Source organism: Thamnophis sirtalis, unplaced genomic scaffold (assembly GCF_051295495.1).
Source record: "Thamnophis sirtalis isolate CommonGarterSnake01/CBP01778 unplaced genomic scaffold, rThaSir2_p1.2 scaffold_4, whole genome shotgun sequence".
NCBI classification, from domain to species: domain Eukaryota; kingdom Metazoa; phylum Chordata; class Lepidosauria; order Squamata; family Natricidae; genus Thamnophis; species Thamnophis sirtalis.
Genome location: NW_028261384.1, coordinates 123,222,637 through 123,294,725, shown reverse-complemented (window position 1 = coordinate 123,294,725; position 72,089 = coordinate 123,222,637). Strand labels below are relative to the sequence as shown.

Here is a 72,089-nt window from a genome sequence, read left to right as displayed (position 1 = left end):
AAAACTTTTTTCTACAATGAAGAGGAAGTGTTGCATATTAAATCTCCCAAAGAAAGGAGAAAAAATTATATTTTTTGTGGACTATAAGAAAATATTAAAATATTTCCCACCGACTACTCCCTTAGCAGGATCGTAACAGAAAAATGAGTAGTTCCATGCATGGTGTCCCTAACAGTTGACATGCTGGGTGGTTCATGAAACTTGTCATAATAAATGTGTTAATTTATAAGGTGCTACAAGTCTCTGCTATTTTTTTTTATCATATTCACAGATTCCAACAAAAATGGTCCGCTTATTTCAAGTGGAAATAAGATATAGTGATGAATTTATATTAAGACAAAGCCTTGCTTATGTTTGCTAAAGCGAAGGAGAAAGGATACATAGGACTTGATAAAACAGCTAGTTTGCAGATCCTGCAAAATGCATTCAAAGATTGAGTGGCTTAGCAGTAAATATTAAGCTTGGTAATGTTAATCCTTATTTTCTGTGTCAAAACATGTTGTGCAATCCCACCTCAATCTGTTCATCTATAGTTCTGTTTATTGTACACATCCAGAAAATTGACTAGATTTGGATTGTTTTTAGATATATATTTTTTTAAAAAATCAGTCTTTATTATATTTAAGTGCTAAGATACTGAGCTTATCAATCAGAAAGGTCGGCAATTCGGCGGTTTGAATCCCTAGTGCCACGTAACAGAATGAGCTCCTGTTACTTGTCCCAGCTTCTGCCAACCTAGCAGTTTCAAACCATGTAAAAATGCAAGTAGAAAAATAGTGACCACCTTTGATAACAGTGTTCTGTGCGCCTTCGGCATTTAGTCATGCCGGCCACATGACCACGCAGACGTCTTCAGACAGTGCTGGCTCTTCGACTTTGAAACAGACAATGAGCACTGACCCCTAGAGTCGGAAACGACTAGCACATATGTGCAAGGGGAACCTTTGCCTTTAGCAAATATAGCTCATATCTTTCTCTGTTTATTTTCTCCACAACGTTGACCCTGTGAGGTAGGTTGGGCTGAAAGAGTATGACTGGCCCAAAGTCACTCAGCCTAAAGCAGAGCTAGAATTCCCTATCTCCTGGTTTCCAATCTAATGCAGGAAGGCAACCAATGTGCAAATGTCCTGTTGTGAATACAATCATCAATCACTGGTGGCCCAGATTTCTGGACTTACAATGGACAATTCAAATCATTTTTGCAGGATATTTGCGTGCCTCTTTCCACTTGTTTTCTTCTAAATCCAACAATGGATTGTTGGCCATGGTCACAAGCTGCAAAATCTGGAGCAGAAAACTTCTCAAACAAGAGGAAGAAAAACACTGCACGTGGGCTGTTCAAATGACATTTGTTTTAAGTCGTCTGGCAGAAGAAGACATGCACTCATGCTGTAGATTTAACCTCATAGACGTATTTCAACAAATGAGTTTAATAGTCACCCCTCTCCCTGGGGAGCCCTGCTTTAAGGGGAGGTGCTAGGAATCTATAATAAGGATCCCCAACATCAAATTACAATTCCCAGTTTCTGTGTGTGAGCGCACACGTCTGTGTGTATCGGGGAAGAAATTGGAAGAGCTGAGACAATTAGATGCTAATTAATGAATTAGACTTAATAGTGTTTAGATAGCATGCTCTTTATTTAAATCCCTATCCCTATCAAGCAATCTATCCGAATCATATCAGCATCTGTAGATAAATGGGTAAGGCTCGAAATTAGGCTTATTTTCTTTTCAACTCTAACTTGATGTGGAAGTCACAATTCTAGCCGTCAGGCCAGATACACAAAGGACAGCAACAGCGGTGGATGACACACTGGGTGTGTCATTCCTTCTTTCGCTCCCTATTTCACATTTCTTGGGGTTCGTTCCCCACTCCTGCCCTCCAATTCTCACAATTAGAGCCGCCGTAGTCTAACGTAACTGGACTCAGATTGTATACCTTCTGTGTTTATTAGAATTTCAGAGAACAAACTGCAGCTCAGACACAGCAACATTGTTCTGCAGAAAAGTTGCTAGTTCAACCCCTGTGGCTATCGATTAGAAACTTGTCCTAGACAACAAAGGCCTACGACAACCTTGGGAGAGAGAGAGCTCAATAATCTGACTTGATATATAAAATATCTCTGTCTGTGGTTGCTCTCGGTTCCAGTTCATTAATTTTTAGGCTGCAGGAAACGTTTTCGGAAAACCAAGGGCAAGGGTTACTATAGCTTATTACATTAGGTCACCCCATTTCTCTGTTATCTCGAGAAGCAGATTAGAAACAGGTCCTTCTGCAAAAACCGAGATTCTTCAAAATATGCAAGGTAGGAAAGAGCGTTTTATATAATTCTGCCTCTCTAGCTAGCTCTATTGTCCAGAGTATACAGTGGGTATGCTATCATGGTTATATAAAACTCTATCTGCTTTTACAGCATAATAGCTACAGCTCAGACAGACAACTAAAATATCTCTTACACGCACACACACACACACACGACACACACACACGACGCAGACAGACAGACAGCCCCCGAGCATGGGTTCCCTTTCCAGATTTGACCATATATGGCACATTTGCACATCTGCTGATTTATCTCTTCCCTCAACAACCCACCACACAAAATTAAAAATTCTCTTTTGGGGCATCTTAATTCTAAATACATCTCGACATCCTCCAATCCGAGATGAGACAGGTGCCAAAGAGTAAGCTCAGCTCATACACCTTAGGCTGGTGACTAGGGTGACACGGGGAAGGTCTCCACCGCACGTCCTTGCTCGGTGGCCACCTCTTTCAAATAGCCTGGCAAAAGAGAACTTCCTGCTGAGGCAATTTCAAGGTTTTAATCAACGGAGCAAAGAGACTGCTGTGCAGGGTGGAGGGGGTGGGAGAAGATTCGCGCCAAAGGTCAAGCTTTCCCCTGGCAAAATAAAACAATTGCGTTTTAAGAACATTTGCTCTGCATATTATTTTTGAATCTAATTGGAGATGGAAAAATTTGTTCCAGGAAAAGCAGGGGAAGTAAAGGGATGTGGTGGGAGGACGTATATTGTAAACCAGAGATTCTTGTTGTTAGTTGCAAAGTCATGTCCGACCCATCACGACCCCATGGATAACATTCCTCCAGGCCTTCCTGTCCTCTACCATACTCTGGTGTCCATTTAAGCTCACACCTACTGCTTTGGTGACTCCATCCAGCCACCTCATTCTCTGTCATCTCCTCCTTCTTTTGCCCTCAATCTTTCCCAGCATTAAGCTCTTCTCCAGTGAGTCCTTCCTTCTCATTTGGTGGCCAAAGTATTTGAGTTTCATCTACAGGATCTGGCCTTCTAAAGAGCAGTCAGGGTTGATCTCCTCTAGGACTGACCGGTTTGATTGTTTTGCAGTCCAAGGGACTCACAGGAGTCTTCTCCAGCATCATAGTTCAAAAGCCTCAGTTCTTTGGCACTCAGCCTTTCTTATGGTCCAGCTTTCACAGCCATCCATTGCAACTGGGAAAACCATAGCCTTGACTATATACACTTTTGTTGGTTAGAACAAAATATACACTTTTGTTGGCTAAACCAGGCTGAGAAAGGATAAATGGGCAAGATTACAGAAGCAAGGACAGATTTGAAGGTTTGAAGGTTTATTTTATTTATATGCCGCCCTTGAGTATTGAAGAAAAACGGCAGATTTTTGAGCATAAGGGATGTACTTTATATTTTATATTTTAGACCAGGAGTGTGCAACCTTGGTATCTTTAAGACTCGTCGACTTCCACTCCCAGAATTCCCCAGCCAACCATGTTGTCTGGGGAATTCTGAGAGTGGTAGTCCACAAATCTTAAAGTTGACAAGGTTGTACACACCCTGTTTTCAACTATCACAAGGGTCAGCAACCCACAGCTCTGGGGCTGCATGTGGCTCTTTCATCCCTCTGCTGCGGCTTCCTGTCGCCAGTTGGCTCCACAATTGATAGGTCTTTCAGTTAGGACAGGTAGAGGAAAAAGGATGCCGCACTAGGAGACTCTATGGTGGGGGAACTGGACTTCTGGTCGGCTCCAGAATTGAACGGAGGGCTTCTGCTTAGGACTCTTGTGGCTCTTTGAATCTTTAAGGTTGCTGACTCCTGGACTATCACAACCCAGGCATAATTATGAGATGAGGTTCTCTGGCCAGATTGGTGGTGGTGGCTTCCCTCCCCCCCCTCTGTAACAACAAACTACTTTCTGCCTCACATTGTTATGCACAGAAACTAGGCAATATCTAGAGAATTCCATACAACAAGGCACACAGGAACCAACATGCTCGGCAGGCTGCTATTCCCATCTATGAAAGAATGCAGTCCAGTGGGACCCAGAAGCCTGCGCCTGCCTTCTGGAGCAACACTCTCATCCAGGGAGCCCCAATCCTGCTGTCTTTCAACACCTGACTCATTTCTCGGACTCCGGGCCAGGATTTTACCACTGCCCCTGATTGTGTATTGAGTAGAATATATTGACTTGACTGGGTTAATTTGTTGTTTTAATTTATCCCTCACCTCCCTCCCAACGGACCGTTTTTATTCTTGTTGGAATTGTTTGCAATAATGTTTTTAATCCTTGCGAGCCTCCCCAAGTCACAGTATTGGAATGGAAGTTGCCAAGACATAAACAAAACAGGTTCTTGATAGAAAGACTAAAGCACAGAGTAGAGGGGGGAGAGTAAAGACATTTATCTATTATTTCCCTCTTTCTTTCTTCTTTTGTTTCAAATATAATATTCATCTTGGGTGCCTCTGCGCCTCCTTCGTAAAGATGGGAAGGGGGTGGAGAGAAAAGGAGCAATTATATCTGAAATGCCACCATGGGTGCCTCGCTCTTCTAACTTCCTCCACTGAACAGCAGCCAAAGCTTCGTTTCTTTAAAAAAAGGTATTTTATTTTTAAGAGAGTGGGGAGTGAGAAGTAATCCTACACAGGCAGAGACTCACTCTTTGGAATTGAAGAAGCCAGCTTGGAAGGACTAGCCGTCAAAGCAGAGAAACCATAATGTGAAACAGACTTGATCTGATGTTATCCGCTAAAATGGGAAGGAGGGGAGCGATGGAAGGGGGCAGTGTATACCCCTCTCCTTTCGTAAAATGTTTTTGGACTTGTCTTGAAGGACTTGGGGCTGCCAACATTGCTGACGGGTGGAAAGATGCTACCTTAAAGGGATCTAAAAAGATAGTGGAGGGTGAGAGAAAGAAGGAAGCAAAAATAACCTCCTGCAGTATTGGCGAGGAGATATGCAAGCCAAGGTTTCTACGAAGGAGTGTGTTCAATTGCACCACCTGCATAAATTATGCAAATGTCCATTATTGCATAATTTATTCGGCTAGCCAAGAGTCCATGTCAGGTGTCCAAGACTGTTGTTTGAGCTTCTTTACTTCTATCGCCCATCTTTCTGACGGCGGCTCCTTGTTGGCCACCAAACAGTAGATGCATTGGTGATGCTAAATGACCTCGCTGAAAGGGCAAGGTTAATTTATCTAGCTTGCTATTTTAAAGTAATAAATAAATAAACATATGGAGAACGATTGCAGGAACTGGGTATGTCTAGTTTAATAGAAAGAAGGACTAGGGGAGACATGATAGCAGCGTTCCAATATCTCAGGGGTTGCCACAAAGAAGAGGGAGTCAAACTATTCTCCAAGCACCTGAGTGTAGAACAAGAAGCAATGGGTGGAAATTAATCAAGGAAAGAAGCAACTTGGAACTGAGGAGAAATTTCCTGACAGTTAGAACAATTAATCAGTGGAACAGAAATTGCCTCCAGAAGTTATGAAAGCCCCAACACTGGAAGTCTTTAAGAAGATGTTGGATAGCCATTTGTCTGAAACGGTATAGAGGTTCCTGCCTAGGCAGGGGGTTTGACTAGAAGACCTCCAAGGTCCCTTCCAACTTTGCTATTGTATTGTATTAAATAAATTAGCAAGCTGAAAAACTATGCTACTGAATCTGAATGGCATAAACGAACAGAGATTCACAGGGCCCTGGGACCAGAGGTGGTATTCAGCCAGTTCACCTGAATCAGTAGCAGAAATCGCCAGCCCACCCACCCACCAGCCCCGTTTCTATGCTGTCCTGTTTAGGCACATTTTTGAGGCCAGCAACATGCGTGGACGTTGCACGTGTGAGCAAAGTGATGCGCAGAAGGCCTGGTGCATGTGTGGAGGTGGTGCATGTGTGTGCGAAGCAGGTGGTGCCGAACTGGTGGTAACAAAATGTGAACACCCCCCCCCCCCTCACTGCCTGGGATCTATTAAAATGGGATTTGGGTCATCAATAGGCTGACTAGCCATGGAATAAAAGATGTTCAGCTTCCCAAAGGATGGAAAGATTAAAAAGAAACTCAGACAAAAACTACAGTGCAACCTTAATTTAGCATTACAATTCATCACCCTTTGCTCAGGACACATAATTTCTCTGACAGTTGGCAGGTCCATATTCATTCCTTAGTTTGGAGTCTCCCACTTTTCTGAGTACAACATGGCCCTACACAGAATTTACACTCAGCTGTGCTGGCACCATGATACATTACATTTGATTACAAAGCAGAGTGCCATTATCTGAGGGCCTGAATCAAGTTTGGAAGAATTGTTGACATGGAGTTAAAAAGACAGAGGGCTAGAGAGGCCGGAAGGATGTTTTCTGAATGGCTAGAAACTTCATTTACCAAATGGAAAATAAAATAAAATAAAATTCTAAGATTGGCCACCAGTGTGTTGCTGCAAAACCAGAAAGGGCTGAAGCATCTAAACAACTGAACACAACCCCTAGCATGGTTCATATTATTCATTTTTAGTATGCATTTGTCAGCCTTTCAGTAATCACTAAGCTTTTATTGCTTTCCCATGAGCAGCAATTCAGGGGACATTCAGACATTTACAAAAATAAGAAAATTATTATAAGGATCATAGTGAATCACACTTTCTTTATAAAAAAAAATATATGCTTCCAGATAATACTGGAAGCTCCGATTAAAATTATACCTTCCCCTGGAAAAGCCTGACTGCTTCATAGTTAAGCAAATCTCAATCCGAAGGGGTTGCTGAACCGAGATTTTGGAATGTATTTACAAGGACAGTGGGTTTATTAACAGAGGAGATAACTCCTTAGAGAGAGGGAGAGAGGGAGGGAGGGAGGGAGGGAGAGAGAGAGAGAAATATCAGTGTTCACAAGCAAAGACTGCCTTCTTCTGGGTATAACCAAACCCTGTTGCATGCATTTAGGTTGAGTGAAAGAAAGAAAATAGGGCTATAAATAGCCATAACCATGAGTCTGCTACTTCTCCCCCAAATAACTTTCTTCTTGCCCTTATTTGGATTGTATCCTTGCTTATCTTCTTCATTTCTGTTAGGTCATGTGACACTGGGCACAGCTTTCGGCATTTGCAAAAATATGCATGCGTTTGTGAAGCAAATACACTTTCTATCCTCCCCCCCCCCTTTTACGGCAAGTGTTAAATCTTAAGGCAGCTGTCTTAGATACCCTGAGACCAAGGCCAATGTGTGGCCAATGGCTATGTGAATGAAATATCATTAGATGGTGTTAGGAGGTTGTGGCATCCTGCTTTAAGGACAAAGGATTAGAAGCCAAGAGTTTTCCACAAAACAATGCCAGAGATGGAATTCGGCATTTTACCAAGGATGACAGCAAAGTCACGGCGACAATGTGACATTGGCCCACAGAAGCTGCCTTAGGATCAGTGATACAGAGACCAGGACTTCCAAGCAGATTCATGTGCAATAAATAAACATGCCTGGCTTACGGTCAAAGGATTCTTCCTGGATGGGTGGGGAGGGAGGATTTTCTTTGCTTGGCTTTACAATTCGACAAAGGCCTGGAGAAAAATGCTTCTCGTGAAGGACCTTGCCATTTCTCAAGCAGGGATGGCCAGATGGCAAGCTGCAGGCCACATCCCCCTGCTCTCCAATCACCCTGGTAACTCTTCCCAGATTTTTGAGCCAAGGATGATCAAACATTTGTGCACTATGGCACGAAAGGCACATGATGCAGCAATCTTGCTGAAGCCAGTGATTCAAAATCGGATCAAACACCTCGAACGATTAGTATTCTGAGGCGAAGGTCTGCAGATGCAGCCTAACTTCTCATCCTGGGCAACAGGTGAGCCATAAAGGCTGGGAATTCATGAGACACGTTCCAGAGAAGCTGCATTTAGCAGAGTCCGGGTTATACCACTGAACCTCTCCCCCCACCCCAGCTGTTTTTCTCCCCCCACCCCACCCAAACCGCAGTGGCTTTGCAGAATCTGAGGCAAATGACTCTTTCCCTTTTAACTAGCCAACGTCTGAAAGCGCAAGTCTTTTTTTTTTTACACAGCTAAGTGGGGACACAGTGGCTCAGTGGCTAAGATGCCGAACTTGTCGATGAGAAAGGTCAGCAGTTCAGTGGTTTGAATCCCTAGCGCTGTGTAACAGAGTGAGCTCCTATTACTTGCCCCTGCTTCTGCCAACCTAGCCGTTCAAAAGCATGTAAAAATGCAAGTAAAAAAATAGGAACCACCTTTGGTGGGAAAGTAACAGCGTTCCGTGCACTTTCGGCGTTTAGTCATGCCGGCCACATGATCACGAAGACATCTTCGGACAGCGCTGGCTCTTCAGCTTTGAAACGGAGATGAGCACTGCCCTCTAGAGTCAGGAATGACTAGCACATATCTGCAAGGGGAACCTTTACCTTTACCTAAGATAACTGGCACTTCAGAACAGTGCTGAAGAATTCCCGAAAACAAACTAGGTTTGTGTGTCCTTGGCCTGCCCCGCCTTGCACCAGTTCTGGCTTAAGTAAACATTTGATGGTAACAAAAGCCAGGGGAAAATCAGATGTCAATCCTGTCAGAAATGAGACCCAAAGTTTTTTTTTTTAAGTACAGGTAATCCTTGACTTACAACAGTTGGTTTTTAGTCCCAAGACCATGTGATCCCCTTTTGACAAGCAAAGTCAGTGGGAAAGCCAGATTTGCTTAACAACTGGGTTACTAACTTATCAACTGCAGGGATTCACTTAATGACTGAGGCAAGAAAGGTCGTAAAGTGGGGCAAAATTCACTTAACAAATGTCTCACTTAACAGAAGAAATGTTGGACTCAGTCTTGGTCATAAATTGAGACTGCCTCCATTGATTTTTTCCATGGAACAAACTCTTCCTGTGTTCTTTTATTTTTTGCTAATTACATTGCCTCTCTCCAGTTCTTATTTTACATTTCTCACACTCCCGTTCCATCATCTTGGTTTCTATCTAGTATTCTACCATCCGTTAGCCTGGCCCTGTTGACAAAAAACAAGCAAACCCACATAGACCAAAGTCAGATTTTTTTCTATTTTCCAAGACAGACCCACTAAGATTGGAAACTTCACTCCATTTTAACTAAAAACTGTTTTAAAAATCACATCTGATCCCTGAAGTGGCTTTTCAGAACAAGCTGAAATCCCAGAAAGTTTTTCTTGCAAACGATAGTTACGTTAACCACATTTCAGGTGGTGATGAATACAAATATTTCCAGTCTCCTACCCATAATTGTACCAGAAGAAAAAAGAAAAAGAAAGGGAGGTATGAGAGCACAAAGCTCACATACAGTAGGTTGATAGCAATAGCACTTAGACTTCGATACTGCTTCACCATGCTTTTTACAGTCCTCTCTAAGCAGTTTACAGAGAGTCAGCATATTGCCCCCAACAATCTGGTTCCTCATTTTACCCACCTCGGAAGGATGGAAGGCTTAGCCAACGTTGAGCCCGTGATATTTGAACTGCCGAACTGCAGCCAGTAGTCAGCTGAAGTAGCCTGCGGTACTGCACTCTAACCACTGCGCCACCGCAGCTCCTATTGATTCTCCTACCGTGTTTCCCCAATAATAAGACAGGGTCTTATTCTTTTGACCCCCCCCCCTAAAAAAATAAGCACTTGGCCTTATTTTCAGGGAGGTCTTATTATATTTGAAGTGCAGGAGGCAGAGAGTGTGGTCACCTCATGGTTGCTGTTGTGTTGTAATATTGTCAGGCAGGGCTTATTTTGGGGGAAGGGCTTATTTAGTGCATGTGCTCAAAAGTCTGATTGGGCTTATTATCCAGAGAGGTCTTATTTTTGGGAAAACTGAGTAATGTTGAATTATAATTTTAATAACACAACTAAACAGCCCAGGATTTGTTGGCTTCATCTCAGGAAAGCCACTGGGCTGACAGTCACCCATGGTGAATAAAAATTCCATTTACAGGTACTCCACAACTTACAATTCATTTAGTGACCAAAGTTACAACGGCACTGAAAAAAATGACTTATAACCACTTACAAGCTTTATAGCATTCCCCACGATCATACATGTGGCAACTGACTCATACTTACGACCATTGCTGTGTCCCAAGGTCCTGTGATCCCCTCTGATAAGCAAAATCAATGGGGAAACCAGATTCCTTGAACAACCCTGTTGCTAACTTACCAACTGCAGGGATTCACTTAACAACTGTGGCAAGAAGTGCCATAAATGGGGCAAAACTTACTTAACAAATGTCCCACTTAACCTCATAAATTTTGGAGCTCATCATGGTCGTAAGTCGAGGGCTACCCGTGTTCATTTTATAAACATGAGCACTTGGGATTTCAGGCTAAGAGGATTTCTCAAATTGCTGATAAATTGTGTTTTGATGGGGGATCTAGGAAGTGACATTCACTGAGGTGGTAATTCATTTTGTGAAATGCAGTGCACAGCTCTGATGGATAAAGAGAATTGGGGAGTGGGCTTCTGAGGCCTACAAACCGGGCAGATATGCTAAAGGAGGCAACACTTCTCTGCTTTTCTTCTTAGCATCTTTCAGCCTAAACCAGTGGTTCCCAACCTTTTTGGATCCATGCCCCACCTAAGCATTTCTAAAATCCTGATGCCCTCCAGCTCCCCCCATCCCGTGACATATAATTCTTACTTTACTCAAAAACTCCACTCACGCGGGGGAAGCCTAAAAGACAATTAACTTGGTTTAAACAAAGTTCAAATTGCCCCTATTAAAAATCAAATTGCCCCCCTGTTGGGCGTGGGCCCCGTGTTGGGAACCACTGGCCTAGACTCTTTGTCCCTAAAGAATTAGGAAAGTCTCCCACAATAAGGAAACAGAAAACTTGGTAACATTCTCACCTGTAGGTTTTCTTTCTTTCTTTCTTTTTAATACAATCTCCCTCTTTGTACCAATAACAAGATTCTTGATGCAGGAATCTTTGATCAGACATTTTGATTTGCTTTCCCTACCCAGCGAGAAAAATGTATAGCCTCAACAGGTAGCCCTTTATCTCCTGTCTTCATACAGACCATCCCGTGACCACAGTTAGAGAAATCATTCCACCAGACGTATCCCTAGGACATCCTGAATTACCTTTTAAAGCTGCTGGATCTTCGTTATTTTCCCCCTTCAAAGGAACTCGGAATTGGAGCAAGCATACCGTTGTTCCCTTAGAAAAATCTGTTTTACTAATTGGATTTCAATATATCTTAAAGATGTAGGGTTTTTTAATTTTTTTGCAGTACAATCTTAATGCATTTATTGAGGGTCAACAAGGCGAACTCTGAAAGGATGCAGTAATAGGAACTGGTGTCAGGTAAGTTTGTGTCCAGATATAACTCTATTGTCCTTCTCCCTCCCCCCCCCCCCGCCCCCGGTGTGTGTATTTTTAAAGTGCTCTAAACATGGCACACAGTATGAACTTGGTTACCTCCTAAAATATGCATTTCTGTATTCTTTTATGAAAAAGGAACTGGGCTACCAGAGAACTATGCCACTTGACTGATCCGAAACTACTTAGTTATCCAGCATCTGCAATTAAGCTTCTTGCTCCTAAAGATGCAGTCCGGATAAAATTCTCCAGCTCCTCTACTCTCGAGGAATGACTGATGATGGGCTTATTTTGAATTACTGCATTTCGGGAGCTAAGTTACAGACGTTTCATTAAAATGCCCGTCTCGTGCTTGGAGTGATGGATGCACCACAAGAATGAGGGAGACAAAGAGTGTGTCTTATTATTTCCCCATCTTAATGGTGTGTTACCATATTTTATACAGTAACGATCACTGCTTCCGATACACCCATGGTCCATCCACAATTTATCTCTTATATTTAAAAATTAAATGCTTATTGTACCCACAATTTATTTTCCAAAGCATCAGGAGGCAAGACAAGAAACAATGGATGGGAACTAACCAAGGAGAGAAGCAACCTAGAATTGAGAAATTTCCTAACAGTGAGGACAATTAACCAGGTGGAATAGCTTGCCTTCAGATGTTGTGGGTGCTTCATCACTGGAGGTTTTTAAGAAGAGACTGGACAGCCATCTGTCTGAAATGATATAGGTTCTCCAGCTTGAGCAGGGCGGTTGGACTAGAAGACCTCGAAAGTCCCTTCCAGCTCTGTTCCGATTGATCTAAAACTCTTGGTCAGCTAGCGATATGGCTGCAATTTTAACTATTCCTTCTTTTGGGTGCCACTATCTTTTATTCCATACCCATCTCTTCTTGCTTTCTCCGTCATACTCATGGTTCTTTCAAGCTACTTATTCTAAATGTTTTGGAACCATTACGTATGATATGAAGCAGGACAGAAAGGAAGGGGCTCGATTGCTCATCACCAGCTGCAGTTTGTGGCCAACTACTGCGTTTCCACGAAAATAAGACTGGGCCTTATATTAATTTTTGCTCCAAAAGATGCACCAGGTCTTATTTTCTGGTTAGTTCTTATTTTTGGAGAAGCATGGTACTAAATGCATCCATCTGGTGAACACTTAACTGGGGCTTATTTTAGGGGGTAGGGCTTATATTAAGACCATTCTGAAAAATCATGCTAGGACTTATTTTCCAGTTAGCTCTTATTTTGGGGGAATAGGGTAAGTCAGATGCCATTTGTACCGAGTGCATCCAAAGTGTGAGATTTGGAAGGTGCTGGGAACACAGCCTTGCCGGCAGTCTCAACAACTTTGTGGCCTTCTGAGAAATCTCACGTGCTCTTCTTTGACAGTTGCAAGGCAAAATCCCTACCCTGTTTCATTAGTTTGATCTAAAGTATCATCACATAACTCTGTGTTATTACGGATGCTGGGATAGGTGCCTCTTTTTTTTTTAAATCAGCCTGAGATGTTTATATTTGAGGGTTGCTGTGAACGAGGAGTTTTCTCGGCCACGAGAGAAGAATGGTATGCATAAAAAATAACAATAAAACTCAACAGACAACCCTTTACGCAGAGAAGAAAAACTTGCACATTGCATGTGTCATTTGATTCCAACTCCACCTTCGCCCACCTGTCTTCTTCTCACGCCCTTCACATTCTTCTCCATTGCCCAAGCCCATCCAATCAAGCCCATCCAGTTGACCTCCTCCCTCCACATTGCCTTCTCTTTGTGCCACATCAGACACCAATACCCCACCTTCAAATCCTTCCTGCAGACCCTGAACCTATATATATAATCTTGTTCTCCACTGGCCACCTGATTCTCCCCCACACCCTGGCCTTGCTCCTCACATTTCAGGTTCCAAATGCGGTTGTCCCAGGTGGGTTAATTCAAGGCAGATGATACACCTTGGGGAGAAGGTCTCGTGTACATGGTTGGGCCTTAACAAATAGCTTGGCTCCATAAATAGCTTGGGCCCAGAGAACTGCATGTGGTGTTCTGTTCTGTTGGTCTCGAGGGAATCGGTGGCAGAGAAAGTCACTTCTAGGGTTGCTGGAGGGTGGGAAGGGAGAGCAGGGCCAGGCAGACATGTCTGACCCACTGCAAGTACACCTATGGAAATAAACCTGTGGCTGCCCCATTACTGTGGATTTACTTTTCCTAAGACACATATCAGAGCCCAAAGCTGGGGGTTTTTCAGAAGCATTTAAGAGCCCCCGTCTTGCTACTTTCCGGTATAGCAACAAAGGAGGCAAAGAAAGTAAAAAATAAATAAACGAAAGTTGGATTTTGCGGGGTCCTTTTAAGGAAAGGAGAACTTTGGAGACCCAGCTAATTTCTTCTGTTTGGAATATTGTCATCTTGTGAGGATCTGAAGAGCAGAGTTGGGAGGGGAGGGAAACACCCTAGGAAGCCTGCAAGCACCTTTCTGGTGTCTCGAATATTCAGACTTCTACCAACTCAAACGCTCTGACTGGTTGGGGGGGGGGATGGAGTTATGGATCTCCCCCCCCCCACTTCCAATGCCCCGTGCCCCACTGCCACAGGATCAGGGGAGATTGAATCTTCTTGTTTGCCAATACACACACTTTGAGCAACCTTTCTCCCACTCCCCACGTCTCCCGTCTCTGTGTATTTTGGCATACTTTCTCCCCCACTGCATTTGACTGCCAACACTATTAACATGAAGTGTTGGAGGGTGGGGAGGGTGGAGAGTGGAAGGGAGACAGAGAGAGAGACACACACACACTCAAACACTCACATACATACTCATGCACACAAGCCTTTGGCTCCTGCAGCAAAACCCATCTCCTCCATCATCACCTCCCCACTGCACAACGCACAATGCACCAACGATAAAGCAAATCTCCCATTTCCTCTCGCCCAGCCAGAAGGCTAGGCGGGAACGCTGGGACCAATTCCTCACTGGCTGGCAAAGGCAGAGAGAGAGAGAGAGAGAGGGAGGGAGAGAGAGAAAGAGAGAGAGAGAAAGAGGTATTTGAGAGATGGGAGGGAGGTATGGCAGCTTTTCTCTTCCTTTTCTAGCTACCCACAGTTGATGTGAAGTGGGGCATGCAGCCCGTCACCCCACAGAAGAGCATCCACCACCAAAGAGATTCCTGGGACTGGAGCCTTTTACACACACACACACACACACACACACACACACACACACACACACAATAAAGAAGCGAGATAAAGGAGAGGGAGGAGCCGTACATAAGATATGTGTGTATGTGTGTGTGTGTGTCTCCACTCTCCACGCACACATATACCCATTAGTCACCAGGATTCTTTTATTGTTGCAGCATCTGCCCTGAATTCTCCTTTCTTTCTTTCTTTTTTTTACCCCCCATTGTTTAAACAAGACACAAGAAATGCGGGTGGGAAAGTATGCTCTCTCTTGCCTCTGCAGAAGACAAAAGCATGTGGCATGGTGATTATTAAACATCTCTTTTGGTGTCTGTCTGTCTGTACATATGGATGTGTGCGCCTCCCTCTCATGAGATTAGCACAAATTTAGAGTGGGGGGAAAGTAAAAGTAAAAAGGGAACAAAGTGGAGGAAAGATTTTGACCCACCCGTGTGGGTAAGGGGGAAAAAAAATATGCCACAGGAGTTGCAGCTGAATTGTTTCGCAATTCAGTCCCTTTCTCTCTCCCTCACTTTTCCAAATCTTAACTCAGTGGACGACCCACTCAGTCTGCAAAGATCTCCCTTACTCCCCCAAACACAAAACAAAATAATGCTCAAACTAAAATTAGGAAGGTAAATGAGGCTTTTACCTTCCTAATTACCTTTGTGGGGGATAGGTAGATTTTTAAAAGCAAAGAGGAGCTAATGAAGGCATGGAGGGGAAAATATACGATATCCTAGATCTGCAGAGATGGTTAAAAATGTACATTCTTCTTCGCACACATTCCCCCAGACCAAAAAAAGAGAACACATATTCTTTCAAAGCACAAAAAGAAAGGAAAGGAAAACCACAGTCAGTTAAACTGAGCTTAAAGAGATCGGAATATATCACTACCCAAAATATCTCAATTTGGGGTGCAGCAGATGATGGAGAGTTTCTTTTGATGTTCAGGGGTGGATAACTGAGCAAATGAAATGACAGATTCCGCTATTTTTTTTTCAGATCTCTAACTATCTCAGTGGGAGATGAAGCGAAGGGAGTGGATTCTTCCTTTCCTTTCCTTTCCTTTCCTTTCCTTTCCTTAACTTTCCTTTCCTTTCTTTTCTTTTCCTTCCCTTCCCTTTCCTTAACTTTCCGGTTGTGTTACTTTAAAACCCAGACTGCAATGTCTTAGAGAAATCACTCTATCTGCTCCCTCACTGCTGGAGGCAGAAGAGAGAATCAAGCCAACGATTTGTTAGCTATCTTCTGCTGCCTTAAATGCAAGCTGCAATCCTCTCCCAAGCCAACCTGAAAATAGGTGATCAGTTGGTGGGAGGAAGCAGGCTAAGGCAGCTGAGGATGGGGGGGGGGAGGGGTGTTCATATAGACGAGATTTGTCTCATAATCTGGGCTGTCCTTTCCGATGTATCAACGAGCCCTCCAGCCACGCTAGCTAGTCGGAAAATGGCAGGATGGAGACCAGCCACTTCGAAAGAGTCTCTTTCAGGAAGCTCACCTATCACTGCCAATTGGATTCAACCTTCAGCCTGGGGGGAGGGGGGAGGAGCAGAGGATATCTCAGTCTTCTCCCCAGCAAGATGATGGGGTGGGGGTGGGGGCAAAGAGAGAGAGAAAGTTATTTTCCTCCCCAGACTTCCTGGGGGTGGGGGGGGAGGGGAAGGGTTTCTCGTTTCTCTTCCACACCCCTCCTCTCGGAGAAGGAAGGAGAGAAGAGACACGGCATGACCTATAAAAAAAAAATTAGCTGTGTACCCTTTGCGCTGCCTCCCCCTCCCCAACCCCCACCCGGCAAGACTCGAAGTGACAGTTTTTCCAAAAGAGCTACTTCCATCCCCCCTGACTTCCGCAGAAGAGATGTTTTCTAGAGGATATGTATATATATACAAGGATCCTCCGCGTTTAAGATCCCTTTGGTGATCTCCTCTCTGCAGAAACGCTACCCGCTACCTTCCCGTGCTGCCTACAAGATGATTCCTCCCCCCTCCACCCCAGGCCATGCCTTCCCCTCCCCCCTGCTGGAAATCTGTCTTCACCCACAGATGCCAAACAGACTTTTGCTTCTGTTGAACTCTACATCCCCCTCCCCAACCAAGCATTCATTTCTCCTTCCCCTCACAATAGTGGTGCTACCGAGTGGTACCCTTCTCGGGAAAATCCTCAACTCTTTTAAGGAAGGTTCAATGGGAGGATTCCTTTTGGGCATTGGGGGAGGGGATGGGGCATCTCTTGGAAGCTGTTACTAGCAAACCGCCCCCCCCCCATTTCCATCTTGGTACAGGGAGAGGAGAGGGGGGAGATAAGAGCCAGACCCCCCCCCTCCGCTCCCACTAGGCATGAGGTAGGGAGAGGAAAATGGAATTGCATCTTACACTTCTCAACTCCTGAGTGCGATCCTTCATTGCGACTCCTGTGGGTGGTCAGTGGGCTCTTCTTCCCCCACGGCTCCCTGTGGCACGGCAGGCAGACAGACACGGGTGGTGGGGAAGGACCCCTCTTCTTTGAGGTGGAGGGGGAGAAGGGAGAGGGGAGGGTTTGCTGGGGCTTGCAGTGATGGATAAACGGGAGCTTCCCGGCTCAGCCAAGCTGGGAGAAGAACGGTGCTCTTAAGGATGGAGAAAGGTTGGTGCTGATGCAGCAAGGCAGGGTGGGAGAATGCAGGGAAGATAGAGGGAGGGAGGGAGGGAGGGAGAGGGGGAGAGAGAGAAAGGGAGGGAGGGGGAGCAGAGCCGAGAGGCTGAGCATGCTCCCTCCCACTCAAGGGGCCATGGGAGTTGTAGTCTTATCACAGAAGTGAGGGGGAAGGCATCGTAAGTGGGGTTTGCTTTGCTTCCTCACGATTTCAAGAACCACCTCACCCCGCACTTTGTTTTGGAAAAGATTTCTGAACGGTTCCACCCAAAACGACACTGCCCGTTAATTTTGCGGTTGCAGAACCAATTTGGGTGAGAAACCCCTTTGAGTCCCACAGAGAAGCAAAACGGAGAAGTAATTAATCAATGTCTATAAATATTAGTAGGAGGGGGGGGCAGAAGAAGCAATATTGGCTACTCCCACTTTAACCACCTCCAAAAGGTACAGTGACTCGGGGACAACTAGTGCGAATCCAAGTCCCCCAAAAGTTGTAATTAAAATACGGTATTGAGTTCAAGGTGTTATGGCAGCTTTGAAAATAGACCTGCAAGCTTCTAGTCCACAAAAAAAAAAAAAAAATCACGCTTGGTAGAAAAGGAGCAACGTTTTCTCCTGTTCTTTCACAAAGTGGATGATTCTGACGCAAACGATTCCTGACAAAAATTTTGGTGAAAGAATGATTTTGCAGGTTGGATCATAACCCATTCAGAATTCTGACTATGGAACCAGGGAAGGTTCTTGCTAACATGCTATCAATCAGCACAGAATAACAAGAAATGTAACTCTACCTCTCTATAATGCCTTGGTAAGGCCACACTTGGAATACTGCATCCAGTTTCGGTCGCCACAATATAAAAAAGATGCGGAGACTCTAGAAAGAGTGCAGAGAAGAGCAACAAAGATGATTAGGGGGCTGAAGGCTAAAACATATGAAGAACGGTTGCAGGAACTGGGTATGCCTAGTTTAATGAAAAGAAGGAGTAGGGGTGACATCATAGCAGTGTTCCAATATTTGAGGGACTGCCACCGAGAAGAGGAGGTTCTATCTATTTTCCAAAGCACCTGAATGCAGGACAAGAAGCAATAGGTGGAAACTAATCAAGGAACCAACCTAGAACTAAGAAGAAATGTCTTCACAGAATATTTAATCTATGGAACGACTTGCCTCCATAAATAGTCGGTGCTCCAACACTGGAAGTTTTTAAGAAGAGATTGGACAATCGTTTGTCTGAAGTAGTGTAGGGTTTCCTGCCTGAGCAGGAGGTTGGACTAGAAGACCTCCAAGGTCCCTCCCAACTCTGTTTTCTGATTTTCCAACGTATCACATCTCAAGTTTACTTGTGCCGTCTTTCAACTACAAGGAAAAAGTAAGTAGCTACTTGGTATTCCTAAAGCCAATTTGGATACAAGGAACTAATCATGAATATTTTCTTACTCTTTTGCTTTGGTAGGCCAGCTAGAGCCATTTCGGCATCAAAATAGTTTAGCCACAGGTTAAGTCATGGTAACCTCATTGCTCAACTACAATATATAATTCACTAGAACGGGTGGTGCCAGATCTATGCCAGATCTAGGCATTTTACGACTCTTGGGCTACATTTGGCCCTTTGACTGTCCCTTTCTGGCTTGCACAAAGTCAGTCAGAAATTAAAAATCAAATATAAATAAATGTTCATCATGCATGCAATACAAATGCATTCCTTTTATTTTGAAGTAGACAGCTATATATTTTTAAATTTTATTTATTGCATGCATACCTATTTATCTTATTGGTTTGGCGCTCTGTTAACAGTTTCGGTTTCTCATGTGGCCCCTTGGGAAAAATTAATTGTCCACCTCTGTTCTATGCTCTTATGCATCAACTGGAAACTATAACTGTTTTAAAATTTTACTGCTGTATAGCATCTGATCAGTCCTAGAGGAGATCAACCCTGACTGCTTTTTAGAAGGCCAGATCCTGAAGAGGAAACTCAAATACTTTGGCCATCTAATGAGAAGGAAGAACTCACTGGAGAAGAGCCTAATGCTGAAAAAGATTGAGGGCAAAAGAAGAAGGAGATGACAGAGAATGCAGTGGCTGGATGGAGTCACTGAAGCAGTAGGCATGAGCTTAAGTGGACTCCAGGGATGGTAGAGGACAGGAAGGCCTGGAGGAACATTGTCCATGGGGTCGTGATGGGTCGGACATGACTTTGCAACTAACAACAACAACATAGCATCCTTGCTAAAAGTGCTGCTCTTCCCCAAATTTCTACGAGGTTAAGTTTATAACTATAGTATATTAATATGCTTCAATCAATTTGAGGTTGGACACCAGGTCAGGAACAGATTATCATCGAGAAAATCTATGTGGTTCGTAAGAGCTGCCCCCAACTTGGTAGCATATAACCAACCAACCAACCAACCAACCAACCAACCAACCAACCAACCAACCAACCAACCAGAAAGAAGGATTTTCTTTCATTTGCAGCCATTAGAATTTTATTCTTCTTCTAAAGCTTGTATTGTTATCAAACTTCGTACATTTAAGAGGCATCCAGAAAAAAGTTTTATTGACATTGGCATTGGATGCTTTATAGCAGGCATATGCAAGGCCATGGCCTTGTATATTTTAATATAGACAAAGGTCTTTGCTTCATATATTTAATTATAGTTCAAACTGCATGGAGAGAAGGCATGGCCCAATAAGAAGTACACAAATACTTTCCAGTAATTAATAAGCAACTTGCAAGCAGAGAATGGAAATGCAAATATCTTATAATAGCCACAGTTTTAACCATTGTTTTGTGTTCAAGGAAGTGCAGAAAGTTTTTCCCCCACCTGATACATCTGGAGAGGTTAGGTTGCAGGGTTCTTGATTGTTGAACAATGATTGGATGGGAGCATAAGAAGAGTTTGTTGGGGAGGATTCCCTTGTGCTTTTCAGGAATGGCATTCATTGTATCTTCGTTACAAATGTATTAAGGAACTTTCATAGCATAGTACTGTGTTTCCCTGAAAATACGACAGGGTCTTATTTTCTTTTGACCCCCGAAATAAGTGCCTGGTCTTATTTTCAGGGAGGTCTTATTATTTTTGAGGTACAGGAGGCGGCGAGTATGGTCACCTCGTAGCTGCTGCTGTGTTGCAATATTTTTGAGGGCTTATTTGGGGGGGAGGGCTTATTTTGGCGCATGCGCTCAAAAGCTCAATTAGGCTTATTATCCAGGAAGGTCTTATTTTGGGGGAAACAGGGTAGTTTTTTGGAAAGCCAACGAGCCCTTCTTGTACCCAGCATTTACCTAAACCTGGTTACAGCAAGAAAGAGAGGTGGGGGAGGGAGGGAAGGAGGGAGGGAGTGATACAGAGATGTAGAGATACAGGTAGTCCTTGATTTAGAACCATTGATTTAGTGACCACTGAAAGTTAGAACAGGACTGAAAAAAGCAACTTACAATCATTGCAGCACTCACACAATGAAAATTTGGATGCTTGGTAACTGGCATGTGTTTATGACAACTGGGGTAGGAGGATATGACTGAAAGATCCAGCCTCCCTTATACTACTTGGGGGGCCCTGAATATATTGAGGGTTGCAGTGTTTAAGTGTAAAACCAATATGCTCAAACGGAGGCTCTTAGTGGCTAACAATGCACTATGCGAATGTAGAGAGATGCAGAGGCCAGCCCATCTGCTGACTTCTATCAGAAACATGTACCAATAATGACTTATTTTTGGCCAAGGACAAAACGAAGGTGGTTTCATTCTGGCTGGAAGGTGGAGGTGGAGGAGGAGGTGGTGGTGGAGGAGGAGGAGAAGGAGGAAGAGGAGGAGGGGGGGAGGAGATGGGGAAGGGGAAGGGGAAGGGGAAGGGGAAGAAGAAGAAGAAGAAGAAGAAGAAGAAGAAGAAGAAGAAGAAGAAGAAGAAGAAGAAGAAGAAGAAGAAGAAGAAGAAGAAGAAGAAGAAGAAGAAGTAGTAGTAGTAGTAGTAGTAGTAGTAGTAGTAGTAGTAGTAGTAGTAGTAGTTGCTGCTGCTGCTGCTGCTTCTGACAAGCAAAGTCAATCGAGGAAACCAGATTCACTTAATGGTGGCACGATTCATTTAACAATTGTGGTGATTTGTTTAAGAACAGTGGCAGAAAAGGCCGTAAAATGGGGGGAACTCACTAACAGTAACAGGCTTTCTTAGAAATAGAAATTTTGGGTTCAATTGTGGTGATAAGTTCAGGACTGCTATCATGTTCAGTCACACCCATACAGAGCAGACTAGGCAATGGAGAGCAAATGCTGTGAATGGTATCAGATAGACTGGTTTGGGCATATTATTTCCTTGGTTGAGATTACCCTGTGTAAAAGGACCCTAAAAGCAGAACACAAAACCAGAACAACACCACAAAAGGTTACAATGTTACTCGAATGACGAACTTAGCAATCATGACAGATGAATTCTTAGGATATTTTTACAGGGGAAATGTTGAACACAGGGCACTGGATTTAAAATGCACAACACGTACTAAAATGCCAACTTCCATACACACTAAAGACTGGGAAAAGAATGCACCAATCTTTTTAGGAAGTCAAAGTGTGTTGAAGATGGATGTATCCATCACTTTAAGAATTTAATAATATTGGAACTGAATCCTTGGCTCCTAAAGCTCACTTTTAAAAAAGGTTACGCCTAGAAGAAACTTAGGAACTACTTGAAGAAGTGGGAAATGTGATTAGGTTCTCTAGGTAAGCATTGGTGGGTTTTAGAGGCGATATTCAGTTAGTTCTGACAGGTTCTGGAAAACCGGTAATGGAAATTTTGAGTAGTAATCGGCAAAGAGGCTGCGCCCTCCGGACTGGCTGCCTCCTAGCGGATCTTCTTTTGTTGCCCTGAACAGAAGAACGGAGCTGGAAAGTAGGGTAGTGGGGTGGGGAGGGGAGGGAATGGGAATTTTGCAGTTTCCTTCCCCTGCTATGCCCACAAAGCCACGCCCACAGAACCGGTGTATGTCTATGAGCATCTGTCGGTATTCAGATCTCCCGCTCACTAATCAAACTTGTTTATTAATCGATCGCTACAGGTGATCTTCGACTTACAACAGTTCACTTAGTGACCGTTCAAAGTTGCAACAGCACTGAAAAAAGTGACTTATGACTCAGGACAGCCTGACTCAGGCTGACAGTCACCTAGGGTGAATAAAAACTCCATTTAAGTGTCACATACAGGTAGTCCTCAACTTACAACAGTTCACTTAGTGACCGTTCAAAGTTACAACGGCAGCAAAAAAAACCATTATGACCATTTTCACACTTACGACCTTCATAGCCTCCCCTTGATCATATGATCAAAATTCAGATGCCTGGTAACTCGTTCACACTTACAACTCCCTTAATAAATATTTCACTTAACAACAGAGATTCTGGGCTCTGTTATGATTGTTAAGTCGAGGATTACCTGCTGCCTGGCTCATCTTACGGCACTGTAGAGGTTTGTGGTGAGAAGGAATCAGAGGAAAGCTGGATGGGGAAATAGAAAGAATTAAAGAGACCTGCAGGGAGAAAGGGGAAGGCGGGGTAGCTTGCCTCGTTCTTCCATCTCCATCTCAAAATGCACAGCAAAATAGGAAGTTTGGGACCAGAATTGGCAGAAATGCAAAAATTAAGTACAGTTAGTCCTCGAGTTACAACAGTTTAATTAAGTGACCGTTCAAAGTTACAACGGCAAAACAATTAAGAATTTTCTTGGAATGACGGAAAAACTTCCTAGCAGCGAAGACATTAACCAGTGGAAAGGCTTCAGAGGTTGTTGGGGCGTCATCAATGGAGGTTTTAAGAAGAGGCCGGACAGTCACTTGTCTGAAATGGCATGGGGCAGTGAGGGCAAACCTAAGGCATGTGTGCCACAAGTAGAACGCAGAGCCTTCTCTGCGGGCATGAGAGCTGTTGCCCCAGCTCAGTTCCACCGACCATGCGGGTGCACCTCCTTCCAGCCAGGTGATTTTTTTTGGGTCTCTGATGCACATGCGTGGGGGGTGGGGTGCATGCAGGAGACACATGGCCATGCATGGGGCAGGGGGAGCACGCACACATGCGTGGAGGTAGGGGGAACGTAAGGAGGTGCAGCGCTCTCCCCTCACACAAACACACGGCCTGCTTTTGGTCCCAGGAGGCTGCAGGGAAGCCTACTAGGCCCAAAATGGGGCAGGAGGGGTTTGCACGCGATTGCACAGCAGGGCAGGGCACATGGGGAGAGGGGGGGGGTCCTACACGCATGCCACTCCATTCCATTCTAGTGAGATATGACCATTTTTCAAATGTACGATTATTTCAGCATCCCTGTGGTCACATGGTCACATGGGCAACTGACTCAGATTTATGACGGTTGCAGTGTCCTGAGGTCATGTGACAAGCAAATGAATGGGGGAAGCCAGATTCACCTAACAACCAGGTTACTAATTTAACAACTGCAACGATTCACTTAAACAAACATGGCAAGGAAAGTCGTGAAGTGGGACAAAAACTCACTTAAGAAATGTCTCACTTAGCAACATACGTTTCGGACTCAATTGTGGTCGCAAGTCGAGGACTACCTGTATACTTGTTTCAAGACAGCAAAGGACCGATCGCCTTTCTGAAGGTTTTATGTTTTTAAATGACTTCCCTGTCATCAAAGCCAAGCCAAAGGTTTCAGGGTGTAACCATCCTATAGGTTTGATTAGTTATCTGTCTGCTGGGTGATTTATACCTGGAAGACTCTTCGGACGCAGAACGGATATCGCCTTATTTCAATCCAGGACGTGAACAGCAAACAGTAACAGAGTTGGAAGGTACCTTGGAGGTCATCTAGTCTAACCCCCTGCTCACGCAGGAGACGTGCAGTAGGGATTCGAACCGCAAAACTGCTGACCTTTCTGATCGACAAGCTCAGTGTTTTAGCCACTGAGCCATCTAGTTAGACTCAGATTTCAATTTTTTTTCAATTGAATATCAATTTCAATTGTTGAAAATGGATTTCAGGGTTTCAGATTTCAATTTGTGGGAATCTCAACTTCTCTAGGATTCGTGAGAGTTGAAAGGCAGCTGGCAGATGCCAGGCTTGGGGGCGGGAGGGGGCGGGAGGGGAGAGGCAGATTCTGAAGTGCTGCTTCCTGGTTCTGTCATCTCCAACCCCTACCTCACTTCCCTGCAGAGCATTTATAATGACGGTTTGCCTGTCGCTGGGAACGCATCTTGGGTGCCTATAGTAACACCGTGTCCTTTCCACTGAGTCATAGGGAACCCGAGGGGTAGTCGAAGCCAAGGATATTCAGGCCAACCAGAGCAAGTTTCATTGGCACACTAGTAGACTTGTGTCCCTGGGTACGTGCGGCTGTGTGCATGGTTGCTCAATTATGTTCTGTTTGAGGAGAGCGATCCTGCTTGTAGACAGATAGATCACTGCTGCATGAAGGAATGCAGCACTGCTCCCTGCTGGATGAAAGAATTATCTCAGCCCACTGGGGCTATTACGCAAGCAAGTTTGGAAATTACTTTTGAAGAAAATTCAACGGGTACATGTCTGGGAATACATGGGAGCACGATGCAGGGGGGGGGCGGGGGGGGAGGAAAAGGCCAGGAAATTGATGGAGGAAAGTTTTAATCAATCGTGTGCCCTGGCCTTTAAAAAAAGCAGTTGGTAAGAAAATTGAGAGCATTGATAAGTAGAATTTTTTGGCAGGAGAAGCTAATGGGAAAAGAGGCTCAGAGTAAGTGGGAGTTAAGGGGAGACACTAAATATGATTTATGACACTTCCGGTGAGGAACGGAAATGAAGACAAAAGCCAGCATTGGCCAAGGTTTCATCTAGAATACTGCGCCCAGTTCTGGATACCACACTAAACAATTCAGACGGTGGAATAGTTTCAAAGAATAGTATGTGCTCCTGCTACCAAACTGGTAGTAAAGAAAAGTGGGTACCATTACTGTGTGTTGGGTATGTCTAGTTTAATGAAAAGAAGGATTAGGGGAGAAACGATAGAAGTGTTCTAATATCTCAGGGGCTGTCACAAAGAAGAAGGAGTCAAGCTATTCTCCAAAGCACCTGAGGGTAGGACAAGAAGCAATGGGTGAAAACTAATCAAGGTGAGAAGCAACCTAGAACTGAGGAGAAATTGCCTGACAATTATAACAATTAATCAGTGGAACAACTTGCCTCCAGAAGTTGTAAAAGCTCCAACACTGGAAGTTTTTAAGAAGATGTTGGATAACCATTTGTCTGAAATGGTATAGGGTTTCCTGCCTAAGCAGGGAGGTGAACTAGAAGACCTCCAAGGTCCCTTCCAACTCTGTTATTCTATTCTATTCTACTCTCATAAAAAACGCTAAATTGCTCAAACATGTTTCCTTTCTTGTCTTGCGCTGTATGGACAGTGAAAGCATGTTCTCCATCCTCCCTACAGCCGGCTTTCTATTGCATGTGGGTAAGATCTCTGACCACAAAGATGGAAACCATCATGCCAGTGGTGGGTTCTGGATCCCATTTGGTATTTGGTATTTATTAATGCTTATAGGCCGCCCTTTTCCCTGAGGGGACTCAGGGCGGCTTACATAAAATAAAGGGGGGGGGGGTATACAAACAATAGACACAACAATACATAGAAGTAAAATAGTAGGCAACATTCATTCATCATTCGGGTGTTATCTTTGTCCCCAGGCCTGACGGGCTAGCCAGGTCTTAAGGGCTGTGCGGAAGGTCTGGACGGTGGTGAGGGTACGAATCTCCACGGGGAGATCGTTCCAAAGGGTCGGAGCTACTACTGAAAAGGCTCTCCTCCGTGTAGTTGCCAGTCGGCACTGACTGGCAGATGGAACTCGGAGGAGGCCTAATCTATGTGATCTTATTGGTCGCAGGGAGGTAATTGGCAGGAGGCGATCTCTCAAGTACGCAGACCCACTACCATGAAGGGTTTTATGGGTGATAAGTAGCACCTTGAAGCGCACCCGGAGGTCAACAGGTAGCCAGCGCAGCTCGCGGAGGATAGGTGTTATGTGGGTGAACCGAGGTGCACCCACAATCACTCGCGCGGCTGCGTTCTGGACTAGCTGAAGTCGCCAGATGCTCTTCAAGGGCAGCCCCATGTAGGGGCAGCCAAGGGCACGTTGGGGCAGCACGTTGGGGCAGCCAAGGGCAGCCCCATGTAGAGCACATTGCAATCGGTATGGTGTGACAGGGCATAGCATCCACCATGTGCATGCGTGCTGCACGCATATGTATACCCACCTCTCGCAATGTTCCAGCTGCTCGGTGGAGCGTCGCACAGGCACCATACACTCTGTGCGCCTGCGCAAATGGCCTGGTTGGGTCAAATGGTTCCACCACAATACCGCGAAGCCCTTATCCGCGGAGACATAAGTGCGAGTGCTAATCCGCGCCGTCCAAATCGCTAAAGCAAATGCGACCTTACCGCACTGACATAAGGGCGGAGGGCAAATCTGCGCTTTCTGAAGCACTCAGCCTAACCTAACCCTAAACCTAACCCTAAACCTAACCCTAAACCTAATCCTAACCCTTACCTTAATTTAAATCGGCTTTCTGCTGCCGCGCTGTTTTAAAGCGCCCTTCTGTCGCTGCGCTGTTGTCGCGGCGGTGATGACGCCCGGTGATGATGTCGCAGCTTTAGCGATGCGGTTTTATCACCGCTATTTTGACGAGCACAATTTTGTCGTGCCACGGAGATGAAGACCCAAGGGAGGAATTTGGAAGTAAGTTAAAAAAAACTAAAACAAATAAGAATTGAAATATTAAAGCGGGCAAGAGATAATGGATAAAGGAAATGTTTTATAACATAAGATTGGCTTTACTAGGAGCTAGAATAGAGGCAGACACAAGAAATAGTGGGAATATTATTATGCATATTTTAATATATTAAAAGTAATAGATATATAAAGGCTAGATCAGTGATGGTGAAACTTGGTGAAAGGGAGAGCGTGTTACGTATGTGCATTAGCCAGCTGCACAACCCAGAAAAGGAGCTGCAAAGGGGGCATGCACGCGCATGTATATGCTGGAAAATGAACTTTTGGTTTGCAGCACAAACATGCGCACCAGCCACCTTGTCTTCCGGTTACTGGCATGCATGCGCACATGGCAATCAGCTGGCTGGCGCATATGTCCACGCTGGAAAACATACTTTTCCAGCACTGCCACGTGCACGAAAGCCAGCCAGTCATCGTAGGTGCATGCAAGCCACAAACCTGGAAGAGGAACTGGTGACACCGCATGTATCAGGCGAACCGGCTCCATGTGCCACTTTGGGCACGCATGCTATAGGTTCATCATCATGGGACTAGATGTTGAAAGATGGTGACACTGTACGTTCTAATGACCCAGTTATTGTTATTAGAATGGGAGACTAAAATGTTGAACATTTAAATAATGACAGCTTATATTTTAATGCAAATATGTAGAAGAATATTATTACAATTACATAACTATGATTTAAATAACAAATAATAGTATATACGTGGCTGGTTGCCAAGCATCCATATTTTGATCACGTGACGTGGGGATGCTGCAACAGGTCGTAAATCATTTTTTCAGCGCCATTTTAACTCTGAACTCTGAGCATCATCAAAGGAATGATTGTAATATGAGGACTACCTGTGCTTAATTCAACCAGATGAAAAACTTGTTTTAGGACTGAGGATATTTTTACACAGCTTTGGAGGAACGTAAAACTCTTGTATTTAAAAGTGGTCATTTTCCTTTTGGATAAGAGATGGATGTTGAGGGCATTTTGACCCCATCATAGCAGTACTACAAAATAGGAGACAGGATGCAGACCTAAAATAACTACACAACACAATGGTTAAAAAAAACCCACCATCATTTGTTTGGTGGGGAAATGTTTGAATGTCTTGAGTGGGAAAAAATCTTGACATGTTCCAGACTTCTGGCACAAATTCACTAACACAGATCCCATAATGGTGACCTTTTTTTTCTGCATATAGGAAAGTGAAATCTTAGCCAAAAATGATTCAACGCATAAGAGCAAATTTGCATAAAGGAAATGTGCATAAATTAAGGCAAACCTGTAACTGATATTTTTATTCTGCTTTTCAATTCCTTATAAAATCGGACTGATGTTATCTTTTAAAGATTCTAACCCTGCAAAATATCTGAGGCCCATCCAAGCCATACTGCTTATATAATATGTGTTTTAGAACCCAATTTGGAGAATCATATCAGAATTACTCTAAAGGTCCTGAAACAAACGTATTGCTCCCAAACTCAACTGCCCACACATAATGACCAAGACCTCTGAGAAATCCAGAAACAAACTGTGGGATTCCTACTAAGGTTCTAACATTTGTCTGAAATGTATAGGGTTTCCTGAGCAGAAGGCTGGACTAGAAGACCTCCAAGGTCCCTTCCAACTCTGTTATTCTATTCTATTCTATTCCATCCCTTCCCATTCCATTCTAGCCCACTAAGAAAATTGCCCATAATTATTTTCTTACTTTTCACATCATTGAAAACACCAGCACGTACCTTTTACCAAGTCCCTCCACTTGTCTATGAAGCTTATTCTTCTCAACATTGATTAGAAACAGATCTTAATCTGGGGCTTAATTAAAAACCATCTACATGTGTGATGTGAGCATAAGAGAGTCTCTTTGGATATCTAAAGATTGAATCATGGCAACCAGACCAAACTTTGTTAATCTGAGATGTTTCGTTGCTCATCCAAGCAACTTCATCTAATTAACTAACTTATTTTGCTCTGACTGATAAAGTTGCTTGGATGAGCAACAAAATGTCTCAGAATAACAACATTTGGTCCAGTTGCCATGTCTTAACTTTCAGACACCTTTGGCCTGGATGATGGAGTCTTCATTGATATGTCTCTTTGGATAATATTTTCAGTAACAAGGAAAATATTTAGCAATAGCACTTGGACTTACACACCACTTCACAGTGCTTTACAGGCCTCTCTAAGCAGTTTGCAAAGTCGGCATATTGCCACCAACAATCTGGGTCCTCATTTTACCCACCTTGGAAGGATAGAAGACTGAGTCAGCCTTGAGCCTGGTGAGATTTGATCTGCCAAATTGCAGGCAGCAGGCAGTCAACAGAAGTAGCCTGCAGTACTGCACTCTAACCACTCCGCCATCACGGCTCATGAATTTCATGAATGTTTTTAGTTTCTTTGATTAAGAAGCAGAGTCTTTGTGTGGAATGTGAAGTTGTGGTTTAGGGTAGCTGAGAATGAGAACTGTAGAGAAAGTTGAATTCTAGTTAACTCCAAAACTCATTACAATGTGGGAAGCACACCCCTTGAATAGTCACTTAGTCTTTAAAAAATATCATGCTAAGAATATTATGGGATAATGTGAACTGTTACAGGCTGTTGGGCCTGCTCACTAGATGCTGGATGACAATGAAGAACACAATCAAAACTCAGTATGTTAGAACTGTATATAAAGTGATTTCTCTCTTTTCTAAGGGTCTTCCCAACATTTATCTGTGAGAGACTTATCTTTTTACGTATGCATAAATAAAATATATTAATCTGCCTTTCCAGCTCTGATGCTATTTTGGCAAGGGAGACATCAGGCTAAGAACCTTACCATGATTTGACTTACATGTAAAGCAGGTGCTCCCTCATGGAAAGATGACTCTTTTTCTTCCTTTTACAGGTGAACATCCTTGTTTCTACCTTGCCTTCTTTCTGATCTTGATTGCTTTGATTTCTTCTTTCTGCAGATTTCCAATTTGGGATTCTTTCTAATAAGGGCATGACATTATTCGTTGTATGCAGGAGCTGCAATTTAAAACAAAAGGAATCTATAAATAAAGTAACATCCACAATGAAAATTAAGTTTTTATGTCCTCCAAGCTGGGAGGACAAGCAGGTATAACCACCTTGAGACACCTTTGCAAGCAAATGCACAGAGGTTCTTAGGCCAGGACATTCAAAGGCCTAACCTCAATATGTGTTTCACTTGGAGATTTTATGATTTCTCTTGGAATGTTACATTTCCAGTCTAAGTGGTATAGCCCTGGAATTTCTGAGCGGTCTCCTATCTAGATTTGACATTGCTTAACAAAAGAAAAATCAGTCCAGAACAACAGAATAATAGAGTTGGAAGGTACCTTGGAGGTCTACTAGTCCAATCCCTGTAGTTTTGAGATGTGTTTAAGTATATATCCAAATTTTCTAGCAAGAGGCTTAACTTAATCTATATACAGTATATGAGGGCTATAATGGGGATCAGGTAGGTGGCCTTCTCTATAGGGATACCAGCTATCCAAATTAGTTCCAAATTTTCAGGACTTCTGCTTTCTTTATGGGGTCTTTGCAGGAATTTTTTTTTAAAAAGAAAGGAGCTCAAGATGGAAAAAAAATCAGTAGGGCAGGTTGTCCCAAAGGTGCTTTTTCAGAAGCCAACTGGACTTCCTTATTTTTTTCTTTTGAAGACATTTCATTTCTCATCCAAGAAGCTTCTTCAGTTCTGACAGCAGAGTGGGGAATGGAAGGATTTGTATTCCTTGCAGACAGCTAGTCATATGCATCCTTTTAGAGGGCTGTTGAAGCACTTGGAAGTTTACCTGTGTCCTCGGGGTCATCTGAGTAGTTGCCTCTAATTCCTGTAGTCTGCAATTTTTCCTCTGGAAATCCATTCCTACTCCCACACCATTCAAAGGGTGTTCCTCCCAAATTGAATAGCTAAACGTCTGTAGAGATTCTCAGTCATCCAGGTCATGGTTGTCCCAAAGGTGTTTTTTCAGGAGGCAACTGGACTTCCTTGTTTTTCTTTTGAAGACATTTCACTTCTCATCCAAGAAGCTTCTTCAGCTCTGACAGGATAGAGGGGAATGGAAGGATTTATATTCCTTGCAGACAGCAGGTCATTTGCATCCTTTTAAAGGGTCCTTGAAGTAGGGCAGATTATTTATGAATAATAAGCTGTTATCTGCTGTGATCTGCTCTGCTCCGTTGCGCTCCATCGACCCAGATAGAAGATAGTTCTCTAGCAGGCAAATTCCAGCCACCTGCTCTGATCCTTCCCCAATCCTACTGATCGCTGGGTTAGAATTCACCTCTAAGCTGCCAGGTTCCAGGTGCTAATTCTCAAAAACTGAGTCTCGGGATTGCTGGCAACCTTCCAGCCCAGAGCCAAATTTTACTGAAGTAGGTCTTAGAACGAAATGTGCTTTTCCTTGGGAATGAAGCCCATCGGATGCCATAATAGCAACAACGCAATCCGGATGTCACATCTCTTATTGTTGATTGTCCTCGACTTACGACAACTGAAACCACAAACTTTTTGTCGCTAAGCAAGGCAACTCTTAAGCACATTTAGTCCCATTTTATGACCTTTGTTGCCACAATTGATGATTAAATCACTGCAGTCGTTAAGTGACTCATGCTATTGTTAAGAGGATCTGATTTCCCCTATTGAGTTTGCTTGTCAGAAGTCAGTTGTGAAAGTCACATGACACTGCAACCGTCATCACTAGATGCCAGTTGCCAAGCATCCAAATTTGGATCAAAAGGCCAAGGGGATGCTGCAATGAGTGTGAAAAACAGTCACACACCCCTTTTTTCAATGTCGTCATAACTTCAAATGGTCACTAAACAAATGGTTGTTGTAAGTCAAAGACTACCTGCATATACTGAGAAGTAGTGTTGAATTAGACTTTGCAGGCAGCACGTGGTAAGCAAGCTCTTCAGTGACTTACAAACTGGGTCATAAGAAATCTTCACTCTAAAACGTATAGAGCTGAAGAAGCTTCTTGGATGAGAAGTGAAACATCTTCAAAGAAAAACTAGAAAGTCCAGTTGCATCTTGAGAAAAGCACTTGTGGCACAACCATGACCTGGATCAGGGGTCTGCAACCTGTGGCTCTGGAACCGCATGTGGCTCTTTCGTCCCTCTGCTGTGGCTCCCTGTCGCTCAAAATATGTATTACAACTGCCAATGTGCGATACCGACCGACACGCGATTTATTGGGGTTTTCGACCCATCTTTTTTTTGGAGTTGAAAATGTTTTCGTTGCATGCAGAAATAAAAGTTAGTTTTCTCTATAGCAGTTCATTGATTTCATAAATGCAACACACTATAATTATACATAGCATAAAGATTTTAAAAAAAATACATGCAGTGCTATCTTTATTTTAGATGTCAAAAGGGTTTTGTGGCTTCTGGTGCTTTCTTTTCTGTGGGAGACGGGTTCAAATGGCTCTTTGAGTGTTTTGAGTTGCCAACTCCGGACCTGGATGAATGAGAATCTCCACAGACATCTAAAAAGTATAATTTTCTATCTGGGCTTTTCTAGGCTGGGGAGGGGGGCGTTGTTAAAAGATGAGTCATGATTTATGCTTGTTTGTTTGCCAGAAGTCCACATCTTGAGATTATCTCGGTCATCATGTTTGGCAGGACAGCCACACTGCTGCAACAAATTTTTTTAAACACGTCTGGAATTGCCAGAATCATTTCCTGAAAATTTCCTGCAGCAGCAGCAGCTCAGACCAGACACCAAAAAATGCCCAGCTCATGCAGAGGGATTGCAGTCAAACGCCCAGAAGAGGTTTCCTGGGTTTATATAACAGAAATTAGTTTTCAGCAGCAGGTTAGGAGATCTGCGGTAGAGTAAAGGTGGAGTGACATGCATATCAATACGCCCAAGAGCAAAATTAGGAGGAAGGAATGTCACCAGGATAGGATTGGAGGGCAGGTGTCCCCAGCTGTACGCTGCAGAACGAGGGATCTCCAAATGCAGCACCAGCTGGCTTACCACCTTTTGAAATAAGAAACATCAAGATCCATTTGAAATTCAAGCCTAAAATAATGTAACTACACCATCGAGATGAGGACAAGCTACCATGCTGTCTTAAGATCCCCCCGGGCAGCTTGGCACTCACTCACACTGATGAATGTGGATACCAATCACTTTATTTAGAAAGAGGAAAAGGACCGTTCAGGGTTTCTGAATGAAGTGCCATCGAGTTGACTGGGATCACACATCAAGCGAAGCAACAATACAGTGTATTAGTCTAATGTTCTGCATGAATTCAGAACCCCATGGTGTGAAGTTTCCAAAAGATGACCTAATTAATTTACGAGCCTCGAGACAAAGTTCAAAAGAAATCAATTCATTTATTAGGATCAACATTTTGGCATGTTCTTCTGCGGAGCTGAAACTGATTTCCATTTTATGGCATCTGAACTTTACCCCTGTATCCCCTCCCTTCTGTCTATATCACAAATCACATCCACCAACAAGGTGCTGTGGCAGGCTATGAACGTGCGCATTTCACATGCTAACTGTAGAAATATGAGACTTGACTCTGGCCAAAGGTATGCAGGGCATTCTCCTCCCTTTTCTCTCTTTTTTTATGTCAACTTGATAATAGTAATGGAAACGCTTTACAAGTTGACACATGGTTTATAAATCATGGCTTAACAGGCACTCAAATGTATGTTATTTATTTTTTACAGAATGTGGTTAAACCATTGTGGCTTTTCCCAGACTTTTGGGATACAACTAGTATATAGGATATAATCAGGGATGGGATCCTACCTGTTTGACAACCAGTTCACTGCACACACGGGCACAGTTTATCAAAAACTCACCTTTAGCATTACTGCTGGTGAGGAAAACAGTTGGGTCATGGCAATCCACATGCTGATCAGCTGGGCTTCAGAAAAGGGAATATAGGTAAGCATAGCACAGGGGCAGGTGGGCGGGCCCACTTCAAAGTCAGAGTGAACAGGCTCGCTCCCAGCTGTTACTTGGAACTACTGGTTTGCTCCCAGCTGATAGTCGGAGCTACCGGTTTGCTCCCAGCTGATAGTCGGAGCTACTGGTTTGCTCCCAGCTGATAGTCGGAGCTACTGGTTTGCTCCCAGCTGATAGTCGGTGCTATCGGTTTGTTCTCAGCTGATAGTTGGAGCTACAAGTTTGCTCCCAACTGTTAGTCAGAGCTACCGGTTTGCTCCCAGCTGATAGTCGGAGCTACTGGTTTGCTTCCAGCTGATAGTCGGAGCTACCGGTTTGTTCCCAGTTGTTAGTCGGAGCTATCTATTCGCCAGAATTAGTCCAAACTGGTCCAAACCCACCCCTGGATATAATTAAGACAGGATTATTGGCTTTCTTACAAAATGGTTGCCCTGCCAGGTGTTAAGCAGCAACATTCCTTGGCAAGTAGGTAAAATGCTAAAGATATCCCTGCCAATAGTTCAGGATGTTCTCTAGGCTTACCTATTTTCTGTGTAAATGAGCCACTTCTAAGCCACATTCTGATCTTCAGACATCCACATTTTTGTTCAAGAGCCTCTGGAACCAACCTAGGGCCCCAGAGATAGTCTGAAAAATAAAAACAAGGAGCATTCCCCTCTTTGTAGTTTCTTATTTATTACTTTTATAATCAAAACCCTCTAAAACACCAGAAGGGCAGAGGAGGAGGGGTGTGGGTGGCAGGGGAGGTGGGGATAATCACGGTTGATATGATTAACCACTAGGTTTTTATTTCCCACGAACCACAGGTTGGAATACAACAGCACCACACTCCACACCGTGGGGATGGTATTATTCCCATTAAACTAGATCTGTGAAAGAGTGCAGTGTTTCAAGCAGACTTGACTTTCTTTCGGGCTGCTGACAATGGAGCAGATTCGGGATGCACTTTGAACATTTCAGTCCTAAACATTAAGAGTGTGGAGCGATCTTATTCTCTCATGCAGTGTTGTTGTCAGACTTCGCTAACATACCTGCAGCTTACTTGGATGCCAACTTCCCTGTATTGTGGATGTCTGAGTGTCTAAGACAATAACCTTAGCGCATCACCACAAGTAAGTTGTTCCTGCTGTGTCATAATATTCGGTAACCTGCCCGGTAAAGCACAGCGCCCTTGCTTCCCTTCTAGCCCCCTCCCTCTCCCACCTTGGCTGTAGGGCTCCATTCATCCCTGCTCCCACCATGCAGCTTCCCAACCTCCTGAGTCACTCGCTGCGCTATTGACACAGACCGCAGGCAAGCCGCCAGCAAAGGGACTGGCCTGACGCAGCCAAACTTCCTTCAGCCCTCCTAGCAACCAAGCTTGAAAACCTTCACCTGTGAAGCAGCTAAATTAAATAAATTAATAACAGAAACTCAAACCTGGATGTTAATTCTTCCTCTCTTATCTCTTCTCCCCTCCCCCAGCCCTTAATATTAATAAAAGGATCTCAGCTCTAATCCTTCAGAGGTAGTACTTTCCAAATCTCTTCTTCTTTACAGCATCTGTTTGGGGGGGGGGGGAAATAGAGGGAGGGAGAGTGAGTGAGTGAGAGAGATGCTGGGGGAGAGAGCAGTTATACACTGGAGAATGATGATGTCTTTGCAAATCTCTATTTATATAAACAGAATATAAAGAGGCAGGACATCAGCTAAATTGCTTCAGATTTCAGAGAGGAATGCTTATAAACTGACCACACATACACACACACATATGCTTCTAGATCTTGCCAATTCCACCTGCAGCTCTTGATTGCAGACAACTATTTTGAGCCTTTGCCTAAAATCAAATTGCTTGGCATTGGCATGTATCATATACCACCAAGCAAACCTGCCTTTGGATCTCACTCTACCAGCAGATAATTAATTAATGGAATGTTATATTTGGGGACGGCAGGCCGATAGAGTTTCTTTCTTAGCTGTTAAAAATAGGTTTTTTAAAAAAGCTTTGAATTATTCATGTGACTTTCCGTGCAGTTTGGTTGCTTTGTATTTTTAAAAAATTAATAAGACTCCAATCCGAGCTCTGGCTAAACTGCTCAGAGAAGCCTTCCTTCAGAGGAGCATGATCAAAATCGACTAATAAAATAAATAAAAAATAGTCTTTGTGAGAATATTAGAAGATACCTGCTGAAATCAAATCTAGTGTTGTGGCCTGCCAGCAGCCAGCAGCCAGCAGAGCTGGTAGCAGATTCAGACAGTGAGAAGGTTGGGGAGGAACATGGGCCAGTCTTGAAGTCTGGGGAAGGCTCTGATGAGGGCTCTGTGTGGATGGCAGAGAGGGGGCCAGAGCCGTATGCCAGTTATCAGCTGCCTTCAAAGTCAGACATCAGTGAGGCAAATGAACAGCTGGAGCCTGTTCCCAGTGTGCACATGCACAGAGTTGCCAGACGAAGGGAACAGCTAAAGAACAGGGGTCGACTTGGGAGTAAGACCACAGGTGGACGATAAATGGCCCCTCCCAAAGAAAATAAAAGAGGAGTGAAAGGGGAGTGGAGTTTACAGGAGACAACTAGTTCACTTCATTGGTTCGTGACTCGCTGAGACTCTTTATTATTTATTTATTTATTTATTTATTTGGAGTTTTTATATGCCGCCCAATCCCGAAGGACTCTGGGCGGCTTACAAGAAATATAAAAAAACACATAATGACAAAACAATTTAAAACAACAGACACCCCTCATACATTCATTCTAGTCGGGACTGGACCTCAACAGTGAGGTCAACAGCCCCAGGCCTGCCGGAACAGCCTAGTTTTTACGGCTTTCCTGAAGGCCATCAGAGTGGGAATGATCTGGATTTCCGGGGGGAGCTGGTTCCAAAGAGTTGGAGCAGCCATCGAGAAGGCACTCCTCCGAGGGCCCGCCAGCCGACATTGTTTGGCCAACGGCATCTGAAGGAGGCCCAATCTATGGGATCTTACTGGCCGCTGGGAGGTATGTGTCAGGAGGCGGTCTCGAAGGTATCCTGGCCCTAAGCCATGTAGGGCTTTAAAGGTAATAACCAACACCTTGAATTGAGTCCGGAGACCAATAGGTAGCCAGTACAGCTCACGGAGGATAGGTGTAACATGGGTGTACCTCGGCACACCCAATATCGCCCGCGCGGCCACATTCTGAACTAACTGCAGTCTCCGAACGCTTTTCAGGGGTAGCCCCATGTAGAGCGCGTTACAATAATCCAGCCTCAAGGTGACAAGGGCATGAGTGACCGTTAGAAGTGCCTCCCAGTCCAAATAGGGCCGCAATTGATGCACCAGACGAACTTGGGCAAAGGCCCCCCTGGTCACAGCCGACAGATGATGTTCCAATTTCAGCTGCGAATCCAAGAGGACTCCCAAATTGCGAGCCCTCTCTGAGGGGCGTAAATTTTCTCCCCCCAGGGTTAAGGATGGACTGTCCGAACAGTCCTTCGGGGGCAACATCCAAAGCCACTCAGTCTTTGTCAAGTCTCTTTGCAGATATCAGCCTGTCAGCTCACCAAGCCAGATAAGGTCTGTGACTGTAAATTCTCCCTTGAAAGACTTTGCTGGATGTGAGTGAGCAGAATTCACAGTAAATTAATAAAAGGATTTTTTACAGAGACAAGGAGTTTGCTTCCCGATCATGCTCTCTGGAAGCCTCAGTCAAAACATCTAGTTCACAAAACCCTGTTTCCCAAAAGCCTGGATACATATTTTTCACAATCTTCCAAGAATTGGTCATCAATGACGCACTATGACTGAATGTTACAGCATGTCACCTAGCACACTTCCGTTTGTTTTGAAAGGTCTTAATCCACGTCACTGTTAATCTATGTTAATAACACAGTGTTGCTAATAAACCAAGATGTGACACTACAGAGTACCATTATCATCTTAACGTATCAAGAAAGCTAACCCAGTGACTCTTGCTAGGATAGGGCTGACAGAATTCAGTTGCAAAATTAGAAAAAATTACTAACATCCTTCAGTTTCTTATGACTAAGCATCTCTCAACACAACTTTTTGTTTTCTGTGTAATTTCATCAGAGCAGGGTGTTTTCTGGGTCAGAAGCAGCAACGTGAAATTTTCCAGTTTTGTAAAGCTACCACTAAGCCACTCAACTCCCTTCGTCAAACATGTACAAACTTTAGTATTTTGAAAGAGAAAGAAGAAAATCTTTCTAACTACACTATGTGTTATATATATATCCCGTTATCTCCTTCTGCCTTTGCAACACTACAGGTAGCCCTCAATTTACAACAGTTCATTTAGTGACCATTTGAAGTTACAACAACACTGAAAAAATAGCTATGATCCTTTTTCACATTTATGACCATTGCAACATCCACATAGTCATGCGATCAAAATTCAGATACCTGGCAATTGACAGATATTTATGACGGTTGCAGTATCCCAAGGTCACGTGATCATCTTTTGCGACCTCCTGACAAGCAATGTCAATGGGGAAACCAGATTAACTTAAAAACTGTGTTACTAAGTTAACTGCAGTGATTCACTTAACAACTATGGCAAGAAAGATCATAAAATGAGGTAAAATTCACTTCACAACTGCCTCGCTTGGCAACAGAATTTTTGAGCTCAATTGTGGTCATAAGTTGAGGACTACCTGTATTCTAAAAAATATCATTCAGAATGGTTTTCAAACAGGCCTACTTCCAATGCGTGCGGTATGTGGAAATGGATTAGGGGTTGATGGAAGAAAATTCAATTCAAAAATGATTTTTTTCATGCACTCCCTATAAACTCCGTTTAATCATCAACGTGACTTGCAAGCAACCAAAACCAGGATCACTTAACCTTCTTTCAGGTGATAAGTAACTGCCAGGCTGAAACTAATTTCACTGCATCTGCCTCAAAAGAATAAGCAAACAGGTAAAATCCTTTAAGATACTCCACTTTTCTGAACACGCAAATGTGGCACCTTTAAAGTTAGCACACACAAAAGGGAGGAAGCTCCACACACTCCGCAAAGTAAGATGAAAACCTTTCCACCAAAGCTGCACATCTACCAGAATAAATATTTGAGCGGGCACATGCACACACCTCCCAAAGAACCACTTTCCCTATAAATATTACTTACCTCAGAACGCGTAATGGTAGCTATCCCGAATCCTGTTTTTATGCTCTCAAACTGCTTCCTTTTCATGTAGCCAGTCCAGTGTTGTTCTTATTCAACCTTGGTTCAGAACCAAACCTCATATTCTTCTAACAGGGTTCAACTATCCTTTTTTTCTTAGAAACCCAGAATTGTTTAATATTTTCTCAGGGGCAAAGTAGTCCAGCTGCTTTTTTATTTTCCAACCCTACAGGTCCTATGAGATGGAGTAATCAGAATAAGTAGTATTAATAATCAGTCATTAGTAGTCTTATCCATATACTACACTAAAACATCTCAGGGTTTGTTTGATTTTGACTTAGGAAGGTATACAATGTCAGCTCATGATTTCTAAGGCAAAATGCTGTATTTTATATTAAATATATAATCTATTATATTATATTAGAATATTAGGTAAACACAGTAAATTGTAGTTAATTTAACATAGGCCAGTTAAGCAAACTGATAGATGAATTCAGCTCTTGCAGTATTTAACCACAGTTTACCATTGCATTGGCTCAATAAATTACAATTTATTTGATAAACTATGGAATGAGCAAACTAGCTTAACTCTGCGTGATTTCTACAGTGTTTCAAATATGCCACATACTAATTAACCTTTGTTAGCACATTAAATGATATAGAAGTGATAGTTTCTGTATTTTAGAATCAGCTATCAATAGCAAAGAAATTAGCAGTCAAGAAATATACCACACAATAGCATTTGGTAGAACATCCGTGAAGACCTTGGGAAAAAATATTCAAATGCTGTATCTCTAACTACAAAAATAATAGCACAAGCAGTGGCATTTCTCTGTAAAACTCTATGGAAGTGAAAGTTGGATATTGAGGAAGCAAGCTTGGAAGAATATTGATGCTTTTGAACATTGGTGATAGGCTCAATGAGAACATCATGGGAAGCCAAGAAAACAATGAGATGGATTATCAAATGACTGAAGACCAGAGTTCTCACTCAAGAAACAATAATTAGGTTCAAACTATCCTACTTTGGAGACATTACACAAAAATCTAGCTCTCTAGAAAAGACTTTGATGGTAGAAAAGACAAAATAGAAGACGACAACCAGAAATTAATGGTAGCACCATTAGAAGACTTGAAAGATCAGGTTAAAGTCAGATCAGAATGGAGAAAATCTATTGTACCTATGTAGTTGGTCCGAGTTGACATTAACTTGACAGCACATAATCAACCAGCACAATACACCTATTAGAAATTATGGAATTGTATTCTTATAAGGTAAATGACTCCATGATGCCTCCTAGCCAGACCACATTTTGGGTCTGACTCCAGGAAACTCCAGGTCACAAAATAAAATTAAAAAACACTTTGAGTCTTTCAGCCAAAAGTTTGATATTTTAGATGAAGCTGATAGGAAGCTGACAGACATCTCAACCAAAACCATTAAAAATCCCCTCAGGTTATGGAAATTCTTTCCACACAAAGAGAATAAAACAGGTCAAAGGCGATAGTATTCAGGAAAAGATTCCTTTCAGGATACCAGAGATTACACCTTTTAATTAAGAACCGTGGTGGTGGAGTGGTTAGAATGCAGTATTGTAGGACACTTCTGCTAACTGCCAGCTGCCAGCAGTTCAATTCTCCCAGGCTCAAAGTAGAGTCAACCTTCTATCCTTCTGAGGTTAGTAAAATGAGGAGCCAGATTGTTGGGGATAATATGCTGGCTCTTTGAACTGCTTAGAGGACTGTAAAGCATCGTGAAGCAGTATATTAGTCTAAGTGCTATTTCTATTGCTAATTAATGAAAGATCCTTTCCTCTGGTTGCCAGTGGTCTTTTTCTGCTGTCAGTTTTTGTTGCACATTTCTATGTAATATTTACAGGAAAGGGGGTCTTTTGGAAGGTGAGTGAACGTGGCCTTTGAAATGTTTAATTTAGCAGACGTGTCGCTCTGCTGGGTTAATGATCTTATCTAACTTTGCTGAGCGCGTAAGATCTTCCTCATTTTTGTGTGTGCCTATGTGCTGATTTTGTACGTTTGTGAAAGCTCTGTATCTTGAATGGATCTTACCTGTTTACTAATTTTTTGAGACAGATGTGGGCTTATCAGTTTCCACCTGGCTGTTAATCATCAGCTGAAAGAAGCTAAGTCTCAATATTGCATTTTTAAAATTTTTGCAACATAATTTCTTTCAGCTATTGGCAAGTCATGTTGATGATTAAAAAAAATTCACAGTGCATGAATAAAATTATTTCTGAATCGAATTTTCTTTCCACAGTTGACTCAATGGACCATAACAATATAACAGGATTAGTATTACTATGCAATTACAGGATGAGGAGAATTAAAGGAAGAGGTGGAGGTGGAGGCTGCTTGTTGCATTCACAAATAGAAGCAGCTATTTTGTTTTTTCTTTTCAACAGCTAACATCCTGAAAAAAATTCAGCCCCTAAATCTTTTTGTCATCATGGTACTTACAGGCTTAATTTCTTATCTCTTGTTGTTGTTAGTTGCGAAGTCGTGTCCGTCCCATCCCGATCCCATGGACGACGTTTCTCCAGGCCTTCCTATCCTCTACCATCCTCATAGTTCACGCTGGCTGCTTCGGTGACTCCATCCAGCCACTTCATTCTCTGTAATCCCCTTCTTCTTTTGCCCTCAATCTTTCCAAACATTAGGCTCTTCTCCAGTGAGCCCTTCCTTCTCATTAGGTGGCCAAAGTATTTGACTTTCATCTTCAGGATCTGGCCTTCTAAAGAGCAGTCAGGGTTGATCTCCTCTAGGACTGACCCGTTTGATCACCTTGCAATCAAGGAACTCGCAGGAGTCTTCTCCAGCACCAGAGTTCAAAGGCCTCCATTCTTTGGCGCTCAGCCTTTCTTATGGTCTAATTTTCACAGCCATACATTGCAGTTGGGAAAACCATAGTCTTGACTATATGCACTTTTGTTGACAGGGTGATGTCTCTGGTTTTTAGTATGCTTTCCTCCCCAGGAGCAAACGTCTTTTAATATCTTGGCTGCAATCCCCATCTACAGTGATCTTGGAGCCCAGGAAAATAAAATCTGTCCCTACCTCCATTTCTTCCCCATCTATTTACCAGGAATTGAGAGGGCTGGATGCCATGTTCTTGATTTCTTTTTCTTTTTTTATTATTAAATGTTTTTTAGTTTTAGTTTAAAACTGGTACAACATCTTTCTTGTTCTTGATTTCTTAATGTTTTATCTCTAGAAACAGTCAAAAGGAAGCTGTGGAAAAGGTAGCTGTTTTGTGAGCTAAGAAGTTTGTGAGAGTGTTGCTTTTTGATTGGTGGTAAGACAATACTTTGTTTAAAATTGTGTAGAGACGGAAAGTGCGGTTGCTTAACGATTGTGGGCAAGAAAATATATTTGACTATTTCATCTTTTCAGATAAACTGCCGTTATTTGGCGTATAAACCTGGATTAGCAAAAGTCTCGATTGCAAGAGACGCTCTACAAATTTACGTTATCTATGGCGTTTTAGATTGAAGCCTTCCGGTTGCGTAAAAAGGACTTCCGGCGACAGCCATATTTTAAATCCGCAAAAGGAACGTTTTAGCCCGGCAGTCTGACATTACTTCCTGTTTTTTGAATACTTGAACCAACTTCCGGTCGAGAGAGAAAAGGGGCAGCCGTGTCTAGATTGGCACCCTCGCACAGTTCTACATTCATTATTGGGTTCTGATATATTTCCGGTTTGGTTGTTTCGGTTTCTCTATTGGCTGTTGGGGCGGGGGAAAGAATCAGGAAAAGGGGATCCTCGGAAGGTAGGAGGACGCAGGTGCGCACGCGCAGAGCGAGACGGCGTGTGCTACTAAAGTTATTCTCAGGCCGAGGCGGGGGATTTCTGCCCTCAAGCTATCGAGCTGCCAAGGAAGGAGGAGCCGGCTAAGAACTTGCGAGCTTTTCTTGCGCCTGCGCTGTGGGTTACCCTCCGTTCTCTTCCCTCCCCCCCACACCCTTTCCGCCGGTTCATCTGCGAGGTGCGAAAAATAAAATAGAAACAAAGCTATGAGGGACCGAACGTTGGAGCTGAGAGAGGTGAGAACGCCACCCGCGCGCCCCTTTTCGACGCACGACTTAGCTCCGCCCACAACGGTCGCGTTTGCCCCTCCCTTGGCACCAACGGCCGTTCGCCTCGCCCTCCCCCGATTCCTGCAGGCTGTTCTCTTTCCCCTTCCCCCCGTCGCAAATTGGTGGCTTTTCTCACCACCACCACCACCACCACCCCTCCTCTAGTGAAACCCAACGGCTCATTCCCTTTTCCCTCTTGACTCGCAAGTTCCTCTCACCACTGGACCCATTCACACATCCTCTTTCCTCCCCTTTAATCTGGGTGGCTCCCTCAGTTGCCTCTCTTCCTCCCCGGGGAGATAGAAGGTCCTCTCATGCTGACATGGAGGAAAGCCTTCTGCCTCTTCTCTTCCAGCACAGAATGGGAAGAGTTTAAAACAAATAGGAAGAATTTTAACAATCATATTTAAAATGGCGGCCGACCCTTTGCCTTTCGTTCCCATCACCTTTCCAGAGGTGGTGCGCCTTCCTCCCCTTCACCTCTGGACCCCCTCAGCTGCAATCTTCTCCTGCCCTCCATAAATTGAGGCTGCTTAAAAAAGAAGGTTTATTGATGAGCAGAACCAACAACAGCATCCAGTTTTGGGACAGTATGGCTTTAAGCATGGGTGGATTTTTATGGGGATCTTGAAGTGCTCCAGGGGGTTGTGAAATGTAGTGAGTTCTGTGCCTTTTGCTATAATAATGGTGGTGGGTTAAATCCTATTATGTCCTAAAGGTTATGTCCTCTTTCTTAGAATTGGGGCTGTAAATTCTTAACCCCATCAGCTGGAGTGGAAGTTGTTTTATGTATGGATAGATTGGCCCAGTCTTTCTTAATAAGTACAAAATATCCATCTATAAAAGACTTCAGGCATCTGCTGGAGGTTATTTTCCAATAGCAGGAAGACGGGCTGATTTCAGCCTTTAAGAGCATATTTCTTTATTTCTCCTTTGGAGAAATATAATATTCTGCCTCATTTTAATATTCCCCAAAATATGGGGGAGGGCGTGCGCTTCCTACACTCCATTTTATTTCATTTCTTCTCCCCTCTTCTACATACCTATAGCCCCCCCCCTCCCCTTTACTTTTCTTGGCATGATTGTTGGCAAGCCTGAACTCTTAGTGTCATCCCAAAGAAAATTCAAGGCAGTGTTTCTCCACTATAGCAATTTCAAAATGTGTGTTCAATTCCCCAGCCAGCCACAACAGCACACAATGCCTGTCAGCCTGAAGTGACAAAAATTGAAACAGGAAAGATATGGGAGCCACCCTCAACCAGGGACGCTACAATTCCTAGTAATTGATGCTGGCTGCACTCTGATGGGAATAGTACTCCCAGGTGGCCAAGGGTCAGTGGCAGCTTCACAATCTAATCTAGAGGCAAGATGATTGATTAACATCAATAGGGAGAGCTGACCTGGATCCAAAATAAGAATGTGGGCCTGATTGAGTCTTTTGAAATGGAATTGCAGTGGAAGAGCAGATTTTAATTTTGTCTCGGAGGAGGTTTGCAAATGGGTTGGTATAAAATTATTTACATACGTATTTATGCATGCTTTTTATTGTCTCACCAGTTGCCACTCAATCTATATTCATTATGCCTGTATTGTGGACTTTCCTTTTTTTTTGTCCCTTTGACTCAGTCTTGTCTCTTGGCAACTGTCTGGAGATGTCATTGCAGTTTTCTTGGCAACACTTTGGAAGCGGTTTCCTCTGTAGGCTGAGAGAAAATAATTGACTCAAAGTCATCCAATTAAATGTGTGCTGAAGATGGAACTAGAAATTAGTCTCCCATTATCTAGGTAATGCCTTAAACACTAACCCAAACTTGGTTCTCTCGACTTTCCTTAAACTTCCAAAATTCTTCAATCCCTGTATACTGAATAAGTATTATTCGTTATTCAATTTTTTTTAAAAAAAAAATTTTTTTAACTCGGAAGAGGACTGATTCCAGTTGCCAGTGGTTTTTGTTAGAAAGGGTACTGGTTTCACAATTCGATGAAAAATACTTTTATTTCCAATTAATAAATAGCTTTCTAAAAATTTCTAAAGAAAGGAAGAGAATTGGTTCAACTATTCTCAGAACATAATTGTGGTTCTTAGAGCAAAACCATACTAATTAAGCAGGGCTGGATAATTGTAATACATGGTTAAAGTTTTAATCGGCCAAAGCATTTATCTCTAATTAAATAGTAGCAATTATTCTACTACTTTCTCTTACATTTTGAGAAAGGAGACTTTTTTGCTTTTGGAAACTCATGATTCCCTAAGACCTTTGAAAGTGCTGTGCCAGTTCTTGGTGTCTTCTGAAAAAAACATTTATTTCATGCGACCATAGTTTGAGGACGACTGAGTTATAGCAATGACATAGAATTTCCAAGGGAGGAAATTCTATTGTCTAGCTGAGGGGTTTCCAAATTTGGCAACTTGAAGATTTGTGGACTTCTCTTCCTGGAATTCCTGAGCCAGGCATGCCAGGTTGCAAAAGTCATCTTTTTTCTCTCCAAATTCTATAAAATGATATACATTAAAAGTACTTGTTAGCAAAATGGACTTTTTGGGTTAAGCAGTAGCATTAAACTCTGAATCCATGCATAAAAGCCTGCACAAACTTTGCAAATTATAGCCATATCTTATACAACCAGGAAGAGGTAAAACCCAGTTTCATTTCAGTCATCACAAGTGAATTCTAGATTAAAGATTAAGTAAATAGTGAAAATATATAGTTTTTATATTTTCTGTATCTGTTGACAATTTATATAATGTAGCATTCAACTACATGTAATCCTCAATTTACAATCATGTTTAGTGACCAGTCAACATTTCAACAGCACTGAAAAAGGTGACTTTTAACCAGTCCTTGCACTTGCATTGCAGTGTCCCTGTGGTCACATATATCTACCACGCATGAGGTATATGTGCTTTCATACATACTGTACCTGATTTTCTTTTGTTTTATCTTTTTTCCCACAGAAAGATGATGAGTCAGACAATGAAGATGTTGAAAGCGTGGCTCTTGTCCCACAGTGTGGATTAGCAAAATCCAATAACTTCCCTGATCCTACTGATGGATTCTTCCAAATGGTATCATGATCTTCTTTCTGAGCACTTTGGGGTTGATAATCCACTTATTTTGTTCTCATTTTCTCTCTCCCTCTCCCTCCCTCTCTCTCTTTCTCCCTCCCTCCCTACCTCCCTCCCTCCATGTATATATAAATAATAGTGAAGTATTTTTCCTTTCTTCTGTAAAAACTCTGATTTTGCTCCCTTTAGTGATTAAAAGTACCCACTTAAATACATCAACTGCATTCCCTACTAACTGTATAATATACCTCCCCCTCCCCCACACATGAACTGCTTAAAGTCCCCTGGCAATGAAACATTCACAACAAGCTGAATTGATCCTGGATGGCAACAGGGGGAGAATCAGACAGGAGACAGTGGCCCAGATAACTCAGATTATTTATTCACTGGTTGTATCTCAAATATTCCCCAGGCTTATGGTTCTGGGGGACTTCAATTTGCCATCGCTCGGTGAACACTCTGATGGGGCGCAGGAGTTCATGGCTTCCATGACAGCCATGGGCTTGACCCAGGTAATTCGGGGCCCGACCCACTCAGCGGGTCACATGCTCGACCTCGTATTTCTCTCGGAGCAGTGGATGTGTGATCTTGGTCTGAGGGGTAATGAGACCATACCCCTGTCGTGGTCAGACCACTGCCTACTGAGGCTTGACTTCCGGAGGCCAAACCCCCACCGTAGGGAGGAGGAACCGACCAGGTGGTTCCGCCCCAGGCGACTGATGGACCCTTTGAGGTTCCAGACGGAGCTTGGGGTTATTCCTGATACCCTCGCCCACAGTTCGGCGGAGACTCTGGCTGCTGCCTGGTACTCGGCGGCATCGGAGTCTCTTGACCGGATTGCGCCACTACGGCCCCTTCGGGTCAGCGGTTCCCGGAGACCTCCTTGGTTCACCGAGGAGCTCCGGGAGAAGAAGCGCCGGAGGAGACGCCTAGAGCACTTGTGGTGGTCCGATAAGTCCGAGTCGAACCGAGCACTCCTAACAACTTGCACCAAGGAGTACATCAGGGCACTTAGGGCAGCAAAAAGATCTCATATTGCCACCTTGGTTGCGTCCGCTGAGTCCCGCCCAGCCGCCCTGTTTAGGATAACCCGTTCCCTCCTAAATAGGAGGGATACGGGGGAACTCTTGCAGGGTAGAGCTGAGGATTATGCCCAATTCTTAGCGGACAAAGTTGCTCGGTTTCGGTCGGACTTGGACTCCACCGCTGCAGATCCAGCCGGGACACAAGAGGATCACTTGGCAAACCATCTCTGGGTTGAGTTTCAGGATGTTGCCTCTGGGGATGTGAACAAGGCCATTCGAGCTGTGAGTGCCTCCACCTGTATTCTGGACCCGTGTCCCTCCTGGCTGGTTGCCAACAGCAGTGAGGTGACACGTGGCTGGATCCAGGCGGTCATAACCGTCTCCCTTCGGGAGGGGCACTTCCCCGCCGCACTTAAAACGGCGGTGGTGAGACCCCTCCTGAAGAAACCATCCTTGGATCCAGCCATTTTAAATAACTACCGTCCTGTCTCTAACCTTCCCTTTGTTGGGAAGGTTGTTGAGAAGGTGGTGGCCTTCCAGCTTCAACGGGCCTTGGAGGAAGCTAGCTACCTTGACCCCTTCCAGTCCGGCTTCAGACCCGGTTACAGCACAGAAACCGCTTTGGTCGCATTGACCGATGATCTCTGGAGGGCCAGAGATGGAGGCCATGCGTCCATCCTGGTTCTCCTTGACCTCTCGGCGGCTTTCGATACCATCGACCATGGTATCCTTCTGCGACGACTGCGGGAGGTGGGGGTGGGAGGCACTGTCTTGCAGTGGTTCTCCTCCTACCTCTCAGACAGGTCGCAGTCGGTGTTGGTCGGGGGGCAGAGATCGTCCCTGAGGCCCCTAAAATATGGGGTGCCGCAGGGTTCGGTCTTATCCCCCCTACTATTTAACATATACATGAAACCGCTGGGCAAGATCATTCGGAGGCACGGGATAAAATACCATCAATATGCGGACGATACGCAATTGTATCTGTCCGCCCCGTGCCAACTCAATGAAGCGGTGGACATGATGAACCAGGGTCTTGAGGCCGTTAAGAACTGGATGAGCGCTAACAAACTGGTACTCAACCCGGACAAGACCGAGTGGCTGTTGTGTTTCCCTCCCAACAATTTGGCTAATGTTCCATCTATCAGGCTGGGGGGTCAAATTTTATACCCCTCAGATAGGGTTCGTAACTTAGGAGTCCTCCTGGATCCACAGCTGACTCTCGACCATCATCTGTCGGCTGTGACCAGGGGGGCATTTGCCCAGGTTCGCCTGGTCCGCCAGTTACGACCCTACCTGAATCGGGAGGCTCTCACAACAGTCACTCGAGCCCTTGTGATCTCTAGGCTGGAATACTGCAATGTGCTCTACATGGGGCTGCCCCTGAAGTGCATCCGGCGACTGCAGTTAGTTCAGAATGTGGCCGCGTGAGTGATAGTGGGCACACCTCGGTTCGCCCACATAACACCCATCCTCCGCGAGCTGCACTGGCTACCTGTTGATCTCCGGGTGCGCTTCAGGGTGCAGTTGACCATCTTTAAAGCCCTTCATGGTAGTGGATCTGAGTACTTGAGAGACCGCCTTCTGCCGATTACCTCCCTCCGACCGATAAGATCGCACAGACTGGGCCTCCTCCGAATTCCATCCGCCAGTCAATGTCGACTGGCGACTACACGGAGGAGAGCCTTTTCTGTTGCAGCTCCGACCCTGTGGAACGATCTCCCCGTCGAGATACGCACCCTCACCACCGTCCAGGCCTTCCGCGCAGCCCTCAAGACCTGGCTATCCCAACAGGCCTGGGGATAAGCCTCTAATTTGTCCCACCCGAGTGTTGAATGTTGAATGCAAGTTGTGTTTTTATTATTTTATTTTGCTCACATATTGTTTATTTTGAATTGCACCCCCTCCCTAATGATTGTAATCCGCCCTGAGTCCCCTCAGGGAAAAGGGCGGCCTATAAATCCTAAATAAACAAACAAACAAACAAATAAGCAAACAATATAGTACAGCTAGCATGCTGACCTAGTGGAAAAGGATCAATAATGAGAATAGCATCAAGATGGGTTTATCCAAAAACATTCCAATCTCATGCTGTAATTAACGCTATGTCTTCCTCTTTTTTATCTGGTTTTTGAAATGTAAAAGAAGCAAACAAAGTAATAACCAAAAGCCAACATATGTTTATCAAAAACAGATTAGGCCAGACAAATCGTATTGCATTCTTTGACAAAGTGACAAAATTAGTGGACCAGAGGAATGCCGTTGATATAGTTTACTTGGACTTCAGTAAGGCATTTGATAAGGTAGACCATAACCTACTACTAAATAAAGTAGAAGAATGTGGGGTAGACAGCATCACCACCAGATGGATTCGTAACTGGCTGACCAACCGCACTCAACGTGTAGTCCTCAATGGAACTGCATCTACATGGAGGAAAGTATGCAGTGGAGTACCCCCAAGACTCTGTTTTAGGCCCAGTACTCTTCAACATTTTCATCAATGACTTGGACAAGGGGATAGGTGGGGAACTCATCAAATTTGCAGATGACACCAAGCTGGCAGGAATAGCCAACACTCCAGAAGATAGGCTTAAGATACCCAAGGATCTTGACAGACTTAAACATTGGGCCTATAATGAAATGAAATTCAATGGTGAAAAAAGTAAAGTTCTACATTTAGGCAAGAAAACCAGATGCACAGGTACAGTATATGGTACCTTGTTTGATAGTAGTAATTGTGAGAGGAATCTTGGAGTCCTAGTGGACAATCATTTAAATATGACCCAGCAGTGTTCAGCAGTTGCCAAAAAAGCCAATGCAGTTCTAGGCTGCAAAAACAGAGGGATAGAATCAAGATCACGTGAAGTGTTAATACCGTTTTATAATGCCTTGGTAAGGCCACACTTGGAATAATGCATCCAATTTTGGTCTCCATGGTGTAAAAAAGATGTGGAGAGAAGAGCAACAAAGATGATTAGGAGACTGGAGGCTAAAACATGAACAGTTTTAAAAACTGGGTATGTCTAGTTTAATGAAAAGAAGGAGTAGGGGAGACATGATAGCAGTCTTCCAATATTTCAGGGGCTGTCACAAAGAAGAGGGAGTCAGGCTATTCTCCAAAGCACCTGAGGGCAGGACAAGAAGCAATGGTGGAAACTAATCAAGGAGAGAAGCAACTTAGAACTAAGGAGAAAGTTCCTGACAGAACAATTAATCAGTGGAACAACTTGCCTCCAGAAGTTGTAAATGCTCTAACACTGGAAGTTTTTAAGAAGATGTTGGCTAACCATTAGGGTTTCCTGCCCAAGCATGGGATTGGAGTAGAAGACCTCCAAAGTCCCTTCCAACTATATTCCATTCTAATCTACGACCAAGGGTGTATCGGCTGTAGTTCTGCTTTTGCTCAGAGCTGCTCAGCAAGCAACGTGGTTTGCTGGAAGTCTGATGTACACTGTGATTATTTGTATGCTTAATCTGTTTGTTATATCTTCAAAGCAGTTCGGTTGTTTTGGTGAGCCAGGTTTTGTCCACAATACCATATTGTTTGATTGCTTGATATCTTCAGGGTTGCAGAAGATGTTTTGCTGCTCTAATACATTGGGAGGACAGTAAAGAAAATGATACTTTCAAAGCCCTACATCAGTGATGGCGAACCTTTTTTTGGCTCGTATGCCAAAAAGCGGGGGGAGCGCAGGGAGATCGTGTGCAGGCGTACCACACCCATAACGCTATGTGCATGAATCCATATTACCCCCCCCCCCCATTTTTGGCATGCATTTTTCAGGCTCCAGAGGCTTTATAGGAGTACGGGGAGGGCAATAGCAGCTTCCCCCCCCCCCCACTCCCCTGGAGGCTCCTCTGAAGCCCCCAGAGCGCAAAAAATCGGCCCTAGGGAACCGAAAGTTCAGGAACTGACTTCCAATTTGTTCATAGGGCCGGTTTTAGCCCACCGGAGCCTTCAGGAGGCTTCCCTGAAGCCTCTGGAGGGCGAAAAATGGCCTCAAAAGAAGGTTGAATTCAACTGGCCATCGTGCACATGTGATGCACGGCCCTACATGATGTAAGTCTCATAGCTGTTGATGATTAGATTTTTTTTAATGAGATCGTAAAGATTACATTAATAGCTGCATTTTCTTTTCATAATTACTTTTGAATACTAATTACATGGAAAATTTCTAAAACACTTTTTGAGCAGTGTCCTCTAGTAACTTGAATCTATTGGTACACTGCATCACTCTCCTAACTGGTGGGATGAAGGCAACATTTTGTTGGCTTGCAAGATAGTCTCTAGGATAGATAAATCTTATATAGAATAGTGACTTTAGTATATCTGTCCAGATGTTCCCAAACTAAAAAAAGTAGTTATGCTGGTTGTGAAATCAAGAGAAGAGGAAAGCATTTAGTAGAGCTGAATGAATCTTGGGCGTGATCTTTAAGAGCCATGGTGATGAATATATGCATGAAAGTGAAGATGTGGGTTTAATTATGAATGATAGAGTTTAAATGTATGCATGAAAAGAAATAAAGTCATGGGAAATAACAGGCAAAATAAAATGTTTGAAGGAGCATTTTATAGATTTGTATGGAAATTACAATGATACCTTGAAGAATGGAGTTAAATGCTTTTAAAGTTAGTGCCCAAGAAAAAAGGTGAGAAGAAAGCTGTAAATCCTTTGAGAATGTAGAAAAGTAGTGAAGCTGCCAGTTAAGATGGTGTTCCTGGGAAAAATCCAAATATGACCATTCAAAATACTTAATACGTGAAAATTGCATTCAAATCTGGCTGTTAAGAAAATACTGTTATTGTTCTATACCTAGAAAAACACAACTGTGTGAATGCAATACCCCTCCCCACAGCAGGATTAGTTAAAGTGCTTGGGAAGATGTTTAGCAGAATCTTGATAGAAAAGATATGTGAGAAAAGTGCATCGATTGCTGGGAGTATGCAGATCAGTTTTATGATTTTCAGCAAGACATTGAAGAGTATGTGAATAGGAAAAAAATATGTTGGTTTAGAGAAAAATCTTATTATAAAGTAAATAATTTGCATAATGGAATATTTTGCTTGAATGGGTCTAGGACAGGTTGCTGCAGGCGACTCGCAGCAAGTAGGGCATATCAAATTTTTCAACTTTCAGTTTCCAAATTAGGGGTGCTCAAAAATTGTGATGTGCCTTGGGGATTGTAAAAATATTTTGATTATTTTAATATAATTTAGATGTGCTTGATAAGTAACTACATAAATATTATCACTTTTTAACATTTTGCTTGTTTCAGGAAATTCAGCACGGGATAATTCAAGAGAGGGACAAGTGAATTGCAGTGGGACCTGGTCTTGCTTTAGATTTGAACCTTCTCATGTCAGACATCCTCAAGGCTGGGATGAAACAGAATGTGGAGTCACTTGTTCCTTTTGTCTCTCTTGAGTTATCCCGCGGTGAGTTGTCCCACAGCAAGTTGGCTGGGGACAAGTTGTCCCATTCCCTTCTTGAATATGGAGTTCTAATTTGTATGATATATATTTTCCGAATAGAGTGATATACAGTAGAAGCATGTGTGAGAAAAATTGAATGCTCAATACTTACTTTATTTGATATTGTGGAGGGGCAGTGCAAGACAGTTGTTAAGTTAGTTTTGCCCCATTTTATAACCTTTCTTGTCACAGTTGTTAAGGGAATCACTGAAGTTGCCAAGTATCTGAATTTTGATCATGGGGATGCTGCAACGGTTGTAAATGTGAAAAATTGTCATATCACTTTTTTCAGTTCCATTATAACTCCAAACAGTCACTAAGTGAACTGTTGTAAGTCAAGGACTACCTGTATGGTGTAATGCAGTGGTGGTAAACCTTTTCAGCCCCAAGTGCCCAAACCGGAACGCGTGTGCATGTGTGCAGTCAGGTAGTCTTCACAGGCACTTAGAGCGTCGGAAAACAGCTTGAAAAATGGCCAAAAACCAGACCATTTTTGGGCCGTTTTTCAGGCGAAAAACAGCTGAAAATTGAGCTGAAAACAACCCCCAAAACAGCTGAAAATGGCCCAAAATGGCCTGTTAATTTACTTGATTTTTGGCCATTTTCAGGCCGTTTTTTGGACTAAAAACAGTCTGAAAACACCACGAAAAATGGTCTGTTTTGGGGGCCTTTTTCCAGCACTATGGTGCCTGCAAACACCAGCAGGCTGGAAACCAGAAGAGAAGCTGGCGACAGCGCACCTGCCCACAGAGAGGGCTCTGCGTGCCCACCTCTGGCACCTGTGCCATAGGTTAGCCATCACAGGTGTAATGTATTGATGCTTGTTGAAAGAAGCAAACCCAGCAGTGTATAAAAACATGCTACTGCCCACTTTGTTACCTGGTACGCCTCACTTAACTATCACAAATGGGACTGGCAATTCTGCCGCTAAGTGATACAGTCATTAAGCAAGACATTGTATATGTTTGCGACTTGAAATCTCCCTTCCACTTTCTCTATTGACTCTGCTTGACTAAGAAGTGGGCAAATGATTGCAGGGATGCTGCGGTGGCTATAAGAGGGACAACAGGTTGTAAAGCTAATTTTTCAGTGCTACAGTTACTTTGAATTAAAAAGGGCAATATTAAGTCACTACTACCTATAATTATTTTATTCTTCTGAAATAATTTTTAGAAACAACCTATAGAACCTAGAACAGTGGTTCTCAACTTTTATTTCACCATGGACCCCTTTTAAATACCTTTTGTAGCCACAGATCCCAAAGACTTAAGATTTAAATCATATAACTTCTTCAAGGCTTCACAGACGCCCTGTGATGACATGACAGGCACAGATTGAGAACCACTGACCTAGAACAATTATCAATGTTTCTGAGCTCCCTTAAATATAAGATCAGGATTCAATCATTGCTACTGAACTTCTCATTATATCATTTATCCCCTTTATAGACACGTGAGATCCGTGCATGCTTGAAGGTCCTGGAACACAAAGTGAAGGACCTAGAGAAAAATCAGACTACAGTCCTGGCTTCACCAATCCCTGATGACAGTAGGTTTTCAACAGTCAAGCTTCAATCTGCCAATATATACCCTGTGGCTTAAATGTATATGGCATCTTGCAGGCTGTTGCTTAAAATGTTATGTGTTCCAAAAATATAAACGGAAAACTAATGGCAAATGCTACAATCCCTCTTTAAAGCTTAGTTAAATTAGAACTGAAACTTATGATGACATGGTAAAGATGACCAAAAATACCATCTTTGAGACGGAATTAGTGGAAAAAGGAAACATGCTTCAAACAAGAGACTTACACAAATGAGGCAGCAAGGAAGATTAGTCAATATTGATCAAGAAAGCAAGAGACCTTTGGTCAGTTGAGAGTAGGAATCAAGAATAGAAACCAGCCTGTTTAAATGTAACAAGAATTGAAAGAAAATGACTTGCACTTACTTTAAAAATAAAGGCAAGAAATTTGTGTTTTGAGTAGAGTCAGAAGAATTATTTTGGCAGGAGAATTCGTAGTAGAGATATAAGAACTGAGGTTTGGAGAGAGAGAGAGAGAGAGACTATTGAAGAGAAATAATTATAAAGTACAGGTAGTCCCCACTTTCTGACTGCCTTGCTTTATGACCATTTAAAGTTATGACAACATAAAAATAGTTTTGCAATCAATCCTTGCATTTATGGCCTTCATAATAGGTGATCATTCGGGCATTTCAAAACTGGCTTGCAACAAGCTGTATTAATAAAGGCAGAAATAAAATTGTAAACTGTGATCACATGATATTTTGCTTAGGCAATTGCGGCCCTTAGCAACAGAGCTGCCAGTACCAATTGTGGTTACTAAGCAAGGGCTACCTGTACAGAAGAAAATGAGCAATTATGAATCACACTTTCAGCAAAGGCATAAAGGAGATAATTTTTCAGAATTGTTCAGGAAAAAGTGGTATGACTTACAATGGATTGCAGGTAGCAATACCACTTAGATGTATATACAGCTTCATAATGCTTTACAGCTCTCTCTCTAAGACTTACAATGGATTGCAGGTAGCAATAGCACTTAGATGTATATACAGCTTCATAATGCTTTACAGCTCTCTCTCTAAGCCAGGGGTGTCAAACTCAAGGCCCTGGGCCCTGATCTGGCCTGTGGGGTGTTTAGATTTGGTTCACGGGGCCCCCTGAAAACAGTGAAGGACTGGCCTGTGGTGCCTCTGTTATCAAAAATGGAGCGTAGGATGGTTGCGTGTGTCCCTCCCAAATACTGTTTTCGCTAGCAAAGGGGTTGTAGGAGGCCATTGCAGCCAAAACAGAGCTTGGGAGCCCGTTTTTACTGGAAGAGCGCTCGGGCCATCCCAACACGAGTGACATCGAACTGGCCACATCCACTCTAGCCACACCCATCCCAGCCCCCCCAAGGTCAAACACAACCCTGATGTGGCCCTCAATGAAATCGAGTTTGATACTCCTGCTCTAAGTGGTTTACAGAGTCACCCTTTCGCCCCCAACAGTCTGGCTCCTCATTTTACTGACTTCGGAAAGATGGAAGGCCAAGTATACCTTGAGCCAGTGAGGATTGAACTGCTAGTTGGCAGAATTAGCCTGCAATACTGCATTCTAACCACTGGGCCACCACAACAGTTTTGCTTAGTGGTGGCCTTATTCCTAGCTACAATGAAAAGTAATTCTGTGACTAATGCCCGCATTTGCAGCTTTTACACCTCTCTAGGGGTACTCTCTGTAAAATCATAAATCTAGGAGTGTCCTGTATAAAATCATAAACCATAAACAGTCACGATCACATGATTTTTTGCTTTGTGACTGCTTTGCTTAACTGGGTTGATGGTCCCTAATTCTGTCACTAAATGAGGACTAAATTACTAAATTTGTTCTCATCATTTACAGGTAGTCCTCATTAGTTTCCCAGAGGAAAGGTGGGAGGTGGGGCAGTGTAATTCAGTCACAATGCTTGCAAGAATCAGATATGATGAAAATTAGTATCCTTTTTTGCATTTTCAATGTGTTTTCCAGATGCGAAGCAAGGCCTACAAAAGCTACGTGAGGAAATCAAGGAGATGGCAAAAGAGACAAGAGCCCAGCTGAAGAGTGAGTATGTGCACAACTTATGAAGAAAGCAAAGAGGGTTGTATCTTGACTCTTTAGCCTAGGAATTAATATCTAGTGCTCTGAAAAAAATATCATGTTTTAGTCCCCAGAACTCTCTTTCTTGAAATAAGCATTACAATCTCACTATAGCTACTTTTTAATTATGTAGAAATTGAGCCCACCAAGGAAGAACAAGATGAGAACAGAAATTCGTTCAACAACCGAATGAAGAGAAATCAGGTGAGAAGCAAAATAGTTGCTTGTCTTGATGGGGAAGCAAGGTGAGGAGGCAAAAGGGTTCTGCATAACTCATACAGATTTCTGCTTCAGCATGGAATCCTTTCACAACAATTCTTGGATCTCATCAATAAATGCAACTCTATACAGTCTGATTACCGAGACAGAAATTTGGAGCGCATCAAACGACATATACAGATTAGTGAGTATTTATGGTTGCCTTTGTTAAGCACAGAAAATACTGTATTTTAATGTCAAGTCATCTTATAGAATTGCCCAAATCATTTGCCTGCTGTAGAAAGATTGAAACAACCAAAGTTTTTGGATATTTGGCGAGCCCCCGGAGGAGAGCCTTCTCTGTGGCTGCTCCGACCCTATGGAATCAGCTACCCCCAGAGGTCCGAATCTTACCCACTCTCATGGCCTTCAGGAAAGCCATTAAAACCTGGCTGTTCCAGCAGGCCTGGAGCTGTTGACCTTAGTGTTAAGGTCCAGCCCTGATTAGAACGTATTACGTGTGTTGTGAATTTTAAACTATTTTTTATTTATTTTGCTTTTCTTTTTTTCTTCTTTCATTGTAAGCCACCTGGAGTCCTCCGGGATTGGGCGGCCTATAAATTTGATAAATGAAATGAAATGGCCAAATCCACAATTTTAGTTATTTGGGATAAAGATACATGCTAGAGAATCTGAGTTATAGATCTGTTCAATCACTGAAATTATCATGCATTTATGGCGAAGTCTGGTAACTGCTCACAGATGGGCCTTCTTAATATGGTGCCTCCACTCTAGAATGTTCTCTCTCTCAACATTTGAGAGAGACCTGCTATAACAATTTTTAAAAGTTTTATAAAGAATACATTACATTCCTTTAATATATTATTTATCATTAAATTAACATTTATTGCTGCTTTTATTGTATTTTTAAAGTAATTTTATTAAAGATTATAACTGCAACAGTAAAAACTAATACAAACTGAAAGAAAGCAAAAAAATAGAGAGTCAAAGTGCCAAGGAAGAGAAACAATGTAAAAGAAAAGAGTAAAGAAAAAGAAGTGATCTCCAACCTTCATCACAATTAATATAAACAATTTTAGTAATTTTTCTCCTCTTACTTTACAACCAATGATCGCTTTGTCCTGTGTTCCATTTCTTATCTATAAATAAATCTATGAATTTATTTCATTATCATTTCAGTCCTGGTGTCCACAAAAGACCATTAAAAGTTGCCAGAAATAACATATCTGTTTTTACCTTGATCAAATAAACCAACTTCATGTTCCTTTCTTTTATTTCCAACAGTCTTAATTTTAATCCATTCAAGTACTCTTGTAGAACTACTTATTTCTTTTTTACCCCTTCCCACAAGATTCATCCAAGCTTTAACTAACCTCTCATATAAATCTAATATGACACAATTATCCAGAACACTTTCTTGATTTATTAATCATAATTCTCTTTTGACTTTTAAAACATCAACAGATTACATTTTTATACCCAATGAAACATCTCTTTCCATGTCATTTTTCTAGGGTGTCATTATAGATCCACTTTCAGAGTCTTGGTCTTGTCAGATAAAACTTGTTTCTCTTCTGTCATCTTTTCCAAGACATTTTTTTTTACATAGCCTATCTATAGAAGCAAACATTGCTATCAAAATTGTTGATATTAATTTCTGATTTCATTTTTCAAAAGCATCCACAGTATTTCCAGTGTTAAAATATTTTGCATCATTCTGTAGTTGTTAAAACAGGTTTACGTATTTTCTCCTCTAATTAAATCTTTATTGTCCAATTTTTAAAATCTTTTATCACTTTATATTCAAAACAAGTTGACTTTCTTATGAGAAAAAATCTTATTAATTGCAAAATAGTATCTTTTTAAAACATACAGTTTGAGCAAAATGTCTACCTCACCTGCCAGTACTCAAAACTCACCCAACTGTTATTTTGAGATCTCCTCAAAGGAGCAACTGTCCTGAACATTTGTGGGAATCACCTATCCTTTCTTTGTGTGGAGAGATTAAAAAAGCAAATGGTTTGTTTTTCACAATTGTCAGTTTTATTTTTCACAGAGCCATCTTCAGTGTACCATTTTGTCCTTCAGAAGTCATAACTTTAATTGTAAACTGCTTCCAAATGCTTAAGCCTAGGAAGCAGTATAAAAAATACATTAAATAAATAAGAAAGAATGTCCAAATGTGATATCCTGTATTCTATACTGTTTCTCTTTAAAGAGGTAGCAGAAAAAAGCAGGACCCTTGTGTTCTATTCCATGAATAGAATGTCCATTAATTTAACTGGAAAAAGTTTTTTTAAACTCTTAGTGCTGTCAGTGAATATAGAAATAGAAAAATGATGCATAACAAACTAGTATGCAAATGTAATGTGCATAATGCCTTTTAAATGCAGATTTTTCTTTTTAAAAAAGGGTTAGAGTGGCTTTTTAAAAATGCATGGCCTTGTAGCTCAAGATGCAGGAACATACTATAATATAACTCTGAGACTTTTCCAGTTACATCTTCTGAATATGTAAAATAGGATGGCCAGAGATTATTTAACACCCCCCCTCCTCCCCAAATATTAGATTTATCTACCAAGCGAGCTGATCAGGCATTTTATGAGCAATTCTTCAAAGTACACTTTCCAAAACAATTGAATCATACTTCTGAAACAGCACAAAGACTTCCCAGAACACCTGATTGATATATTCTGAGAAATTAAGGGAACTTTCTGGAAGCAAAATGAAGCATTCCATTGCCAGCCTGTTGCATTTTGTGATTTGCTGTGAAATCCCCACTAATATAATTGTTTGGATGTACATGTGTGAAAAGAAATGTGAACTCACAGTTGAAGAATATCTCATAATTTTCCAACCTCTTAAAACTAGCCTAAGTAGCTGGTTTAAATTCAATGTATACATCCAATATGTTCTTTGTAGGCCTGAGTATGGTTAAAGACAAGGTAGGCCAGAGCATGCACAGAACAGCAACAACAACTGGGCACCTTGCTCCTCTGAAGCTCAAACCTAGCACTGGCAGGTTTCCAAATGTCATGTTCATCAGTAATCTTTATGAGGAAGAAGATGGATACACTGTTTCTTCTTTGTGGCTGATTTTAGGCATCAGCCTAACAAAAAATGGGAGAGGGTACCTCCTAGTGTGTTCTCCAGCAAGGTAGGAAGGCATCAAACCCACAAGAAAAGGGTAAATGTCTGTTTTATAGTTCAGTACCTGGGATCCTCATTCCCTGGTTTTTTTAAAAAAACAACAACAGGAAAGACAACCTAGAATCATAAGACTAGAAGGTACCTTGGAGGTCTCGTAATCCAACCCCCTGCCCAAGGCAAAATATCCTTAAAGCATCCCAGACAAAATCTTTTCCAGAAAACCTGCAACCCCAAAGTTTCATGTGCCATTAATCTGCTATTTGTAGCCCTTGGAAGCCCATTTGACTAAGATTTCTTGAAAACCAAAAGCACTGTTTCCCTTTTGAGAAGAAAAGTAGAAACTTATCCAATGTAAGAGGTAAAAGAGAGAGATCACAGTTAAATGCCTATCCCTTCTTTAAAAGTTTGATACATTCTTCCTGGAAGAGGTTATTCCATCTCTGAATGTTCAGTTTTATAAAGCCCTTCATCAATGTGTGCTATTAATATATGTAGCAAGTCATTATCTCTCAGAAAGATAGCATCTGAGGGATAATGCCATCCTTTGAAGCATTTTTTCTTAACCTTGGCAACTTCAAGATGTGTTGATCAACTTCTAACATCAAAAATTGAAATAACTACTAGTACAATCACAATCACAGTCATTTCAGCATCTCTGTAACAAATAGAAAGAAAGCAAACAAGCAACAAAGCTGTCTGATGATATCACCCAGTTATGAAATACAGAGTTTTTACCCCTAACATTATCGGGTTCTCTGCCTTTCAGCTTTGCAGTTTGCCATGAGAAGGCATTGTGGTGCCAGCACAGAGCAGATTAATTTCAGAATTCGAGGGTATCCCTTGATGTTTAGGTCTTATGCTTCAGATAGAGCCCCTAAATTTTTGGATTCTGTTCACAGGGCAAAACAAGCGTCAGGGTCCTGGGAAAAAGACATTTTGAATTTCATTTGCCTTTTCTGATGGAAAAGTGAAAGAAACCTCTTGCTTATTGATATTGACACTGTATTTTTATTCCTTCCAGCTGGTGGCCCGATGGTATCTGATGACCAGCTGGATGAGATGCTGGAGAGCGGTCAGACAGAAATGTTTATTTCAAATGTGAGTATTGGAATATTGGGGCCTTTGAAAGAGGAAAAGGCTCTAAACAAGGAGATTCATCTACCTCATCTTTTTTGTGCAGCTCACGAAGGACACACAAGTGACAAAACAGGCTCTCAATGAGATCGAAACCAGGCACAGTGAAATCCTGAAATTGGAACGCAGTATCCAGGAGCTACATGATCTGTTTATGTTCCTGGCTACAGAAGTGGAGCTGCAAGTATGAAGTGGAGAGAGAGAAACGCAAGGGGGATTGTGCTTTGGTCCAACTTTGTTGAAGTAGACCATCAGCCTAATTACCTTAATAGGGTTTACACTGACCAGTAGGTTTTTGTGGTGTCAAATATTTTTCCCACGTTCTTTGGAGATGTTAACCACTGACCTTTGGATTTCTTGTATGAAAAGGATAGGCAATACTTCCCCAAAGAGAGAAAATAATCTTTGTAGAGTCCTCTTATTCCCTTTTTTAAAAACTGTTCTAACTCTCTACAAGCATCCAATCTCCTTCCTATCAGTACTGTTGTCAAGTAGGTTTCCTATATGGCCTTTCTAGGAGGTCACCAAGAACTGTGGTGGTGCAGTGGTCAGAATGCAGTACTGCAGGCTACTTCTGCTGATTGTTTGTCAGCTCCCTGCAGTTCAACAGTTTGAAGGTTGTTCAACAGGCTCAAGGTTGACTCAGCCTTCCATCCTTTAGAGGTCGGTAAAATGAGGATCCAGATTGTTGGGGGCAATAAGCTGACTCTATAAACTGCTTAGAGAGGGCTATAAAGCCCTCTCTAGCAGTATAGAAGTCTAAACGCTATTGCTATAGCTAACTCTGCCCACTGCAAGGAGTTCGATCCTCATCCTTCTGAGGTGGATAAAATGAGGACCCAGATTTTGGGGGGCAGTATATAAGTCTAAGCACTGCCACTATTATTAATGATGCAAAAGTTGAGCTGCTACATTTGAACAGTTTTGAACTGCCATTTGTTTGCTTTGTTTTCACTTTACTACTCGTCCCATAATCCTGCAGGGGACCGTTTTAGTCTCACTGCTTTTTCTGTTCTGTCCCCCCCAAGAACTGATTATCTTCATCCGAAAGCTCCTTATCCAAACATTCCCTTTCGATTCCATTCAGGGAGACGCGATTGACCGGATAGAGAAGAACATTCTAGACTCCGGGGATTACGTCAAGAAAGGGCAACTGCACCTTCACCAAGCCCAGGAGAATCAGAAAAAAGCTCTCAAGGTAAACCGCCCCCATCTGCACCCCTCAACGTACCGCCACAGTGAAGCCCAAAATTTCGGCTGCTAAGTGAGACAGTTGTTAAGTGAACCACTGCAGTTGGTTAAATTAGTAACATGTTTTAAGTGAATCTGGTTTTCCCCATCGACTTTACTTGTCAGAAGCTGGCAAAAGGGGATCACGTGACACCCTGCAACATGGTTACCATCATTAATAGGAGTCATTTGCATTTTTATCACGTGACCCTGGGGAGGCTGCAGCGATTGTAAAATAAGTCACTTTTCTCAGTGGAGTTGTAACTTCAAATGGTCACTAAAGCAACTGTTCTAAATTGAGGATTACCTGGCGGGCTATAGCTGCTGCCAGATATCATCAGTGCCCACATGCTTGCTGCCTCTTGTGCGCACACTTGGGGGTGGGGGTTCACCGACAAAATGGCGAACGACAAAACCGCGCCCGACTAAACCACGTCGCTGACGTCATCAACAGGGCGACAACAGCGCGGCGACAGAAGCACGCTGTAAACCCTAAACCTAAACTTAATCCCTAACTCTTAACCTAAACCTAACCCTAAACCTAACCCTTAACCTAACCCTAACCCTAAACCTAACCCTTACCTTAAGTTGAATCGGCTTTTTTTCAAAGTGCTATTTAAAGCGCCCTTCTTTCTCCGCGCTGGCTGTTGTCGCCGCATTGATGACGTCAGCGACGCGGTTTATTCGGGCGTGGTTTTGTCGTTCGCCCTTTTGACGGGTCACAGGGGTGGGTCTCCCAACTGGGCTGATTACCCTGAAATTGTGTTTCTCCTGAAAATCCCTAGTGCTTATTTTGCAGCCCCCCAAAATATAAGACTGGGTCTTATTTTTGAGGACTGCAGTATAAAATGAAATACCCTTCTGTTGTATTTTACAAGCGTTAACTCTCCTGAGAGTTTCTGCTTTCAAGTTGGAGGGAGGGGGGATGATATTTTGAGTCCTTGTAGTTCAAAATAGCTAGTAGCATGTGGTGAAGGCTCAAGGAAATGAAAGGTGCATTGAACAAATAGTCTGTGTGTGAGAAAGTTCCTTTTTATTCCCTGAAGCTAGAAGAGAAAGAATCGCTATTGCAGGAATGGAGATGCTTCCCCATCTATATGTCTTCACATTTTTCTGCCTTCTCTCTTTTGCCTTTTGGCTCTGCAGAAGAAGTTCATGATTGGTATCTGCTTGACCATCACAGCATTCATCATTATTCTCATCATCATCCTGAGTATTACACTTTAGAAGGCCTTCCCCTCCCCTTGTGTCTCCCTTCATGCTGCATGATCAAAGCCTGATGGTACGTACAAGGAGATGAAAACCCAAGGTTACACTTGGGCTGGGTTAAACGTGGTTGACCCACTAAGCAGGTGTGAACAGAGACCTGTTTTCAGCATTTCACAGAGATAGAGTTGCTTCCTTAGTGTCCCATGCAGGAGTGGTATTCACTTACCTTTCCTACCGGTTTGCAAATGTGAGCACTCATGGGCACTCGCACGTGACACATCCGTGCATGCACTTTGTCTTATAAAAGGGTCTAAATGGGATGTCACAGAGCCAGGGCGGGAGTGCGTGGCCACCTGCGATTTCCTCTACCGGTTCAGACGAAGGGGTCATAACCGGCATAATACCATCTCTGGTCCCATGTCTCCTGGGAGGAAGTGAAACCCTTGGAAACCCTTTATTGTACACGTTAGGCCGCTGGGAAGGCTACGGGATAGCTAGCTTATTAGATCAGGGTGGACAACTTTGACTCCTTTATGACCTGTGGACTTCAGCTCCCAGAATTCCAGGCTGGCTCAGGAATTCTCGGATTTGAAGTCCACAGGCCATGTATTAGAACTTTTCAGTTGGGGTCAGAATGGAAATAGTGACTCTCTGGAATTGTTTTTCTTTTCTCTTTAGGATTTCCCTTGGGTTGCATCTCTTATCCTGGAACTGTTCCCCTTTCACTGGGGAGGCCTTTGCACTACAGATGACTGGTCGGGCTCCTTCAGCCCCTCCATTCCTGGAAGCACATGCTGCCTATACCTAGAAACCTTCCCTATGTTCAAAACCATGTCCAGGTGCCTATAACGGTCATAATCTAGAAGACGGTCTCTGCTGCTTTAGTTTTGACCTTTGGATTATTTTTGTAAAGTTTTCCTCAATGGATACTGCTGTCCTGAGTCAGCAACTGTGATCAGTCACTTCCATGAAAGAATCTTCAACGAAAGAACCATTTTGTTGTTGTTGTTGTTGTTGTTTATTCTTGTAAAAACATAGCAAAGCAACACCACGAGCAACCCTAGTTTTCCTTTACTGATCATGGCATTTTTGCCCCCTCTAGTTCTCTCCCAAATCCTGCTTCAGCACCTTCCTCAACTTATCATAGTTTGTGCCATGTCACTTTAAAAAAATAGGTTCCTCCCCTTCCAAAATATTCTGTGTTTACCAGAGAGCAACAGAAGATAAGAATATTCTGCTCAGGTTGGGGCAGATCTTGATCCTTCACATCCTATGCTCAACCATGCAGGGGGAAATCTACTCTTCACCCTGAGCTGATCTGTTGGATTTTTCTCCTTATCTTAGAGACACAACCTAGTATAACAAAGGATGAAAGATAAACACATCCTGGTCCATTTTGGGCTGAAATATTGGGGTTTCCAAGCTTTTTTTAAAGAGCTCTTGCTGTGTCTTTTCTCCACCTACGTGCCTTAGGAATTGTGTGCCCAACACTTGGTCGTGACTACAGATTACTTCATTCTCTCCCTTCGATCTTTTGATCCTGATTAATATCCCAGTGCCAACTTTAAAAGGATTGAGAGTGAACTATACAAACTTTGTCCCTTGTGGGATTTGCACTGAGACCAAAATACAGCGTAAATATCATGTTCAGAGGACCAGGTTAAATCAAGGTCCCAAACAGTCTAGCAAGTCGAGTCATCTGGTGTGTTTTTCCATGCAAGTCCAGCTAAATTATTTTGGGAAATCATGATGCAAGTGGAAATTAGGATCTCCTGGTCCTGTTTTTAAAAATCCAGTACTTTTGTATTTTGAAAAAAATAATAATCAGAGAATTAAGCTTCCCCACCCCAATTGCTTTAAGTCTCAATGTATTCAAAATCAAACTGACTATATTTTGTAATATAAAATAAAAGCACTTTTAAAAACAGTTACAAATTATTTTGTCTCTTTTCTAAAGAGCTTCTCAATCAGATCTTCAGAGGTCTTGGCTTTCAGCTACTGCTACTAAATGCTAGGTTGGTCTGTAGTAAAGTCTGTAGTAAGGCTCCCTCATCTGTGATTTAGAAATGAGATGATTTAATCATAGATGAGATGACCAACCTTGGCATTGCCAAGAACTATTACCAAGACCTGGCTGGGTCCAGAAATGGGAATGGACATTTGAGAAATGCGTCCAGTGGAGCATCAAGTGTGGTATCAGCCAAGACGACATGAGTAGCAATGTGATGGTCATCTGGAAGTTTCTTAAGGCTCTCTGGAGCTTTATTCTACATATTGCCGGATATGAGACCCTGTTCATTTAAATCAGGGTCTATGGATAATTTGGGATTTGTTGCTGTACTAGCCTTCCGGTTGCATAGCAACCCCTGTACCTGAGCTGCTGAACTCCCATTGCTAGATGAAGCTTGCAAGAAGCCATAGTAGGGTCTACAAATAGATGTCTTTTTACGTTCAGCAAGTTAAACTAGAAAGTATGATACAATTGCTGCATAAAAGGGCCCTCAAATTTAACAAAACATCACCTGAACTAGAAGTCAGCAGTTTGATTTCAAGGATAGATGCTGGGATTTGAAAGTTACCAGATATACAGCATCAGTCAGCGACCAAAGGACAATTAACTGAAGATGAACGATTACTTACATTTAATGGCTAGGAAGGCAGAACTTCCTGTCTTCAACCAGCTCCAAGTTTAAGATTTGGCTTCTTTAGAGAAAGATTGAGGAATAGTTCATTATAGAACAGGGCTCTTCAAACCTGGTAACTTTTAAGACTTTTGGACTTCAACTTGCATTCTTGCTGAGGAATTCTGGAAGTTGAAGTCCACAAGTCTTAAAAGTTGCCAGATTTGGAGATCCACTGTTCTAGAACAAAATATTTTGCTTCTATAGGCCAGTAGGTGAGTGAAAGGATGTTGCTAGCATACTTCATCTGAATGCAATGTTTTACATTGGATAGGCAATCTTGAGGGCTGGGGCCTAAATTTATGTCAACGCACCATGGCCATGATACAAATGTGGGTGAGATCAAAAATTGTTATATTGAGTAGTTCATGGATTTTTTTTTATAGATTACGTTAAACCTATTAGGATATTTACAGATCTCAAGATGCATAGATCCAATCTCTGACAACTAGCCAAAAATGCAAAAGTAGTTTTGAGATTGTGCTCCTTATTCTTTTGCTCTTTTGTGGAATTCAGTAGAATTCAAACTTATGAGAATCAGTCTGCATTTTTTAAAATCCCAGCTTTCCCCTGCTGGTTAGTGATGAACAGAGTTACATTCTTAAATATCCCCCAACATGCAAAATGGCATTTTGGTGTAATTCTTTGGGGAAAAACAAGTACCTCTTAGAATTAATATCTAGCTTTTTCCTGTGCAGGATCGGTAGCAGAAGAGTAGCAACTGGAGAAGAGAAACAAGCTTTATGTTTTAAAAACCTGTTTTCTTCAACACTTAGGTGAAAAAACAATTCTGCCACTAGTAGGTCTGATGTATCTTTTTTATATTTCTTTCCACTTCCTGAGTTGGCCTCGTACAGGATACACAAGGAGGGGAAATAAACTGTGATGTGGGCTTTTTGGTTTCTATTTGATGCTTGTAAAAGAGTCTCTGATAATAGTAATTTCAAATAAACTGTACTTTACCTTGCTCTCCATTTAATGCCCCCCTGCGCTTAGTGTTCAGAAATGCCTGGCTGTATGTAATCATCCTGCATCTGTGAAATGGTTCTGATTGTTGTCCTTCAAGCAATTGTGTGACTTGGTTAGTATGATTTATTAATGGAGGTTGATGTCAAAGAAAGACGCCAATCTCTGGGGAGTCACCATCTTGTCATTTGGACTCCCGCTATTCAAGTCAATTTTGCAGGAAACTGCGTAAGCACTGCTAAATGTTAAAGAGGTTTCATTTTTCTTCAGTCCGGCTGCATTAATTTTAAATTATCACGCATGAAATGCATGTTGCTGCTATAATCGCTTCCATCCTTCCTCCCTCTCTCTCTCTCTCTCCCTCTCCGCCTCCTTCTCTCACACTCACTCACTCTTTACATTACAAAAAAAGATGCTGTTAGTTTGGGAATAGTACAGAGAAGAGCAACTAAGGTGATTAAAGACTTGGAGACTAAAACATGAACAGCTGCAGGATTTGAGTATGGCCAGACTAGAGAAAAGAAGGACTAAGGGTGGACATGATATCAGTATTCAAGTATTTGAGGGGCTGCCAAATCCTAAAGAAGATGATGTCAACTTATTTTCCAAAGCACCAGAAGGCAGGACAAGAAACGATGGATGGAAACTAATCAAAGAAAGAAGCAACCTGGAATTGAGGAGAAACTTCCTCACAATGAAGACAATTAACCAATGGAAAAACTTGCCTTCAGAAGTTGTAGGGGCTTCTTCACTCTTTTAAGAAGAGACTGGACAACCACCTATCGGAAATGGCATAGGATCTCCTGCTTCAGCAGGAGGTTGAACTAGAAGACTTCCAAGATCCCTTCCAGCTCTATTCTGATTGATGAGTTTGTAGCCATGATTTTAAAAATAATGGGTGGAGCCAGAAAAATAAATATGATTATAATTAACATTGCATTAAAATTAAATCAATACAATACCAAATTAAAAGAAGTCAAATACTCTGATCATTTAGTAATTCTCGTATTTCTGTCCCATTAAAAATAACAATTGGGAAACAGCTTTTGCAGATGTCAAGGTCACACCTAAATGTAAAAAAATCAAGAAATGGATGTTTAAGACCACCAGTGACCTAGATTAAGCCTAGTCTATACTGCAATTTTTGACTGCACTACATAAGCACTGTGCTAAAGCAGAACTGAGGAATCAAAAAAGACTCAAGAATTTTTAAAAACACTTTATTAAAATTCTACACATAAAATAAACATTAAAAACAATACAGAACATAGTAAAAAAAACTCAAGCCTGCAAATATAAAACTAAATATATAACTTAAATGTACAGTAACTCAAGCCTTCACTTCTCATGGATTCATTAACCCTTTCTTATTTTATACTTTTTTAATCAATATATTTTCAGTATTCTCCCCTTATTTCTCTATAAACCCGTGATCATCAAGCTATTTTTCTCTAATTTTGTAATATAATCCAGAAATGATTTTCAGTCTTTAATAAAATCTTCTGTAACATTTTCCTTTTCAATTATTGCAAAGTAAATATTTTACCCATATTTCCCCCCAAATATCATGCCACTACCATGCCAAGAATTAAGTATCCATGTGGCATTACATTCTTTAACATATTCATCTTCTGTGTCATAATTTAACAGCAATTTATATAAATTCTCACAAGTACATGTTTCTTCATCTTTGCATGATTCTATTTCAAATTCATTCATACTGCCAATCTATATTTCCTTGTTTCCTGTCTTTTTCATATTGTGCCAAAAAAGGGTCAAGATTTGATGCAAGATGAGATAGACCTTTAAAAAAAAACCTCAGCTATATTTAAAGTTTTAAAAGTACATGTACAAATTTATTCTTGATACGGTACTTTTGAAGATTTTTAAAATTTATTTGCAGGGATTTAATGTATTATTTTGTAAGTTTACTTGGGGAAATTATTTCTCTTGCTTCTTTTTTTTTAATTACAAAAGCTACAGTTTGTTGTTGTTTTTTGTTATATTAATTTTTCACATTTAAGTTTTTGACTTGTCGCACAATGCAGGATAAGTTTTGCCTGTTAAAATTTAATTTTCATGGATTAACTTAGATTCAATGCATTTTCCATTCTTTGTAAATTGTACAATGCAAGGGTACAATCACCTTGAAAAGTTCAAATATTCTCTTCCTGCAATTTAAGCTTTAGAATACAACTGCAAACTCATCTTTATAAACTTGCTAAATTAACATCAGGGGAGGATTTAAGCGTGAAATGAGCAAGGCAACATTTTGATTGCAAACCTGAAAAGAGTATATTTTCTAGATCAGTTGACTGGATCAAGCTACAAATTATTGTTGTTTGAGGATTTGCAATTCCAAGCAGTATTTCATTTTGGCCAAAGCACAGGGAAGCAATTAAAATACCCCTTAACATTAAGCACAGCCTATGTATATTCTTCTATCAATAAGATATCAAATATGCCTCTAATAAAGGTAAAGGTAGCACTAGCATATATGTGCTAGTCGTTCCCAATTCTAGGGAGTTGTACTCATCTCTGTTTCAAAGCCAAAGAGCCAGTGCTGTCCAAAGATGTCTCCGTGGTCATGTGGCCAACAAGACTAAATGCCAAAGGCGCACGGAATGCTGTTACCTTCTCACCAAAGGTGGTTCCTATTTTTCTACTTGCATTTTATGTGCTTTCGAACTGCTAGGTTGGCAGAAGTTGGAATAAGTAACGGGAACTCACTCCATTACACAGCGCTAGAGATTCGAACCACTGATCGACAAGCTCAGCATCTTAGCCACTGAGCCACCATGGCCCTACGGCTCTAATGGCTAGTTACAAAATTATAGGGAGACAATAGGTGTGAAATTTGAATGCCTGGTATCTGAAGATGAATGGAAAGCCATTGTTAAAGAAGTAATTAGTAGGTTCATCTAACTGGGATAAACTATGGGAAAGAAATTATAAATTTATGACAGCAGTAGCCTACAAAGAAAACCTCTATAAAATGTTTTATAGATGGCATTTGCCCCCAGTGAGATTGGCCAAAATGTATCCAAATTTATCCCCCAAATGTTGGAGATGTAGCCACAAGTCTGGAACATTCTACCATATGTGGTGGACGTGCCCCATTGCAAGGAAATACTGGTGCAAAATTAAGAAATGGTTAGAAGAAATTACAGAACAAAAAATATAATTGAAACCAGAAGCTTTCTTATTTGGAATATTAGACCTGAAAATTGACAAAACGGTTTCTTTCTTTTTTTATTAACAAACATGTAAAATACACACACACAAAACTTAGACGTACACCGCATTTACACAATACAATACGAACAGGGGCTTCCTGTTCTTTCTACTAGCAATTATCAATCAATAACGCTCACCTTATATTATTTCCCCTTCCATTGTATTTCATTTGGATTTCACCATTCTTAACCCTCTTATTTTACTCATATCTATAATTTTTTGAGTTTTGTTATATTCCTTCATTGATTGTTGTTTCTTTTTTCCATCCATCTATACCATTTATTCCATATCTGATAGAATTCTGATTCTTCTTTTCCCTGGATTTCTTTAGTTAGTTTGACAAACAATTTCAATACATAATACTACACATACTCACTGCAGCTAGGATTTGCTTTCGCACAAAACTGGAAACAAATCAGTACACTCGCAGACGAAACAATAATTAGAAAAGTACTCAAATGTGCAGAGATGGACAAAATGACCATGGAACTAAAAGAAAGAGAAGAATCAGATTTCTATAAAATATGGAATAGAATTTATAAGTGGCTAGAAAACAGAAGCCAAAACAGGAAATAGAAGTCTTTATGGGGTTTTTTTCTAAACTTGTATTGAATAAAAATTAAGCAAAGTTACTAATTACTATCAAAGTATTTACTATAAAGTAAATATAATGGTGATATGAACAATTAATATCATTACAATTGTTAGTACTACTGTTATTATATTATTAGAGAAGGTAAAATCAATAGGAAGGCAATGTAGAATGGAAAACTATAAAGGATACAGAACGCTGTATAATTACTTTATATTGTTATGTATGTTTTATTTTTTTAATTTTGTGTTTTTCTTTCTGTTTTTAAAGGTAAAAATGTTTAATAAAAACTATTTTTTTAAAAAAAAACTAGGTTCATCTAACTCTTGTTGACATGGCTCTTAAAATATAATATTAGCCTGTATGATGTATTTGTGTACAAATGGCTTATTTATGGAGTGGTGTGATTTTACACTGAGCTTTTTCCAGAAGATTTGGTTTTTTTCCAAATGTGATTTTTTTTAAAATTACATAGGACAGATAGGAAAACAAACAGGAGGACAATGAAAAGGAATATTGTGAATGATCAAGATAAAATTTGAAAAGCATTCCCAGTAACTATGTATGTATTGTGCTCCCTTAGAAGCACCTTTTCCCAAGCATTGCATAATTCTAATATTGCAGAGTCATTGGATTGAAGCCACAACAAACATGATTTCCATTCCATTCTTCATCATTTATACAGGACAATCTGCGAATACATGCAAAAAAGCATCCTACATTGTCTCTAGGATTGGTTTTGTTTGTATGGTACACAAGTGTTGTTTTGTGTTCTCTGTTTTAGCTTTTGTAGATAGATTTACATCAGGCATGGGTTCCTGCCAGTTCTAGCCTCTTCTATAGAAAAGGTTCCATAAATCTACCGTGTCATTTAGAACCGGTTCCAACTCCCTCCCCCTGCCTGTCCACATCACAGTTGCTCCGCTCGCAGCTCACTGATTGGCTGGCTCACCAATCACCCCGCCCACCTCAAAGGGTCCTATCTAAACTTTAAAGTCTTTAAGCTGTCAAGTTTGAACACCCCTGGGGTTTTTTTTCCTAAAGGGTTAGTGGTGCAAGGGTCTTGTAACTTGACAGCTTTAAGACTTGCACACTTCAATGCCAGAGTTCCTGAGCCAACATGACTGGAGGAGGAATTCTGGGAGTTGAAGTCCACAAGTCTTAAAGCTG

The 72,089-nt window shown here is 42.2% G+C and overlaps 2 protein-coding genes across 2 annotated transcripts in view; one reads left to right on the top strand and one right to left on the bottom strand.

Moving 5' to 3' along the window:
* The window catches only part of STX1B (syntaxin 1B), a 62,030-nt gene extending 44,627 nt beyond the window's left edge, over positions 1–17,403 (bottom strand). The window contains exon 1 of the mRNA XM_087714095.1: positions 17,156–17,403. Within this exon, the coding sequence (XP_087570221.1) occupies positions 17,156–17,185 (30 nt within the window). The 5' untranslated portion in view covers positions 17,186–17,403. The remainder of the gene's footprint in view (positions 1–17,155) is intronic.
* Positions 17,404–42,959: 25,556 nt separating this feature from the next.
* Positions 42,960–65,370, top strand: STX4 (syntaxin 4). The gene is made up of 11 exons (XM_087714094.1): positions 42,960–43,265; positions 46,255–46,365; positions 54,309–54,408; positions 56,391–56,465; positions 56,635–56,705; positions 56,796–56,904; positions 60,892–60,968; positions 61,051–61,188; positions 62,092–62,202; positions 63,381–63,516; positions 64,122–65,370. Exons 1-10 carry the CDS (start codon positions 43,236–43,238, stop codon positions 63,459–63,461), a joined length of 903 nt encoding a protein of 300 aa, XP_087570220.1. The 5' UTR covers positions 42,960–43,235; the 3' UTR covers positions 63,462–63,516; positions 64,122–65,370.
* The last annotated feature ends 6,719 nt before the right edge of the window (positions 65,371–72,089 follow it).

Excerpts from the sequence above, each read along its gene's own strand:
- STX4 (XM_087714094.1), top strand. The coding sequence starts at position 43,236 with ATGAGGGACCGAACGTTGGAGCTGAGAGAG. Across the intron at positions 56,466-56,634 it reads GACAAGAGCCCAGCTGAAGA|AAATTGAGCCCACCAAGGAA; the intron begins GTGAGTATGTGC and ends TTAATTATGTAG. Across the intron at positions 56,706-56,795 it reads ACCGAATGAAGAGAAATCAG|CATGGAATCCTTTCACAACA; the intron begins GTGAGAAGCAAA and ends TTTCTGCTTCAG.